This window comes from Salmo salar, chromosome ssa01, assembly GCF_905237065.1.
Source record: "Salmo salar chromosome ssa01, Ssal_v3.1, whole genome shotgun sequence".
In the NCBI taxonomy this organism is placed as follows: Eukaryota; Metazoa; Chordata; class Actinopteri; order Salmoniformes; family Salmonidae; genus Salmo; species Salmo salar.
This window is the reverse complement of record NC_059442.1, coordinates 131,079,524-131,148,178: the sequence shown is the minus strand read 5'-3', so window position 1 is coordinate 131,148,178 and position 68,655 is coordinate 131,079,524. Positions and strand designations below refer to the sequence as shown.

General features: G+C 42.5%; 2 protein-coding genes, 1 long non-coding RNA gene and 1 pseudogene across 6 annotated transcripts; 3 read left to right on the top strand and 1 right to left on the bottom strand.

Annotated features, from left to right (window-relative positions):
- Nucleotides 1–16,519: 16,519 nt before the first annotated feature.
- LOC106563559 (FYN-binding protein 1) lies at nucleotides 16,520–26,850 on the top strand. Of its 4 annotated transcripts, none has more exons than XM_014129247.2 (18): nucleotides 16,520–16,790; nucleotides 19,590–20,577; nucleotides 21,469–21,595; nucleotides 21,904–21,976; nucleotides 22,074–22,117; nucleotides 22,762–22,882; nucleotides 23,039–23,198; nucleotides 23,349–23,481; nucleotides 23,643–23,662; nucleotides 23,781–23,853; nucleotides 24,018–24,113; nucleotides 24,962–25,002; nucleotides 25,122–25,203; nucleotides 25,381–25,480; nucleotides 25,566–25,728; nucleotides 25,824–25,857; nucleotides 26,011–26,042; nucleotides 26,215–26,850. In XM_014129247.2, exons 1-18 carry the CDS (start codon nucleotides 16,788–16,790, stop codon nucleotides 26,235–26,237), a joined length of 2,313 nt encoding a protein of 770 aa, XP_013984722.1. In that variant the 5' UTR covers nucleotides 16,520–16,787; the 3' UTR covers nucleotides 26,238–26,850. The 4 variants fall into 4 exon arrangements, 3 of the variants coding, with proteins under 3 accessions (XP_013984722.1, XP_013984714.1, XP_013984732.1); XM_014129239.2 differs by having other exon boundaries at nucleotides 16,594–16,790; nucleotides 19,587–20,577; XM_014129257.2 differs by lacking the exon at nucleotides 24,018–24,113 and having other exon boundaries at nucleotides 16,594–16,790; nucleotides 19,587–20,577.
- Nucleotides 26,851–29,731: 2,881 nt separating this feature from the next.
- LOC106563557 (uncharacterized) lies at nucleotides 29,732–31,100 on the top strand. Its single transcript, XR_001319276.2, has 5 exons — nucleotides 29,732–29,750; nucleotides 29,988–30,063; nucleotides 30,670–30,724; nucleotides 30,829–30,927; nucleotides 31,025–31,100. It is a non-coding gene; the product is annotated as an uncharacterized lncRNA (long non-coding RNA).
- A 6,470-nt stretch (nucleotides 31,101–37,570) lies between these two features.
- Nucleotides 37,571–53,316, bottom strand: LOC106563547 (rod cGMP-specific 3',5'-cyclic phosphodiesterase subunit beta). Its single transcript, XM_014129228.2, has 22 exons — nucleotides 52,191–53,316; nucleotides 51,271–51,423; nucleotides 50,800–50,889; nucleotides 50,482–50,622; nucleotides 46,050–46,124; nucleotides 45,873–45,937; nucleotides 45,289–45,355; nucleotides 45,101–45,148; nucleotides 44,838–44,987; nucleotides 44,416–44,559; nucleotides 44,253–44,318; nucleotides 43,533–43,679; nucleotides 43,245–43,352; nucleotides 43,008–43,117; nucleotides 42,440–42,527; nucleotides 42,200–42,300; nucleotides 41,588–41,695; nucleotides 41,398–41,461; nucleotides 41,205–41,279; nucleotides 40,984–41,067; nucleotides 40,607–40,730; nucleotides 37,571–40,488 (listed from the first exon to the last, which is right to left on the bottom strand). The coding sequence occupies exons 1-22, from the start codon at nucleotides 52,659–52,661 to the stop codon at nucleotides 40,463–40,465; spliced, it is 2,505 nt and encodes an 834-aa protein (XP_013984703.1). The 5' UTR covers nucleotides 52,662–53,316; the 3' UTR covers nucleotides 37,571–40,462.
- Nucleotides 53,317–58,451: 5,135 nt separating this feature from the next.
- LOC106563288 (purpurin-like) lies at nucleotides 58,452–60,044 on the top strand (annotated as a pseudogene).
- Nucleotides 60,045–68,655: the final 8,611 nt, after the last annotated feature.

Sequence of the window (68,655 nt, the reverse complement as noted above, 5' to 3'; positions counted from 1 at the left end):
CAAGAAACACGAGCAATGGACATTAGACCGGTGGAAATCTGTCAGTGATTTTTTTTTATTCAAGGCACACTTAACCAACATGGCTACCACAGCATTCTGCAGCGATACACCATCCCATCTGGTTTGCGCTTAGTGGGAATATCATTTGTTTTTCACAGGACAATGACCCAAAACACACCTCCAGGCTGCGTAAGGGCTATTTGACCAAGAAGGAAAGTGATGGAGTGCTGCATCAGATGGCCTGGCCTCCACAATCACCCGACATCAACCCAATTGAGATCGTTTGGGATGAGTTGGACTGCAGAATGAAGGAAAAGCAGCCAACAAGTTCTCAGGATATGTGGGAACTCCTTCAACACCGTTGGAAAAGCATTCCTCATGAAGCTGGTTGAGAGAATGCCAAGAGTGTGCAAAGCTGTCGTCAAGGCAAATGGTGGCTTCTTTAAATCTAAAATATATTTTGATTTGTTTAACACTTTTTTTGGTCACTACATGATTCAATGTGTGATGTTTTGATGTCTTCACTATTATTCTACAATGTAGAAAATAGTACAAAAAAAAAAACCTTGAATGATTAGGTGTGTCCAAACTTTTGACTGGTACTGTATCACAATGGGATTCTCTCAAGGCAGATCACTACTACGAAGAACCAATCATGTAATGTCTGTCAGAGACAGACAGGTTGAGTAGCGAATGAATCGAGCCCATCCCTCTGGTCATTCTCGCCTCTCTTCCTTGCGGAAGATCACTGAAGTTTTCCTCAGCTCCTGAAGCTCTCATCAGCACAACTTGAACCTTGTCTTCTTATTTAACTCTTCTCAGGTGAACCTCAATGTTAACACTGCCGAACGTAGAACCTCAGCTCTCGTCCTTTGTGTTGAACAACTGACTGAAAGGAACATTTTTGCGTCGTGTAGAAATAGCTAGTTTGCTTTTTCTACCCCCTAAGTCTCATGTGTGTCACGTCCTGACCAGTATAGAGGATTATTTGTATTATTTGGTCAGAGCGTGGCAGAGGTATGTTTGTTTTGTATGGTGGGGGTTTTTGTGTATAGCTTAGAGGGGTGTGTTATTTATGTGTTCCGGGGTTTTGTGGTGTATGTTTTAGTATGAGTAGGTTCTAGGTTAAGTTTTCTATGTGCAGATTTGGTTGATGGACTCTCAATTGGAGGCAGGTGTTTCTAGTTGCCTCTGATTGGGAGTCCTATAAGTAGGTGTGACAGGGGGTGTTTTGGGTTGTTCTATGTTTTCTATTTCTATGTTCAAGTTCTAGTTTTTCTATTTCTATGTTGGGATTGTTTGGGGTTGATCTCTAATTGGAGGCAGCTGATCCTCATTGCCTCTGGTTAGAGATCATATTTAAGTAGGGGTTTTTCTCTTCCTGTTTGGGTTATTATCTTTTGAGTAGTGTGTTTTCCTCTCTGCGTCACGGTGTGTTGTTGTTGTATATTCAAGTATTTTGTGTATTGCATTTAGTTTCACTATAATAAAATATGTGGAACTACGAACACGCTGCATTTTGGTCCAATCCTTCAAACAGCCATGACAAGTTCAGCCCACGTTCCCTCATGCCGTGTTGACTAGACTGACTGCCCTTACACCACAGCTCGACGGTCGAAACGCTTAGTTTGTTGAGAGACCAAGATAACACACACTTTCTCAGGCTAGCATTTTAATAACTAGCTAGGCTATTAGCCCACGAGGCGAACGCTAGCTAACTTATGCTTTGCCAGAGGACTACAGTTATTGAAGCCATGCTGATCCTGCACAGGGGGAATCGAGAAGGGCTCCTGCCCCAGCACCGACACACCTGTGTACATGTGGACTACAATAGCAGGAAAGGATACACACTGCGTGTACTGCCTGCTTGTGGAGTCTTGAGCATGCTAAGCCAGCACTTGCTAACCTTGTGTGCACTGTAGGGAATTTCCCCCGACCACCCTCAGAAGGAGAATGTGCAGAGCATCCCTCCCCGAGGCTCATCTTCCTCACAGCCTTCGGGCTAGGAGGCTACCCCAAAACCACAACTCACCTGGGCCAAGGTGATGGATGTGTACCCCGAAGACTTCCACCCACTGTTTCAAGATATAGCAACAAGGGAGCGGGGTGGGAAGGGCTAATCTCTTCCACCTAGAAGAGGAGGAAGAGGATGCTTAAGTCAGCAGCTCGGGGCCCTCTTCCACCCTCAGCAGAGCATCATTGCCCGATGATAAATTTGTTTACGCTTATACACAGGTGTTCGGCGACGCAGATAGCTAATTAGCACAGGTACGCCTTTGTCTTCCGTAAACAAACACTGTAACATGGACATGTGGCCATGTGGGAACCCTAACCCTATAAAGGTGTGTAGTAATTTAACCTTTTGTTTTTTGAAAAAAAAAATGTTGCTGATATGAAAGATACATTCCTTAGTTTTACAAAACCGTACCTCATCAGGGTTCTTAACAAAAGTCCCCCAGCCAGAAGATACTATTATCAATTGGCGCTAAAGGTAGCTAGCGTCAATAAATGAGTTATTCAAATCAAATCAAATTTATTTATATAGCCCTTCGTACATCAGCTGATATCTCAAAGTGCTGTACAGAAACCCAGCCTAAAACCCCAAACAGCAAGCAAAGCATGTGAAAGAAGCACGGTGGCTAGGAAAAACTCCCTAGGAAAAACTCCCTAGAAAGGCCAAAAACCTAGGAAGAAACCTAGAGAGGAACCAGGCTATGAGGGGTGGCCAGTCCTCTTCTGGCTGTGCAGGGTGGATATTATAACAGAACATGGTCAAGATGTTAAAATGTTCATAAATGACCAGCATGGTCAAATAATAATAATCATAGTAGTTGTCGAGGGTGCAACAAGCACGTCCGGTGAACAGGTCAGGGTTCCATAGCCGCAGGCAGAACAGTTGAAACTGGAGCAGCAGCACGGCCAGGTGGACTGGGGACAGCAAGGAGTCATCATACCAGGTAGTCCTGAGGCATGGTCCTAGGGCTCAGGTCCTCCGAGAGAAAGACAGAAAGAGAGAAAGAGAGAATTAGAGAGAGCATATTTAAATTCACACAGGACACCGGATAAGACAAGAGAAATACTCCAGATGTAACAGACTGACCCTAGCCCCCCGACACATAAACTACTGCAGCATAAATACTGGAGGCTGAGACAGGAGGGATCAGAAGACACTGTGGCCCCATCCGATGATACCCCGGACAGGGCCAAACAGGCAGGATATAACCCCACCCACTTTGCCAAAGCACAGCCCCCACACCACTAGAGGGATGTCTCCAACCACCAACTTACCGTCCTAAGACAGGGCCGAGTATAGCCCACAACGATCTCCGCCATGGCACAACCCAAGGGGGGGCGCCAACCCAGACAGGAAGACCACGTCAGTGACTCAACCCACTCAAGTGACGCACCCCTCCCATGGACGGCATGGAAGAACACCAGTAAGCCAGTGACTCAGCCCCTGTAAAAGGGTTAGAGGCAGAGAATCCCAGTGGAAAGAGGGGAACCGGCAAGGCAGAGACAGCAAGGGCGGTTCGTTGCTCCAGCCTTTCCGTTCACCTTCACACTCCTGGGCCAGACTATACTTAATCATAGGACCTACTGAAGAGATAAGTCTTCAGTAAAGACTTAAAGGTTGAGACTGAGTCTGCGTCTCTCACATTGGTAGGCAGACCATTCCATAAAAATGGAGCTCTATAGAGCTCTATTAAAACCCTACACCTCGTGCAGCGGCAAATTTCTATGCATCCGCTCACAGGGAAGACGGAGGGGTCTAACTCTACCCCTAAGTGCCCTTCGTGCTACAGCTCTCCCTTCTGCTCTTTTTCAAGTAGCAGGGGCAGGAAGATAAATTGTCTGTCCCCACCAAGCACTGTCCCCAAACCCCAGTGTTCTGACACTACCCAGAAAAAAGTCTCTGTCCAATCCAAGTGTCTTGCCAAGACAGTGTAAATGTTGGTCCAAGTCATTTTGACTAAAATATAATGAAGTCTTAGTCACATTTTTCACATTTGAATAATGATTTAGTCTAGTTAGTGTCAAAATGACGAAAACAGTGGCACATTTTAGTCAAGTAATTGCCCTTTCATTTTAGTCACATTTTAGTCACATCACATTTTTATTGCTTCATTAACCTATAGTAAACTTAAATCACTGATTTCCAAACATACATAGCCTTGTCCTACCAACACATTCTTCTGCATTACATCCTACCGCATGATTCTCTTCCCAACAGTCAAATTGGCAGAAGAACACATTACTCTGCAGCAGATAGAGAATCCCAACCCTTGACTGTAGCTATATTGTAATCAAAGTTCTGTCATAAGTAGTGGTCTCATAGGTTGTAGCAAACTAACTAGCTATGATCAATCTGTTATTTCCTGACCATAAGGACGGCATTTGGCCTAGCATGAGGGCAGCAGGTGGCGCTAGCAGTTAGAGTGTTAGGCCAGTAACCGAAAAGGTTGCCAGTTTGAATCCCTGAGCCCACAACATGAGAAATCCATCTTTCTGCGATTGTGCAAGGCAGTTAACCCCCCACAACAACTGCTCCCCGGACGCCCAATGTGGGTTTGGGTTAAAAACGGCAGTCAAGTTTTGGTTGGTGGTGGTGTGCAATCGATGATAGAAATAAATGTAATCCTTTAATTTAATCACTTTAATATACACTAATATATTAGTACAAAACATTAAGGACATCATCCTAATATTGAGTTGCCCTCCGCACAGCCTCAATTCGTTGGGGTATGGACTCTACAAGGTGTCGAAAGCATTCCACAGGGATGCTGGCATATGTTGACTCCAATGCTTCCCACAGTTGTGTCAAGTTAGCTGGATGTCCTTTGGGTGGTGGACCATTCTTGATACACACAGGAAACTGTTGAGCTTGAAAAATGTAGCAGTTCATGACACAAACAGGTGCGCCTGGTACCTACTACCATACCTTGTTCAAAGACACTTAAATCTTTTTACCCTCTGAATGGCACACATACACAATCCATGTCTCAATTGCCTCAAGGCTTAAAATCCTTCTTAAACCTGTCTCTTCCCGTTGATATACTCTGATTGAAGTGGATTTAACAAGTGACATCAGTAAGGGATCATAGCTTTCACCTGGATTCACCTGGTCAGTCTATGTCATGGAAAGAGCAGGTATCCTTAATGTTTTGTACTCTGTGTGTATTGGGATGATGCGCTTTTAGATGTCTCTTGAGGTTGGTAGTAATTTTCCACATTAACTTGTGTTCGGTCTTGTTTGTATCGATACAATAGGAAAAGTGGCTCCAAACATCATCCCTTTTTCTACCAGAAGCTTGTACAACCAGGAGAGTAGCCATGGCTTGTGCCTTATTTGCATCAATAATTTGTTGCCGCCAGATTGGAGAACGGTTTGCCGGGCAGAGAGGTGACTCGTGAATGACCTGGGCATGGTTAATTTATTTTCCACCAATAACACTATTGCAACATTGCAATGAGAAAGCCTTACAATTCTGCTAATGTTATGCATGCTTTTGATTGGACCAAATAAATAACATTGAAAGCTCTCAATTTCTCCAAAGAACTGTTGTTCAGTCCATTTACTAGTCGGACTTTAGTCACAGAGATAATTTTGTCTCGTCTCGTTTTCGTCAATCGAAATGACAAATATTTTTCCTTTAGTTGTATTTTTTTCTTGGTCTGTTTAGTTAGTTATTGTCTTGTCAAGTGGCACTGAAATATAGGTGTTTGACTAACATTTTTGTTGACGAAATTAACATTGAGCAAAAATACAACAAAGGGGCAACTCGGTACAATGCTGCCAGAGGGAATTCTAGGACCACTGGCGAGCGAGAGTCATTTAACATGTGGGCGACTCGCTACAAGAGCAAAGAACTGGCGCACATGAAGCCAACCGTTTTCAACGGGATTCTAGCTTCAATAGCAAATGGCAACTCAGCTCGCATGCTAGAGCTGGAAATCTCCCATCTATTGAGCAAGGGAGCAATCAGAGTAATACCAGTGGAAGATAGCCATTTCAGCTTCTACTCCTTGTACTTCTTGGTTCCCGTGAAGGAGAGGGAGGGTGAATGGGGCGTGCGCCCCATTCTGGACCTATGGGTCCTCAACAGCCATGTGAGGAAGATTAAGTTCCGTATGCTTATGCTCAATGTGATATCTCTCTCTATTCCTCCAGGTGACTGGTTCTCTTTAGTCGATCTACAGGATGCTTATTTTCAATATAAGTATTCTGCAGCACACAGATGGTTTCTCAGGTTTGCTTTTCAGGGCACATCCTACCATTACCTCGCTGTCCCCTTCGGGCTAGCACTAGCTCCTCTGACGTTCTGAAACGATGTGGAGGCAGTTCTAGCATCCCTGAGAATCAGGGGACTGAGAGTCTCCGCCTAAATAGACTATTACCTGCTTTGCTCCCCATCACAGGAGCAAGCAGTGCGAGACACGGCTTCCCTTGTAACCCACCTCACCGAGTTAGGGCTCAAGATCAACCAGATAAAGAGCCCACACAGAGAATAGAATACCTAGGCATCAGGCTGGATTCTCTCTCTTATCGGGCTACACAGACGGACGGTTACACAGACAGCTGCTGTTCCACAGGGAGAGGCACTGTGGTTCAGGCTCCGAACGTGTCTCAGAGTGTTAGGGTTGATGGCGTCCACCATCTCAGTTGTACCACTAGTTCTTCTGAGAACACGAGACTTCCAGTGTTGGTTATCAGCCCATCGTCTGTGTACACGACGTCACCTCGATCGAAAGATAACGGTAACTTCTGAATATCTCTCGGGTCTTCGTCACTAGAAGAGCCCCTCAATCTTTGTTTCTGGCACTCTTCTAGGGTTCGTGTCAAGAGACGCATCCCTCACAGGGTGGGGCGCAGTCTACAAGGTAAGAGCAGTAAACGGAGTGTGCCCCCCACAACTCTGCCTCGCTCATATAAAATACCTCGAACTGCTGACAGTGTTCCTTTTACTAAGACGTTTTCTGCACTTCCTCCGGAATTGACACATCCCAGTCAGGACAAACAATACATCTGTTGTGGCATACATCAACTGCCAGGGTGGCACACGCTAGTCTGCATCTACACAGACTAGCTGTCAAGATTATTAAACAGCAGTCTGTAGCTGTCACAGAAAATGTCGTACTCTTCGGCGAATGTCGCATGGGAGAGAGAAGGACCAAGGCGCAGCGGGATTGTGGACACTCATGTTTAGTACTGACAAAACATATAAGGCATCCACTTGAAAAACAACACTAGACAGTACTCACGACATGGACAGTCTTGCAGGCTATACAAAACGCAGTGCAAAATCAATTCCCCACAACCCCAAAGAAAAACACACACACCTATATAGGACTTCCAATCAAAGGCAACTATACACACCTGCCTTCAATTGGAAGTCCCAATCACCAACACAACATTTAACAAACACAAACCACCTGCCACATCCTGACCAAGACTAAGCAATACGCCCTCTGCTGGTCAGGACGTGACAGTAGCTTAAACACACAATGTTTAAAAGGGTTAGGAAGCACTAAATCATGCCACCGTTACTGTAGGACTCATCATCTTGGCTCATATCATTACTTCACATCAGAATAAAACTATGTGAAACATTCGTATCTTTTTCTTTTCTCATTCAGTACCAGGAGCACAAATGTTTCCATGCAAACTTAGTATTCTTGAACTCATCTTAATGTAGGTGAATTACATTAATATCTGTCCCTGCTATTGGCAGAGAATGTGTGCTTACATTCATTTCATAAGTTCTGACCTCTTCCTCTTTTTGGGTGATTTCTGTCCTCCATCTTATCGTGGAGTCTTCATTTGCATGGTGCAATGTGCTGAGCAAGATATCTGCAAAGACAAACTGCAGACCTGTTCCTTTCTTCACCAAGTGTCCAGAAGGAGTATACAGACAGACCAACACTGATATGACATACAGTTGGAGGCATTTTGACATTACTGTTGTGCTGTTCACCCTCATTTGAAGTGTAAGGTCAAGACTTTCACTGAACAGTCTTACTCTGTCTTTCTTCCTTTCAGTTGAAAAAAAGTGGATCTTAAAAAGAGACACTCGACATCTGAAAGACCCATCAATTTCACACCAGCCAAGTGAAAGAGATACTGTAGCACCACTCGAAAGATTGAGCAGGAAATGTTTTTGCCGTAGTCTGGACAACACTTGCTTTGGTGTCTGGTGTGAGTGTCAACCTCTCCAACTCTTGACTGAGATCGTGAATTAGTAAAAACAATGAATTAAAAAGAAGAAAATGAATCAAGAAAGCTACTTGTTGCTATTTGTCATCTACAGTATAAAGTCAACGCTTGAATATCTGACAGATGTTGGAATCAAAACTATAAAATGAAACCATTCTCTAAATCTTAGCAATAATTGTCCCCCATCTGTGTCTATTTAAAGCCTTCTCTCCCCACAGGCTAGGTCCTCTATACAAAAAAGGTGCTATCTAGAACCTGAAAGGGATTTTCGGCTGTCCCCATAGGAGAACCCTTTGAAGAACCCTTTTTGCTTCCAGGTAGAACCCTTATGGGTTCCATGTAGAACCCTTTCCACAGAGGGTTCTACATGGAACCCAAAAGGGTTATACCTGGAACCAAAATGGGTTCTTCTATGGGGACAGCTGGTGAACCCTTTTGGAACCCTTTTTTTTAACCCTTTTTTGTTTACGACTATTGAGGAAAATGTGTGTTCCTGTGCAGTGCATGATGTTTACATGTGTTATAATTGTCAGGAAATATATCCTGTGTTTATTTTAGATGTACAATACAGATCGATGTTTGTTTTGTTCCTGCACTGTTGGATGTTAGAATCTGTAAAAGCTCAGGTTTCAGTACCCCTCCCGCTCTCTCAAACCTCTTCTTCTCTCATCCTCTTCTTCTTCTCTCCTCCTCTCTGTTATTCTATAGCTCGGCCTCTAACACAGGTAGTCTCAATCTGAAGTGGAGATACCACCAAGCATGCTGCTTGAGTGTGTATGCTTTGAAGTTGAAAGATCCCTGTAGATTCCTGTAACAAGGTCGGAGAATGTGAACCAGGAGTCCTCCTTATCCCCAGTCAACCCACTCTGTTGGTGAGAGTCATTATCCCCCACTTACCACCACCCCACGGAGGATGTCTAGACTGTTCTCTGCTCTGCTTGTCCTGGTTTCTCTGTGGAGTCACAGCCCAGGGGTGTCTGCTGCACGGCCAGGGAAGGGCAGACATCAAACCAGGCCCTAGTATGAAGAACCTGCTGCTGTCCTGGCTCCAGAGGAAGATCATGGGGGTGGCGGAGAGGGAAACCCGGAAAGTCCTGCAGCAAGCCTCGAGCGAGAAAAATATTTTCTGGTTGATTTTGCAGCTAAGAAGCGTTTGTGGGTGATCACAGCCCCGTCTCACAGCGAAAACTACCTCCGCATGATGGAGAAACAGATCCACGACATGGAGCAGGAGGGGCTAAACTGCCTCCTGGCCGAGAGAGACACCGTTATCGTCACCATCATCCAGAACGCAATGATGGAAGGCAGGATCCAGAAGACCACCTTCCAGGGAGAGGCCACTGTGGAGAGCATGGACCCAGGCATGGTCACAAAGCTGATGCATTACCTGGAGCTGGGGGACCAAGGCTTCTCCATGCTAGTCAGGAAGAAGAACCTGAGGGTGAGTGAGCGGTTCCCCTACCCTGTCCATGTTGAAGCCGTCCTGAAGGTCATTGATCAGTTCCCCATACGCAAGCTGCAAAAACTCACCAGGAAGAGCTCCCGTCTGAAATGTAAAATCATCAAGAAGAGGATGGTGAAGAAAAAGACTCCTGTGATTAAGAAGGTATTCAGTCCCCATATGCAGGCAAATGTAAGGAAGCCCGTGGACAAGAAGGCTACACTGAAGAGCAAAATTCAGGACATCCTCAGTGGTCGCTCCAGGTCCGTCATTCGAAAGACATTGATTCAAAAGTAACACAAATATTAATCATAGGGAAGGTAAACTCCAAAGCTGTGGGAGAGGACAACCCAAAAAATGATGGAAATATTTCTACAGAAAGAAAAACATACCCCTCTACTGTGGAGGCAGGAGAAAAAAAGACTATAGCCAACTTTAGTGATAATAGGCCAAAACCAGAGGACGTTGGTGGGGGAGGAGAATCCTTGGAGAAAAACTAATCCAAAAGAAAAAGCAAAGGGAAGAATGATGGGCAGAAGAAGAACAGAAAAGACAACGGGAATAAATCCCACAGAGATGCGAATGAGAACAACCAGGAAGCACTGATGGACTTTGTAGAGCAGTTGAAGGGGAACGGAAGACTTATGGTAAATGCTTTTTGAGTAACTTTTAAGTCTATCAATCAATCTGTTTGTGATAGATGTGCTCATTAATTTGTGATACAGCTGATAGCCACGCCCAGTGACAGTACACCTCAGTATGTCCAGCAGAGGGAGGAGAACGAGCTTCATTTCTGTGACCTCACCCTCAGGAAAGTTACTATGGCAACCATCCTGAGCTCAGCGTCCGATACCACTCTCACCCTGCACCACTACCAACTTGGTGCTGCTATGTGTGTGTCTGTGTCTACTGATTCCATCTCTCTCAGATAGATCCTACATTGATCCTGAATCATTTTCTCTTCAGGATTATAGTGCCGTTATCATGTTAACAAAGCATCTGGTTTTCCTCTTTGAGCTTCCCTACCGTAAAACTCTGGATTTCTGTATTTGTTCCAGATTCTGAGCCTCGATTCACCTCACTACCAGAGAAGTTCACGTACCCAGATCTCATATCTCAACTGGTAAAGGAGTATGGGAGGTCCTCCAAGGATTTCTCCATGACTATGACTGACTACGACCCAAAGCTCAAAGTATGGGTCATCTCTCTCACCTTTGCGGTGACACTAATCATTTGGTTACACAGATTACCAAGTTCAGTAGTTCAGTAGTGATCAATTGACACATTCATTATGTGATATTTGTGTCCTGATGGGTTATGTATTCTAGAAAGTATTTCATGTACCTCCACCCTCATCTGCGTTGATGGATTATGTTGACACCTTTCCATCGTGACGGTCTGAAATGGAGAGGGAGAGGAAAACTCCTGTCGCCTGCTCCAAATCCCAACAACAGGGTGGGGCACTGCTGAGGTATGTGATTAAGTCAACACAGTACCTTACATAAAGCCCCTATAAAGCATTATCATGTGACTAGTAATGGTTACAAAGCAGGGCACAGATAATAATAGAGCCATTTAGCCCAACCAGGTTCATGTCTAAAAGGAGACTGCTGATCATCTCTACTCCATCTGAGGATGACTACTCCTTCCAACAGCAGCTCCAGGGGCTGAGAGGACAGGCTCCTTGTTAAACATCTCCAACCAGACCAGACTAGTCTAAGAATGATTGAGTGTTGTTAACCTCAGAAACATTATGCCATTATCACAATAGTCCTCACTCAGAAGTAACGGAAGGATGATGACTAAATACTTGAATTCCATTGTTGGTCTTTCCAACAGGCGTCCGTCATTTTGCTGTTCATCGGAACAGGACCAACAGCCTCAGGCTCTGTGGAACTGTTTCCACTCAATGGTGAGTTTAAAAAAAAAAAATGATAAGATAATACTGTGTACTGACATGTCAACAGACAACGTCAACATGTCATGCATTGTGTGTTTTTGGACAGGAAATAGAATCCAAATCCCTTTGAATGATCCAACCATTCCTGTACACAGACCTTACCCAAGAGATATGCCACAGAAAAACAATCTTTCTATTTCCTTCTGTCATTTCCCACACTGATTCGATCCTACTTATTAACAGTCAAATGTTGATGGAAATAATCGGGAAATGGCATGACAAACACCTTTCCTTTATTCTTCTCAGGTAAGAACCAAACTGAGAACGAGTGTTTGTCATGGGATGTGGTCAACGGTCTCCGTGATCAGCTGAAGCTCAACCGGGAGTACTTCAGTATGCTGTTGGTGGGGAAGGACAGGGATGTGAAAGCCAGGTTCCCCTCCCCATGTGGTCTCTGGCCAACATCTATGACCTGGTGGACTCCATGGAGCTGCGGCAGCAAGAGGAGAAGCTGCAGAGAACTTTGGGTATTCACTGTCCTGAGGATACTGGCGGTAGTTACCAAGGTCATGATGAGGAAGCAGACAAGCGCTACTTTTACCACAGGTCAGAGGTCAGAGGAGTGAAAGAGAGAAAACCGCCCAAAGACCTTAAAAACACCATGGCAGCAAGCTCAAATGAATGTTTATTGGTTGTGGGTAAAACACTTGACATAATAACAGATGGAATCATACCAATTAAAGGAATTTTATTAGAAATGTCTTTGCAAAGTAGATCAATTTATCAGCATTTTGTACTTTGAAATGGCATTACCAAAAACATATCTACAAATACTTAACGTGTTTCTTGAAATAAAAAGTTATTTTCTATAATTGTGAAGATGACATCTGGTTTCTTTTAAATCTACAGACCTGGACAACTGTAAAAAGAGAAAGTCATTTAAAAAAAAATGATGCCTGAAGGTGTGCTTTGAAAGCGCCGCTATTTGGCTACACCAATCACACAAGACTACATTGTTATGAAAAATAACTTGCACTCTTACAGTTACAGACTTGTAGACTAACGTTAAAATCCAGGTAGTAGAATAGGAATTGGTTTGACAAGAAAATGTAAGGTGATTAGCTGTAGGCTAGTAGTCATCTGTGTTTCATGTTTACGTAAAATAGAATAGGAATAAGATGGGTCTAATGAATGTGGTTGTACTTGACCTGGATTTTTGTCTGTTGTCTTTGAGCTATGCTAGGTCTGGGCCGGGATTAGTGGGGAGAAAAAATATGTTCAGCGGTTTTGAACTGGACACAGATGACTAGGTGCAGGGCAATTCCATGGTAACAGAATAATGCTGAGTCTCTGACTTTTCACTTTAAAAGTATTCCAAACAAAAACCATAGATCGCTAAGTTAAACAACCATACAACTCTATGCACATGGACTACGTTTATCAATTTCCACTGAAAATTTTACAAAACACATTTAATTGAAGAACAGTGCAGGTGTAAAGTTTGTGTCATGTCCTGACCAGTAAAAATGGTATTTTGCCATAGTAGAATGGTAGGGTGGCAGGGGAGTGGCAGGGGTAGAGTGGCAGGGGGGTTGTTTTGTGTGTTTTGGTTTTTTGGGGGTTTAAGGGGAATTTGTTCTAGTTTTCATTTTCTATGTTTCGTTTTCCATGTTTGGCCGAGTATGGTTTCCAATCAGAGGCAGGTGTCTTTCGTTGTCTCTGATTGGAAGCCATACTTAGGCAGCCTGTTTTCCTTTGGGTTTTGTGGGTGGTTGCTTTCTGTTTAGTTTGTTAGTATACCTGACAGAACTGTTTGGCTGTCGTTTGTTTTTTCTTTGTGAAGTGCTTTCATTAAAAGTAAAAGATGAGCACTCAACACGCTGCGCCTTGGTCTCTTCAATACGACGCCTGTGACAGTTTGGTAACAGAATGAAAGTAGAATCTCCCTCATTTTTTTATGTGACCACGTTTTCCAAAAGCTCTTAAATAATTACTCCAAATTAGAATGAAAAGATGTCTGCAGAATGAATGGGGTGTAAGCAATGACATGACACCTTGAAAAACCCCCATCTATTTTGGTTATTGAATTACAGTAAGTGAAGTGGATTAACACCGTTAACAGAATGACATCATGGGTCTCTGATCTGTACTGGGTCCCTGATCTGTACTATACTGTGAATGCATAATTAGGAATGTTATTGATTCAGACCGGACTAAATCTGTACCAATCATAGACGTCTATGTTTCACAAGTTTGGACATCACAGCGCAATACAGTACAGTAGAGTAGAGTTTAGTATGGCACAGTATAGTTCAATACAGTACAGTAAATGATACTGTACTCTACTCTAGTGTGCAATACCGTACTGTACTGTACTTAACTCTGCTTTGCTGACTGTACTGTGCTGTCCATTTACATTTACGTTTACATTTAAGTCATTTAGCAGACGCTCTTATCCAGAGCGACTTACAAATTGGTGCATTCACCTTATGATATCCAGTGGAACAACCACTTTACAATAGTGCATCTAAATCTTTTAAGGGGGGGGTTAGAAGGATTACTTTATCCTATCCTAGGTATTCCTTAAAGAGGTGGGGTTTCAGGTGTCTCCGGAAGGTGGTGATTGACTCCGCTGTCCTGGCGTCGTGAGGGAGCTTGTTCCACCATTGGGGTGCCAGAGCAGCGAACAGTTTTGACTGGGCTGAGCGGGAACTGTGCTTCCTCAGAGGTAGGGGGGCCAGCAGGCCAGAGGTGGATGAACGCAGTGCCCTTGTTTGGGTGTAGGGCCTGATCAGAGCCTGAAGGTATGGAGGTGCCGTTCCCTTCATAGCTCCGTAGGCAATCACCATGGTCTTGTAGCGGATGCGAGCTTCAATTGGAAGCCAGTGGAGAGAGCGGAGGAGCGGGGTGACGTGAGAGAACTTGGGAAGGTTGAACACCAGACGGGCTGCGGCGTTCTGGATGAGTTGTAGGGGTTTAATGGCACAGGCAGGGAGCCCAGCCAACAGCGAGTTGCAGTAATCCAGACGGGAGATGACAAGTGCCTGGATTAGGACCTGCGCCGCTTCCTGTGTGAGGCAGGGTCGTACTCTGCGAATGTTGTAGAGCATGAACCTACAGGATCGGGTCACCGCCTTGATGTTAGTGGAGAACGACAGGGTGTTGTCCAGGATCACGCCAAGGTTCTTAGCACTCTGGGAGGAGGACACAAGGGAGTTGTCAACCGTGATGGCGAGATCATGGAACGGGCAGTCCTTCCCCGGGAGGAAGAGCAGCTCCGTCTTGCCGAGGTTCAGCTTGAGGTGGTGATCCGTCATCTGTCCAAACATGTGAAACTGACCAAATTGGACTGACCAAATTTCAACTACTTTTTAACATCCATGGACCTCCGGTGGACCTCCGGTGTCTGTCAGTGCTCAGTGTATGAGAGAAAAGAGTTGCATGTAGCCAGCTGTGTACATTTGTTCATATTCTTTGCTAGTTAGTGAGTTATTAGCCCAGTTATAGCATATTTCTAGTCAGCAAAGGGGGGGTGGTTGCTTCCGACAAGAGCACAGAACGTGTATTTCTAGCCATCTTTGAAAAGAAAGACAGCTTTTCTGTCTTAAAGGGGAAGTGTACTATTTTGAGACAGGCTTGAATAAACTAAGTCGGCAATAGGCACAGGGTAGCATAATTTATTTGATTCTCTGTGATAATGATATGGGAATAATGATGCGTTTTGTAAAGTGGTTTCTTGCATCAAACAACAGAACATTTTCAGTCACCTCCTTGTCTGAAGGACAACTGGATAAACATGTTATTGTCAATCCCTACATGGTATTTTCCAAAGTCTCATGGATTGTAGGACTACATTGAACACCACACATTGGCTGCTACTGTAGGCTAAATGATATAACAGCTATTTCCATGTTCAAATGTTATGGGACGCATTTTCTCCATTGTTTTTGATGGTGGGCCACTCTGGTAGGCCTACATTATGATCAAATAGCCACAGTAGCCTACTTGGCCGCTGTTATAACTGTAACTTAAAGAGGGTACAGCCTCAGTGCCCATATTTAACGTGTGCCAGAAGTTGCACAGAATTTTCAGAACGTTCAAGTTTGCACTCAGCAGACCTGAAATTTGCTCAGTGCCAAAAGAAATTAGAGGGAACATTGCTCATTTGTAGGTGTCAGTGAGAGCCGGGAGAGGGGACATTAATTGGAGGGAGGGAGAGAGAGAGAGAGAGAGAGAAGAGAGAGAGAGAGGGAGAGAGAGAGAGAGAGAGAGAGAGGACAAATAATTTCAACATTATGGTGGTTTGATGCATTTCTAATGCCTTTTAAGACTTTTTCTGCTAGATGTTTTCTAAGACCCCTTTTCCATCTATTTGACCAGAAATCAAAGCCTATGCTTATTCCTAATTTTTAGGATGGAAAATGGTAGAAAAATATGATATATGCCTTCGTTTCGCAATAATATAGACTCTTAGCTTTCATTTGACACCAAATGTGATGTGCTTGAAAATGCCATGCAGCGCTTAGTAAAAAAAAAGTTACAGACCTTCCTCCCTCCTTCCTTCCATTATTTTAGTTTGGATGAGAAAGATGTAACTCTATTTTGTTAATTTCAGGTCAATATTTTTCATCTAAAATATCAGACCTCATTCATCCAGAAGCGTTTCATTTTATTCCCAGTCTCTCTACAATCAACAACAACATCAATCCCTTGTTTTCTTATTGGCTAACCCTCAGGTTTGACTACATTAGCCAGTGGACTTTGTGTCTCTGACCCTCCTTATGTAATTCAGTACATTTTATTACTGGGTTTTGTATACTAGTTAACGACATGTGTCCATTGGAGGAAAAAGGTTGTATTTCACAACAGTTCTGGGGAACTACTGTGGAATTGTGACGCTGGTGGTTCATTGGAGATGGAAAGAGCAATGTACCTGCTTGAAATACGCAAATACAGCAGATGGACAGAGAGAGATAAGACTGCCATGCTGATGACTACACAGGAGTCATTTAGCAGAGAGGGGAAGTAGCCAATAGCACACAGACACTGAGGTCACAAATGCTCAAACACGCACACACACACACACACACACACACAAACACACACTCACTCTCTCTCTCATGCCATCGCTCACAAAAAGACATTCAGTGCACACAGAGAAACTCTCTCCTACCTAAGGGCCGCCAGCCCACGTACAGACTGGGTAGATTCCCTGGGCACTGATTGTTGCCACTATGGTGAGTACCTGCCTTACAATCATATCCTCATGAGTTATGACCCTGAGAAGTTAATGGTGCTGTATCTTTATTGGCTGTATGGCTAACTTGGGAAAGCGTTATTGTTTGTTTAAATTCCTTGGACACCGTAGTGTAGTAGCAGGTGTTAGCCCATTTCGCTGTAGAATTTTTGTTCTTAGCGATTTTTAAATGTGCAAGACTCTATATTCATTTTCTTATTTGTTATACAGGGCCCTGTTATCTGTGCACATTTTCCTTTGGAAGTTTTATGAAAGTGATATGAGATGGGGATTCTGTAATTGATTACTATAAACCTATACTGTTTCTTATAGAAGGATTTGTAGATGTAGTTTTGTTTTTGGTTATTAAAGTAGCGCTTAACGTCTGCATTAGAGAAGTACAGTTTTTAAACGGGTTGGTGATAATCTGGATTGTGTAATACAGACTTTTTAACTTGTTTCACCACACTGAAAAAACCCTTGGTTCCTCTTTGCTTCACTCAAGGTGTTTTTTTTCTTCTCTCATTTCTCTACAAGCTTAACATCTAAAGGACATTGACCGTAGTGTGTCAGGAGATTTGCTCTTTTGTTGGAAAAGTCATTCATTGTTTCTATGTAATTACTGTCTACTTTTTCTCATCCATGGATTTCATGTTACTGCTCCAGGCCATGTCATACCACAGTCCTGTGTGACTCAGTTGGTAGAGCATGGTGTTTGCAACGCCAGGGTGGTGGGTTTGACTCCCACGGGGGACCAATATGGGGAAAAAAAATCTAAAATGTATGAAATGTATGCATTCACTACCGTAAGTCGCTCTGGATAAGAGCGTCTGCTAAATCACTAAAATGTAAAATGTTCCAAAATAATTTTCAGCACACAAGCAACTAAACTCATTGATTAAAAAGAGTCAAAGTGTTACCTTTGACCCTCGGTTGTTGGCTGTAATTTAGTCTTGCTAGGCATGCAGCACATCTCTGGTGAAGTGACTAGAGACAGTAGGGCCCTGAAAGTCTCTCTTTCAGTGTTTTGGTGACAGTCCACGTCACATACAGTAGCCATATAGACAAGTGAAATCCACTGTATCTGTGAAGTCGTAAACATGACATAGCATTGTCAGAGTTCTCTGTGTCTGAGTGGCGGAGTCCCTGCTTTGAATATCGTTAAATGGGTTGTACGTCTCACAGCCTTCAACACATACATGACAGGCAGACAGTGTCTTTATAACTTTGTTGCATTATAATCATTAGCTCAGAAATATCTACATTTATTAGGGACATAAACTAGCTCAGGGGTTTCCAGCTGAAGTTGTGGCCTGTTTGGTTTCTAAGGAGAAACTACAGTTGAGAAACAGTCGTGAGAATAGGCTATAAATTTACCCCCTAGTCATCTGGATGCTCATCAGTGAGACTAATGATAAAACAAAGTCACGTGACATTGACTGCTTTAAGCAGAACCAGTGTGAACTACTATAATCTCCCTACATTGCTCTCTATGTGACGCGACACAATTTATTAGGCTATTTGTGTATTCATAAAGAGTGACAAGTCCGATACACTGTGAAACAAGTATTAACATGCTTAATTAATTGATGAGTTATTGCCACTTTCAATGGACATTTCTGTCCCCTGAAGTCCAACAACGGCACAGTTTGTTTCTCCCCAGTCAGGCGGCCATCAGCGTTGTGCAATCGGAACGCCTGTCCTTTGCACTTCCTCATGATAGGACTGCTCTGTCTCGATTCAAACAACCCTCATTACAGTGAGGTGTGGTGCTACAAGAGGAGAGCCATCCACCACATGTCCTTTACTATCAACAACATGATGAGGCATAGATTTTTACTGCAACTGGCTAATAACAGATACATACAGTATTCAAAACCTCTCACCAGAGGGCAGAACCTGTGGTACCTGCTCACACAGAGCACAGATAAACAGCTTTTTTTGTCCCCCAGAGGGTAATTTGCATCTTGACTAAGGAAAGACAGAATGTCATAATACAGAACCCTTTCATCATAGAGGGGTAATCTGATTCATTAGGTCATATTAGGTCTTCATTATATTTACACAGCTCTTTTTACAGCCAGGCATTCAAGATACCTTTTTTTCAAATAGTAGTAGCAGAACCATTATCGTTAGAATGACTATACTGTCTATGAAAAATAAAGAGTATAGGTTAATCAAATAATGAGAGCACAGAACACCTATGTACCCACTTCCTGTTTAGCGCCGTGAATTTGTTGCGTTTCCTCTGTGATCTGTTACACATACTTGGACCCTGAGGAGCTTAGTGCTCTCAGTACAGCAAGACACGGAGAGGTAGGTGAATCGTTGTTGGCTTGATTTGGTGAGATTGAGGTGGTTTAATACCAACATGGCGCAAACATCGCATAGTTTACTCAGGGTTAAGCATCCTTTTCAGAGGCCGTCCTTTGATGAAATGTCAATCTAAGCTGTAAAATCATAGAACAACTTTTCTCTTAGATGACCCTAAACCAATAAGAATGAGAAGTTGTACATGTGGAGATTGGAGTCATTTCTAAATGCCAGTTATAAAGCATCGGTTACAACCTGTTTTCTCCCTCTTTTCTCTCTATCTCTTTCTCCTTTCCCTAGCTCCCTAGTTAGATATGTCTGTGAGTTTGTATAATAAAGAAATAACCAACAATGTTCAATGAATTACTATTGATGTAAATTACATTATTTGTTTCTGTCTTCCTCAAATTAGTATTTATTAGGGGAAACTGTGTATCCATAAAGGACACTTCCTCCTCACTAGTCTTTGTTTGTTTGCTGCCAGCAGAACAACAAGTCTGATGTGAAGGCCATCACGGCTCGCTTCAACACGGGGGGAAACTCCACAGAGGGCATCTCTACAGGACGTCCCAAAGCTGCAGTGAACCCCACCCTGTCCTCTGGACACCCCATCCAGCCTAAGAAACCTGTCCTGGAGACCAGCCTATCAGGCAGCGCAGCATCCACCGCGCCCAAACCCAACTTCCTCAAGAACACTGTCTCCACCAAGAGTGCTCCCGAAGTTAGGGAGTTGCCCAAAACCAAAGCGATCGCTAGTATGTTTGAAAGTGCCCAAGAGGACAGCCAACCCTCTGTCAAACAGTACCCATTTAAACCCAAACCTCCTGGCCCAGAAGTATCCCATGACGCTGAGGTCAAAATTCCTCTGACAAAACCCCCTCTCCAGAAGTCCTCTCTGAGCTCGACCCTGCCTGGCACCAAGCCTGCCTTCCCCAAACCACCCCTGTGTGTGGCCAAACCCACCTGGGGCAAAGACAGAAGCTCCAAACCTGACGACAGCGGGGGTACGCCGAACAAATTACCCCCTTCCATAAAACCCATCAGCTCCATTGCAAGGATTCGGCTTCAGACAGAGAATAGTGTGGCTGGCGCTGTGGATTCTACAATCAAACCGTTCACACCAAGCACTACCCTCAAGCCCACAAACTTCAGGACTGCTCAGAATGCATTCAATCGAGGAGAGACACTATCCGAGGAAGGAGTAAAAGAAATAACCAAACTCCCCCTCACCTCCAGTGACTCTTGTCCCCCCAAACCTATAGCCAGTAAGAAACCAAGCTTTACTAAGAAGCCACTGGGCCACACCATTCCAGTCGCGGGGGTGAACCCTTCTGTCCTTACCAGTAGCTCTTCTGTCCCCAAAAGGAACCCACTGCCTAATATCCTGGCACTGGGGACTGCCCCAGCCAAACCCAACCGGCCTCCTAAGGTCAACTTGGAAAAGTTCAAGAAGGGCACAGAGGCTAGTACCGATGGTAAGTGTTTTGTCTTTCACTTATCACTAATAAGCCACATCAGGATAAGTCTATCAGCTGCTAAGATGCACCTGCTGTGGTTTTCTAAATGTGCTCCAGTTCTGCAGATTGACAGGCCTTTCACCCAGTCTAGTGGTTTCTGTGGTTGTATGCTCCACTGATCGGAGACAGGTGGTAGAACACACACATCAGCTGTGTCACAGGTTGTCATCACAACAGACAGACAGATTAGAGGGGTTGATCTTACAAAAGCTTTAGAAAAGTCGTTACACACAGAAGTACAATTCCACGTTGAAATGTGAAACCAAAGACACGAACATTGGCTTCCTCTATTCAAGTTCCCGCTCCAGTTTCTGTTTTACCTTCCTCCTTTTTACAGCTGATGTTTGCTCCCTAATTGCGGAGTTCCTCTTTTAACAGGGACACATTCAAGTGAAAGGTTTCCTTTTTTGGATCCACATGTGAATATGGTTTTGACTAAAGATAGACTTCAGCATGGTTTGCATTATTGTAAGTCAGCAGACAGAAGAGGGATTCAATGTGAATTCCACACTCCCTCTTGTGACAATGTCGTTTTGAGATGTTACAGGCACTATTTGTGTATTTTTGTAAGGATTGTTGTCTACATGCAGGATGAAATTCAACATACTCAGTAACCAGATATCCAATGCTTGTTGTCTGCTGGACACGTTATAGGGACAAGGATTTTTCTTTTCTCAAACTCCGCTACTGTACATTCCCTTTCGACTACAGAATAACGTCCATAGAACACGGAGGACTGAGGTCTTATTCTATTGCTATATTAAGAATCTGCAATTGATTTGAAAAATAAAAGTTTTTCTTCACTACATCTGAAAGGACCGTCTAAAGGTTTGTAATTTTACCCTGAAGGTCCTGCTGGGTTTAGAAAGGGAAGTGTTCCCCCACCTCCTGCCTCTCACCCCAGTAACCATGTGGCCCCACCCCCGCCCTCTAACCCCATGGCCCCTAGCCTGCCACCGCGACCACCAGGAGCCATGTGAGTATCAGACTCCAATAATCAGGGGAATGTCGTGTGAAAGCCGAACAATATTAGACTAGCGTGATTGGCACTGAAGTATATACACAAGTCAAATACACATCGGCCTGTAGAGGCACAATGCACTTTCTTCAGAGCATAGAAACATCATACAATATAATTCGTAACACCCTTTCTTGTTTATGCACTAGTACTTATTATTTCCTTTAGTAACTTTGAAAATTGAATACTTGTGTACTGACTTTATTTTTATTGTGATGTGGTGGGTCATTTTGGCCAGTTGACTGACTTTGTGTCTCTGCCTCCAGAATCCAACCTGACCCAGATGAGAACTATGATGATGTGGGGTTAATGAACAACCCTCCTAGTCAAAGGAATGAGGTGACTTTGAATATTTGTCACTTGGTCAACATTTGTTTTTACTAACTATCGCCATGTATTCGCACAGTATTCTAACAAAATATTTTTCCTCCAATAGGACAGTGAAAGTGATGAAATGTATGAAGATCTTGATGAAAGATGGTGAGAACGATTCCCTCATAGAGATGTTAAAAGGTCTCATCTTTGTATCCGTGCCATTATGGCACCTGTGACAGCTTGGGCAGCGCAATTGAGGCTATCTCCATTTTAAAGTAGTATATATATTTATTTTGTTTGTTTAAAAATAGTGTAAAGCTAATATTGGTGATTTACCAACCCCGGCATGGCTGGAGTCCTGAACCAAATATTGTTTGTCATTTATTTATTGTGGCCATTAGATAGATGGTGGTGATAAGACTTCAAACCATTTACAGTCCATAAAACCCAATTTGAAGAAGAAGACAATGCTCTGATCATTGGCTGATCGCTCCCAAACTATAGGAATCCCCACCCAGTTGAATACTTTAAAATGTAAATTTTTAGCAATTTCAGATGCTCTTATCCAAAGCGACTAATAAGACAGTAGTGAGTGCATACATTACCCTCAATGGCATAATTATATTGTCTTCAATGGCAATGTCCATGGGTTATATGGATATAAAATGGGTTATATCCAAGTTGAGTCCTCTAACTACAGTATCTCTATGGATTCCCTCCAATTTTTATTCAACTTTTATTGTACCAGGTTTTAAATGAACACTGCCCTCTAGTGAGCATTAACACCACTGACACTTATTTTTTATCAGGGAATCATCAAAGGAACAAGAGAAAAAGCGAGAGATGGAGGAGAAAAAACGACAGGTGGTGGGAAAGAAAGAACAGAAAGAACGCGAGAGGAAAGAACAAGACGCCAGAAAGAAATTCAAAGTGAGTGTTTGCACTGCAGAAGCCTGTTGTTCAGGGATTCCCCTAAGTCTTGCTATATTGTAGTTATCATGGAGTCCACCCTGTAGAATATTTGGGAAGTTAATGTGTATTACGTTGCATCCTCTATCATGTTTTTATTTATCCTTAATGTGGCAGCTGACTGGTCCACTGGAGGTCATCCACAGAGCCAAGGCCAGAGTGGACAGTAAAGGGAGCAAGACGGACCTGGGGCTGAAGCAGGGAGAGTCTATTGACATCATGCGTGTTTTGGACAACCCAGAGGGCCGCTGGCTGGGAAGGTCACAGGATGGCTCCTGTAAGTGACAGCTGTCTTCTCCTCCTCCTCCTCCTGCTCTTCCTCCTCAACTCCATCTCCTTTCTATTTTTCTTACTTTTCTCCCTCACATCCATTTAAATGTTCCCCATGTGTGAGACTTTGTATATTTTGTATATTGTATATTTTCAGATGGCTATGTGAAGACTGAGTCTGTTGCGATTGACTTTGACACTTTGAAGCGTCATGGTGTGTCTATACCCAGTCAGATGGAACACGAACCGGAGGTTTATGATGACGTGGACTTTCATAATAACCTCAGCAGGTAAAATGGCCACTGACACTATCAAAACCTTTGAGATAAATAACCATTGGAAAGATATGAATACCTTATTAGAGAAATGCACTGCATGAATCCCTTTCACTGTCTTTAGTTTGGACTGTGTCATTATGTGCTCCATTGAAATCATGTTCTCCTCATTCCAGTGGGATCAAGGGTCCAGGAAGTAAGTTTCAAATGACCACAACTTAATATTGAAAGTGAATAACACAATATGGTCATGTGGTCACACAGGACCTTAGTTACATCTACAGTAGCTTCAATCTTCCTTTTGTCATTCATAGTGGTTCTTCCTCCACCACCTGAGGAGGATGGGGACGTATATGATGATCTGGACGAGTCAAGCTTCAACGTCAGGTGAGAATATCGTGACCTGCTGCACTATGATGATGTAGATTCATTGGCGTGCGTTCATCTGTGAGTGTATACTTTCTATGCATGTGTCTGTGTGAGTGTATACTTTCTATGCATGTGTCTGTGTGAGTGTATGTAAATAAGTGTGTGTGTGTGTGCAACCCTAGCCTCTCGGACACCAGATTGCCCCCTAAACCTCGCGGTCTCTCTTGGGTGTTAAAGGGCTTCGAGGAGTGGAGAAAAGGCCCAGGCAGCAAAATTGAGTAATTCTCTCATTAGTAAGATGGATCAGGAAAATACACTGTCATTAACTCCTAACCCTATAACCCAAAATCTCAAAGAACTAAACAGGAGGGACAGAAGGGATTCACTAACTCCTTACTGAATCATTTAATCAATCTGAAATCATTCTTAAAACATCAATAAAAATACTGTTTTTGTATGTCCTTCAATTAATTAAAGGTCCAATGCAGCCATTTTGATCTCAATATCATATAATTTCTGGGTGACAACTGTGATTGTTTTCAATTAAAATTGTTAAAAAGAAACAAAAATTGCTTCTTAGCAAAGAGCAATCTCTCAAGCAAAAATGTTGCTAGAACTGTCAGGAAGTGGTCTGAGTAGGGAGGAGAAAACTGAAAACTAGCTGTTATTGGTAGAGAGGTTTGGAACTTTTTCTTATTGGTCTATTAACTCGACCAAACTCCATCCCACCAAGACAGGCTGAAATTTCAGGCGGTCTTTTCAAACAGCTAAAGTGGCATTATCATAATTTTCACAATTTTGCAGTATTATTCCAACCTCGTGGTGTGGAAATATATATAAAACACAGTAATCACAGTTTTGACTGCACTTGGCCTTTAACAACCGTTTCATTCTGTCTATAAATGTATATGTACCCACAATGATCTATCTACAGGTGTGAGTTAAATAATTGTAATGATAGTGTTGTTGGCGATTTGTTGACTTTCTGTGTGATTGTTCAATTATCTGTATTGATTCATCTCCATTTGATCAAAATTGACCTGCAGCACAATCAATCAAATCAAATTACACCAGAGACCAGGCATAACATGGACTAAGATTTTAATTACGTTTTTGTCATTTTCAGAGTACCTCCACCTTCCCAATTTGATCAGGAAGGAAATACTGGTAAAGTATTATGTTTAATGTCTTGGGTGTCTATCTGTGCTCTGTATCAGTGGCATTACAAAAACGTGCATTTTCAATATGTTCTTGCTATTCTTTCTTTGTATCTCTTGCTGTTATAGAACAATCGTCTGAGGTCATTGATGAGGAAATCTATGATGATGTGGATGTCACTAACTTCCCTCCGACTCCACCTATCAGCAGGTAATGAGAGAGAGAGAGAGAGAGAGAGAGAGAGAGAGAGAGAGAGAGAGAGAGAGAGAGAGAGAGAGAGAGAGAGAAATAGACCCATGGTTAAACAAAGTTGCTGTAATGACATAAGAATGTCCTAATCCCCCATTGGGAAATATTTTTATAATGTCACATTTATTTTCTTTTCAGTCTCCCACAAAGTAAAACCAAGGATAAGGCTGAGGACAAAGATCCTAAAAAGCTAAAGAAATTTGAGAAGGAAGAGAAGGATTTCAGAAAGAAGTTCAAGGTAAGTAATATATTATTACAATTTACATAGATTTGACATTTTATGTATTTGTTTGACCCTCAACCCTGTTCTCTCCCACCAATAGCATGATCGGGAGATCCAGGTATTGTATCAGGTGACCATCGTTTCCACCTTGGCCAATAAGAAGTGGAGCAGTAAAGATCTGCCGTTGAGACCTGGGGAGACTGTGGATGTCATCGTTGAGCCTGTAGACAACAAGCTCATCTGCAGGAACGAGGAGGGCAAGTGTGAGTAACAATGAATCCACACATAGGCATTCTGCAATAAAAACCATTTTTGCAAGGGGGCTAACTTTAATGATCGTCATCTCTCTCTCCTTTAGTTGGCTACGTCTTGACTAGCCATATTGTAGTAGAGTAAGTACAACACAAAAACAGATCATACAAAAACACATCCAGAAATATACACCATCTAAAGTGTGTTATTGGCCAGTTCACTAAACTGCCGAGAAAATGCTTGGATATGAAATGCCCTGAATTAGATATAATTGATCTGTTTTGCTTTTACAGAGATTCTGATATCTATGATGACATTGGTGATGGTACGTTTTAGACTTTTGACATGAAATAATGGCATTTATACAAAGATCAAGTGATCAACTATATCAATGTTATTCTTGCAATGTGGTGCTGATATGTTTTGTTATGTCAGAGGATTTTAATTGATTAATTCTATCATTTCTAGTTAGCCTAATAATTCACATTTCTTTGCAGATTGCATCTATGACAACGACTGAACAATGTGTGCCAATATCTTGTTTTTTTGGTTTGTTTCTTGTTTTACATCAATAATCTTTATCTTATTTATTGTGGTTATTTTTGGGGTGATATGACATTTTCATTCAAGAACAATACAGTCCACAAATTCAGTACTTTCTCGATGTTTTCCCTTTATGAATAACTGTGACTGCAATGTATAGGCCTAAATTACATACAATGTTGCATTTTTATATTGAACCTATAGGTTACATAACATGGCTTAATCACATTGAATACTTATATTCTATATTTAACAAGACACATTACACACTGATTGACAACAAAGGTGTGACGATGATGATGATAATAAACTTAAATACTCATCATAAATTAATTTACTATGTGATGCCAAATAAAGCATTTCAGATCAGTTGTCGTAGTTGGCTGGTTATCACCTGACAGGTGTGTTACCTATGTCATATTGTACTGAAAGTCAGAGTCCATGACAACCTTAGATTTTATGCGATAGGTCTGACCTTTCTGACTGAGAGTGTGAGGGAACAAATGCCTTGGTTTCTTAAAAAGCTCATGTCATAGAAATGCATTTGATTCACATAATAACAAATACAATAAAATAAATAATTTGCCCTTCATTGTTTCATTTTTCTTCATGAGATTCATGACTGCTTTCTCTGAATAATGATATTTGCTAGAATGGCAGTATTTCACTGGGACTCTATTTGCCTGCAACACACATAGGCTACATAGTCTATCTAATGTTTTCTTTAGATAAAAAAGAATGGTGACTAAATGATTAACCCCTTGTTAACCCACTGAGCTATATGTGGTAAAAAGATGTATGTGCATTTGATTTGATCTGCTATCAAAATTCACTGAACAAGTTAATAGAAACATCTTATGAGTGTCAAGTTTGGTCAACAAAAATTGTTATTGCTAATTTGCTACGTGAGGCTTATTTGATCAAATAGAAGTTTTGTAATGATTAGGTTATCAGAAATGCTATTAAATATTCAAATTCCTAGTTGTGTGCACTGATATAAGTGGATGCACATGGCACACACCTACTCCCATTTCCTGCTGCGCTGCTGCTTGGATTCCACCTGGCGATCTGTTCACCGTCTGCCCTGGCCTGGTACAGGTACCTCCACCACACTGCCCTGCCCTGGCCTGGTACAGGTGCCTCCACCACACTGCCCTGTCCTGGCCTGGTACAGGTGCCTCCACCACACTGCCCTGTCCTGGTCTGGTACAGGTACCTCCACCACACTGCCCTGCCCTGGCCTGGTACAGGTGCCTCCACCACACTGCCCTGTCCTGTCTGGTACAGGTACCTCCACCACACTGCCCTGTCCTGTCTGGTACAGGTGCCTCCACCACACTGCCCTGCCCTGGCCTGGTACAGGTGCCTCCACCACACTGCCCTGTCCTGTCTGGTACAGGTACCTCCACCACACTGCCCTGTCCTGTCTGGTACAGGTGCCTCCACCACACTGCCCTGCCCTGGCCTGGTACAGGTGCCTCCACCACACTGCCCTGTCCTGTCTGGTACAGGTACCTCCACCACACTGCCCTGTCCTGTCTGGTACAGGTGCCTCCACCACACTGCCCTGCCCTGGCCTGGTACAGGTGCCTCCACCACACTGCCCTGCCCTGGCCTGGTACAGGTGCCTCCACCACACTGCCCTGGCCTGGTACAGGTACCTCCACCACACTGCCCTGTCTTGTCTGGTACAGGTACCTCCACCGCACTGCCCTGTCCTGTCTGGTACAGGTGCCTCCACCACACTCGCCCCTCTCTCCCGAGCTTTCGCTCGCCTCCTGCACACACGCACTGTTGGGGCAGGTGACTCTGAACTTACAATGGCTAGCCCAAAGTCGTTATATATTTTTTTTTCATCTTGTGCATTTTTCTATTTTGCTATTTTCCTCATGACTCCTGCATACTTCGTTGAGTACAAACTTTCTTTACCCAACCGTGGGACAGACTGTTTGTTCCCACACTCGGGACTCTGACTCTATTGGTTACACAGACTTTTGGCCTCCCATCCTATTCTAACCACCTCTTGCCGGTTTTGTATTCATGTTACCTGATGAAATTGCTGTACAATATGATCTTGTTGCCATCTGATGCACATTCAGATGTCTTAAATCAGCACCACAGAACTCTCCCTGTACTATGCCGTGCCTTGATTGTATTACTGTTGATGATATCTGGAAATGTGCATGTACACCCTGGCCCATCTACTGTTGCTAGCCCCAATTCTGACTTGTGCTCTGATACCTGCTTCACTGATTTCTGCTCTCGTAAAAGCCTGAGTTTTCTGCATGTTAATAACATTAGAAGCTTATTACCTAAAATGGATCAATTGAAAGTGTGGGTTCACAGCTCCAATCCAGATGTGTTGGTCATTACTGAGACGTGGTTAAGGAAGAGTGTTTTGAATACTGATGTTAACCTTTCTGGTTATAACATTTTTCGGCAAGACAGATCTTCCAAAGGTGGAGGAGTGGCAATCTTTACCAAGGAACACCTTCAGTGCTCGGTTGTTTCCACCAAGTCTGTCCTCAAACAATTTGATTTGCTGGTTTTAAGCATTACACTTTCAAATAGCTCTTTGTTGACTGTTGCTGGGTGCTATTGTCCTCCATCAGCACCGGCCTGTACCCTACCTGCCTTAAGCTCACTCCTGGCTCCTTACACTAAGTCTGAATTTGTCCTGCTAGGTGACCTAAACTGGGACATGTTTAAACCACCTGACCAAGTCCTAAAGCAATGGGACTCCCTAAATCTTTCTCAGATTATCACCAATCCCACAGGGTATGACTCCAAACACCCAGAAAAAGGCTACTCTCCTTGATGTTATCCTCACAAATAATCCTGATAGGTATCAGTCTGGTGTTTTCTGTAATGACCTTGGTGATCACTGTTTTACAGCCTGTGTTCGTAATGGCTGCTCAGTGAAATGACCTGTCCTGATTTGTCATAGACTTTCTTCAACCTGTCTTTCCTTTCTGGGGAGGTTCCCATTGCTTGGAAGGTGTAATGACTGCCATGAGAGAGAGTGGACCAAAACGCAGCGGAGTTAGTGTTCGTCATATTTAATACTTGAACGGAACACTATACAATTACAAAAAACAATAAACTGACAGCCAAACAGTCCTGTCAGGTGAAACACACTAACAGAAACAATTACCCACAAAACCCCAACGGAAAAACATGCACTTATGTGTGTACCCAATCAACAACAACGAACTTCAGCTGTGCCTGATTGGGAGCCACACATTGGGGCCTTCTTATGGCGGCGGCTCAGGTGCGGGACGTGGCCTCTGCCCCACCCTTGGCGTCACCCTCTTAGGTGGCGCACCTGGCCGCGCCGAAGGTCTGGTGGGCGACCCTGACTTCGCTCAGCTGGCGGGCGACCCTTGTTAGGTCCTGGATGTATGGAAGCTTGGCCCCATTGATGTACTGGGCCGTACACACTACCCTCTGAAGCGTCTTACGGTCAGATGTCGAGCAGTTGTCATACCAGGTGGGGATGCAACCGGTCAGGATGCTCTCGATGGGGGATGGGGAAGAGTTTGTTAGAAGTTACCAGGGCTCTTTTTTATTTTCTTAGTAGTACATGAATAGATAGGAGGGTTTAGTTTATTTGAATGTTTATGTATTTATTCATTTAGTCTGTAAACTGTGATAGACTACACACTCCAGTACAGTAGGTGGCGGCATGCACCTCTAACTTTTGTTTGCGATGTCCATTATATAATAGAAGAAAAAGAAGAAGACTTCCTCAATTTCTCACTAGCAAAATGGTTCCTCCAGTTGCGGTCTCGCCTGTCATCAAGGTAAATCTATATTCGTTTTAATAACTTGTGTTGTACTAACTCATTTGAATGCATATGGTTAATACAGCAGGTTATTTTATGTCATGTTAAAATCAGACGTCTAGCTTGTTAGTAAGTTTAGCTAGCTAGCTTCTAACATCAATGTTAATCGTATGACATTGACTGGTTCAATCCAATGAGGTTTAGCTAGCCAGCTAAATTACGATATACCTGCCATAAAGCTAGCATAACGAAATAATCCAGCCAAAATTGATGACAATATGTTACTTTGACCCAGGTTTAATAGTTCAACTCACTAGTCTATAATAATTATGAGGCAAGGTCATAGTATTGGCTACTTGCCGAGTACGCTCGCTAACGTGCTAACTTATTAGCTAGCATGGCTAACTTGTGCCGTTCCAGGTCATCTCACATGTAGTCTAACGTTAGCGTGTAAGACACTAAATAAATCTGCTGCCAAAAGACGATTGAAAGTCAACCAGCATAAATAGATGGTGGTCAAGGCAATTGCATACGTTTGAGCTGTGTAGCTAAGTCAACTAAATAGCTAATACATTTTCTTTATTTCAGATCAACTAACTAGCTAATCAATTTTCTTTATTTCAGACGGCCAGGTGGTCATTCTTGCTCATTGGCATGTTTTATGGGAAACAAAGATATGGTAAGTAGATTACTACAAGATATACGATTGTTGCAATGTCACCTGAGGGTATTTTGAATGACAATTATTGCAATGTCACAGTGTCATTGCTGTATTTCCCTTAGACTATCTGAAGCCAAGAGCAGAGAAAGAGAGGCTTGTTGAGGAGGCAGAGAAGAAGATCCGAGAGGAGCAAGAGAAAATTGCCAAAGCACTTGCAGAAGGTAAATAAAAAAAACTCATCAGAATGTTAGGAGGGATGCAGTGAAGATGTAACAGAGGAAATGTTGTGAAACATGTTTTTCTGTTGTTTTTTTACAGCCTCTGAAGACACCATCCTGAAATGAACTGCCTATGGATTGTGTTTGAAGAATAATGAAATAAAAAACATAAGTTATTTAATGTTTTAAATAATTATTCTTGGATATATCTGTTAAGATAGTCATGTGTTTTGACATCCAAATTCAATTTTTTTTATATATATATATATATATGCGCGCCAGATGTTTCCCAAATATCCTATATGAAACCTAGCGGAAATGTTTTGTATAGTTAGTCTCAAATCTGAAAATATTTGTGTATACCCACCCTTATTTTTTTCTACTGTGTAAATTGAGTGAAATAACTACATTTTACATTTACATTTTAGTCATTTAGCAGACGCTCTTATCCAGAGCGACTTACAAATTGGTGCATTCACCTTATAATATCCAGTGGAACAACCACTTTACAATAGTGCATCTAAATCTTTTAAGGGGGGGGTTAGAAGGATTACTTTATCCTATCCCAGGTATTCCTTGAAGAGGTGGGGTTTCAGGTGTCTCCGGAAGGTGGTGATTGACTCCGCTGTCCTGGCGTCGTGAGGGAGCTTGTTCCACCATTGGGGTGCCAGAGCAGCGAACAGTTTTGACTGGGCTGAGCGGGAACTGTGCTTCCTCAGAGGTAGGGAGGCGAGCAGGCCAGAGGTGGATGAACGGAGTGCCCTTGTTTGGGTGTAGGGCCTGATCAGAGCCTGAAGGTACGGAGGTGCCGTTCCCCTCACAGCTCCGTAGGCAAGCACCATGGTCTTGTAGCGGATGCGAGCTTCGACTGGAAGCCAGTGGAGAGAGCGGAGGAGCGGGGTGACGTGAGAACTATAAAAGGTACATCTGGTTCCCAGGTGTATATGTTAGGCTTGGGTGGTATACCTTATATGGGTATTTGGAGAAAGCAATGGGATGGTTTGTCAATACAATACCATCAACTATTTATTTGAAGTTTTTCAATACATTTTAATATTTGTAGCTACTGTTTAAGTTACACTACATGACCAAAAGTGATCAAACATCTCAATCCAAAATCATGGGCATTAACATGGAGTTGTTCCCCCCCTTTGCTGCAAAAGCAGCCTCCACTCTTCTGTGAAGGCTTTCCACTAGATGTTGGAACATTGCTGTGGGAACTAGCTTCCATTCAGCCACAAACGTTAGAGAGGTCAGGCACTGATGTTGGGCGATTAGGCCTGGCTCGTAGTCGGCATTCCATTTCATCCCAAAGGTGTTCGATGGGGTTGAAGTCAGGGCTCTGCAGGCCAGTTAAGTTCTTCCACACCGATGTCGACAAACCATTTCTGTGTTGACCTCACTTTGTGCACGGGGGCATTGTCATGCTGAAACAGGAAAGGGCCTTCCCCAAACTGTTGCCACAAAGTTGGAAGTATAGAATCGTCTAGAATATCATTGCATGCTGTAGCGTTAAGATTTCCCTTCACTGGAACTAAGGGGCCTAGCCTGAACCATGAAAAACAACCCCAGACCATTATTCCTCCTGCACCAAACTTTTTGGCACTATACATTGGGGCAAGTATAGTTGTCTTGATGTCCGCCAAACCCAGATTTGTCTGTTGGACTGCCAGATGGTGAAGCGTGATTCATCATTCCAGAGAACGCGTTTCCACTGCTCCAATGGCGGCGAGCTTTACACCACTCCAGCCAACGCTTGGCATTGCGCATGGTGATCTTAAGCTTGTGTTCGGCAGCTCGGCCATAGAAACCTATTTCATGAAGCTTAAGACGAACACTTATTGTCCTGACGTTGCTTCCAGAGGCAGTTTGGAACTACGTAGTTCGTGTTGCAACCGAGGGCAAACGTTCTGTGAACTTGTCTGGCCTACCACATCGCGGCTGATCCGTTGTTGCTCCCAGACGTTTCCACTTCACAATAACAGCACTTACAGTTGACCGGGGCAGCTCTAGCAGGGCTGAAATTTGACGAACTGACTTGTTGGAAAGGTGGAATCCTATGACGGTGGCACTGAGCTCTTCAGTAAGGCCATTCTACTGCCAATGTTTGTCTATGGAGATTGCATGGCTGTGTGCTTTATTTTATACACCTGTCAGCAACAGGTGTGGCTGAAATGGCCAAATCCACTAATTTAAAGGGGTGTCCACATACTTTTGTATATATAGTATATTGCCTTCAGTCAACTTGTGCAATACCTTAGGAGATGAAGCAGATTGGGTTCTTCATTTCACCATAGTTCCCCAAATCAGTTAAGACATCACGCGCTTGTACAGTAAATGGCACAACCGGAGAAAGCGAGCTGGTGAGTCCATAGTGTTCTATATCTATCGGTGAGTCAGTTGTGCGACGCACATGAGATGTTACACTTGTATGCAATTCACTACTAAATGTTTGCCATCAGTTATCTAATAATGGCGATCTGCCAGAAGTCAAAGAGCTGTGCAGCTGCCATTTTTTCCCCCTGTGCTTCCTACTAGTGTTTTTTTCTCTTCAATCTGCTCCGTACAGGCCTACACATGCTGCTCTTTCTTCAAAGGCATGCATCACAACTTTGGTCATTTGCATAATTTCTCTCGTTCAACTTTCGTTTGTAAATGTCCACACTCACCGAAATGGACATTCGGTAGCTACTAGCTAATCCTGTATGACTTGATGAACTGGATTTACCTACCATTGCAATTAGTTTTTGCTCGTTAGCATTCAGCTAACAGTGTCTATGATTTAGCTTTTTTTGTATTTTTAGTGCCCCCTTGTGTGCTATGTCAGTAATACCGTAAATCCTGGTATGAGAGCAGGACAATATGAAAATGTCTGTCACCCTGCCCTTCACTGTGAGATGACCGGAGTAGGGACTAGGCTGTAATCCAGGCCCAGTATAGCATAAATCCCAGGATTCAGGTCATAGGCCAATCTAAGAAAGTGCTGAGTGAATATTACTGCCACACACCCTTCGACCCAGGTTTAACACACAATAGACATATACCTGGTCAATTTGACATTACATTCATGAATATTCAACATGCAGTATATTGTTGATAACTTCCCAGCGAAATGCTTTCAGATTTTCTTCCACTTCTACCTGTATGCTGCCCTGTAATCCTGAATGACAAGCAGAACAATGGCAGAATTGTACTTATGTTATGTAGGCTAATAACACCAACACTGTTTAATGTTAATTAGGTTTTCTCAATGCTATTAGTGAGCTATATCGTGACACTCTCAAGGGTTGTGTGTATAAAAATCTGCAACAGCCATAAAAAAAGATGGCTTAAAATGTGTTCCTCTGTACAACTCGGTACTGCAACTGTGCCATAATAATGTATATGGGTCAGAAGATTGGTGGAAACTGCTGAGAGTTAGTGCTGGCTAAGAGGCTTTATTTCCAGATGAGTCATGAGCTGGATACTGCCTGGAGACGACGGGAATTTCAGCTGCAAATTATACTGTGGAGCTAATATCAAGACAATACATTCCCAAAATAGAAAAATTATTCAGATTGACCAGGGGTGAACCTTGTTCACATTGGCAGTTTCAAGTGACTCATCCAATGATTTTGCATATCTGAGTCGAATCTGTTCTATTTCAAGCCATATTTCAAACCACCTTTGGGGGTTTAAAGTCAGATGTGGATTCCTGGCCATGAATGGTCAAATCTGATTTATTTGCCCTAAAATGTTTTTTAGACATATTTGGCATATCTTGTTGCTTGCTAGCTACTCTGTTGACAGTTTGATAAGAACATGACATGGTAGCTACCTAGCTTGTTAATTGTTTACAAACATCCTGTCGGGCTGTATCACAGCCTGGTACGGCAACTGCACTGCCCTCAACCGCAAGGCTCTCCAGAGGGTGGTGTGGTCTGCACAACGCATCACCGGGGGCAAACTACATGCCCTCCATGACACCTACAGCACCCGATGTCACAGGAAGGCCAAAAAGACAACCACCCGAGCCACTGCCTGTTCACACCGCTATCATTCAGAAGGTGAGGTCAGTACAGGTGCATCAAAGCTGGGACCGAGATTGAAAGACAGCTTCTACAGTTGGAGTCGGAAGTTTACATACACCTTAGCCAATACATTTAAACTCAGTTTTTCACAATTCCTGACATTTAATCCTAGTAAAAATTCCCTGTCTTAGGTCAGTTAGGATCACCATTTTATTTTAAGAAGTGAAATGTCAGAATAGTACAAGAGAGAATGATTTATTTCAGCTTGTATTTCTTTCATCACATTCCCAGTGGGTCAGAAGTGTACATACACTCAATTAGTATTTGGTAGCATTGCCTTTAAATTCTTTAACCTGGCTCAAACAATTCAGGTAGCTTTCCACAAGCTTTCCACGATAAGTTGGGTGAATTTTGGCCCATTCCTCCTGACAGAGCTGGTGTAACTGAGTCAGGTTTGTAGGCCTCCTTGCTCGCACACGCTTTTTCAGTTCTGCCCACACATTTTCTATAGGATTGAGGTCAGGGCTTTGTGATGGCCACTCCAATACCTTGACTTTATTGTCCTTAAGCCATTTTGCCACAACTTTGGAAGTATGCTTGTGTCATTGTCCATTTGGAAGACCCATTTGCGACCAAGCTTTAACTTTCTGACTGATGTCTTGAGATGTTGCTTCAATATATCCACATAATTTCCCTCCCTCATGATGCCATCTATTTTGTGAAGTGCACCAGTCCCTCCTGCAGCAAAGCAGCCCCACAACATGATGCTGCCGTCCCCATGCTTCACGGTTGGGATGGTGTTTTTCGGCTTGCAAGCCTCCCCCTTTTTTCTCCAAACATAATGATGGTCATTATGGCCAAACAGTTCAATTTTAGTTTCATCAGACCCGAGGACATTTCTTCAAAAAGTATGATCTTTGTCCCCATGTGCAGTTGCAAACCGTAGTCTGGCTTTTTTATGGCGGTTTTGGATCAGTGACTTCTTCCTTGCTGAGTGGTCTTTCAGGTTATGTCGATATAGAACTTGTTATACTGTGGATATACATACTTTTGTACCCGTTTCCTCCAGCATCTTCACAAGGTCCTTTGCTGTTGTTCTGGGATTGATTTTTCACTTTTCGCACCAAAGTACGCTCATCTCTAGGAGACAGAACGTGTCTCCTTCCTGAGCGGCATGACAGCTGTGTGGTCCCATGGTGTTTATACTTGCGTACTATTGTTTGTACAGATGAACGTGGTACCAGGCATTTGGAAATTGCTCCCAAGGATGAACAGGACTTGTGAAGGTCTACGATTCTTTTTTTGAGGTCTTGGCTGATTTCTTTTGATTTTCACATGATGTCAAGCAAAGAGGCACTGAGTTTGAAGGTAGGCCTTGAAAAACATCCACAGGTACACCTCCAATTGACTCAAATTATGTCAATTAGCCTATCAGAAGCTTCTAAAGCAATGACATAATTTTCTGGAATTTTCCAAGCTGTTTAAAGGCACAGTCAACTTAGTGTATGTAAACTTCTGACCCACTGGAATTGTGATACATTGAGTTATAAGTGAAATAATCTGTCTGTAAACAATTGTTGGAAAAATTACTTGTGTCATACACAAAGTAGATGACCTAACCGACTTGCTATAGTTTGTTAAGAAGACATTTGTTGAGTGGTTGAAAAACAAGTTTTAATGACTCCAACCTAAGTGTATGTGAACTTCCGACTTCAACTGTATCTCAAGGCCGTCAGACTGTTAAACAGCAATCACTAACTCAGAGAGGCTGCTGCCTACATTGAGACCCAGTCACTGGACACTTTAATAAATGGATCACTAGTCACTTTAAACAATTCCACTTTTAATAGTGCCACTTTAATAATGTTTACATATCCTACATTACTCATCACATGTATATACTGTATTTTATACCATCTACTGCATCTTGCCTATGCCGCTCCGCCATCGCATATCCGCATACTTATATGTACACATTCTCATTCACCCCTTTAGATTTGTGTGTATTAGGTAGTTGGGGAATTTTTAGATATTACTGCACTGTCGGAACTAGAAGCACAAGCATTTCGCTACACTCGCATTAACATCTACTAACCATGTGTATGTGACTGATTTGATTTGAACAAATTAGTGAATGAGCTGGAAAGATAAACGGCTACTGTGGCTAGCAACAACAAAAAAAGTTTGGATAATCTTATCCTTTGAGCCTTGAAAAGAGTTCTCACACTATGATTAGGGAACATTCAAAGCAACTGGGAAATGTCCATGGCGGGCTTTGTTGTCACCTTAACTTGCTACAACTTCTGTGTGATAGGAAGCACGAGCACCACCACCACCAATCAGCCTACACCACCGTGCACACCCGTCTTTACTATGATAACTAGCTTAGCCATGTCAGCAAATGACTGCTGTCTATACACACACATCTAATTTGGTCACTTGTAACTTCCTGTTTGGAAAGTCAGTATTCCAAAACGAAACTGATTTGAGAATTAAGGCCTGCAGCATGAACAAGGCTTTAGATACTTTGGCCCAACCTCTGTCCATATCTATGAAAACAATAGGATACAATGGATATTTAAATTATGTTTCCTATTATATAAAACTAACAAGATATCATTAGACGAAATGCATCCTTAAAAATAAATGTACTTTATTTTGGTAATTGTAGACAAAACACATACATTGAGCTTCAGAATTTGTCATATCTACACTAAAGTATTTTTAACAGCAAATTGTGGAATAAAATGTTTCGTTCCAATGTTTAATGATGTGGAATTGAAAAGATAAAGCACATAATTACTGCTTCTAATAAAAGGGTCCTTAATATTTCCCTTCATCCTATAATGTCGGCACAGATAGAACATAACAGTAATGTTGCACTGACGCTCATAGAGGAAATGAAGTATTAATCATCTGAAAAAAATATACCATTATTGAAATATATTTACAGGAGAAGACTATTTACAATTGATTCCATCTATAAAAGCATAGGTACCCCATTGACAGTGGGGCTGCTGTAAGAGCATGATTATCCTCTGTTCATAATGAACACTAGGAGATTCTATGGATCCAGTGAGTAGGCTCAAGAGTAACAGAATCAAGGCCACTGGCTTCAATCACTCTACTGAGGGATTGGACTTTGACCACTATTCGCAGTGGACTGGACCATATAAAAATCCATCCAATATTGTTAGATATACATATATTGAGACATACTGTATCTTGTTTTTACCCTAAAACTATGTCTCTTTCAAATATTCAAAAATAAACAGTGAACAGTTACATGGAGAGAACGATGGGTTTCTCAAAATGAAGCATTTCTAGTTAACCGTTGATAGCCAGGGACAGACCTTCCTGAAAATGTCAACTCCTTTCTCTCCTATCTCAGAACAATAAATGATCATGTACACACACAGAAAATATACTTGTTTTCAACTGCCTGACTGCAGTCATTCTATAACAGCACCTCTTACATTGCTGTACTAAAAGTGCTACACCCCATTATTTCACCCAACACAGCATGGGACAATAGTAATATACTGCAAAACCATCACTTAGCATCCCACAGCAAGGGGTCACATTACCCTGTAATGAAGTGGAACCATAAAACATACTTCTTATGGCATATGTGGATGCTAGCCCTATACCCTAGTATTGCATAATCTACTTTTGATTACCATTAAAGTAACTGTTCAGTGAAAATCTCACTTAAAAGCACATTCTGTTAACTCATACTAATAATGTTGTTGACTCGTCCTATTCTCGTACTCGTGGCCAAAGCATGAATAAAATAATGCTTGCTTGCTATTTCCTCATTTAACATGCCACGTTGGGTCATTGGCTGAGCTGGCCAATCAGCTGTTTACTTGTCATTCATATTTTTATGACCGGTATATGCCACACCATTCTGTTGTTGGGGTACGCCCACACCATTCAAATGTAGAAAAGCTTATTTTTAACTACCATTTCTTGGAAGGAAAACTATTTCAGTCATTTTTTATTTAATTATAGGTCATATTTCATAGAAATCTGGAAAAACTGGACAGTTATGTAAATGACGACTGACTGGAAGGAGTAAAGAACAATGTAAGTCACGGTTATTACACTGTTATTATAACATACATAAAAGTAAAGTTGGATCCTTGATGAATCCACCAACATTTTGTAAAGTGTTATTTAAAGGTAGACTCAGCATTCTGACGTGGATGTAGAAAGTAAACACCATAGTGGGTCAATTTCCGCAACAACTAAGAGTGTTGAAGCGCGAGGCTCAACTTAACAGCATGAAGCAAACCCAGGCACAGATACTGTATGTGACCGTGTAAGACCGGGATCTTGCATCTCGCTCATCTCTATCTGCGGTGCTGCAACGTCATTTCGTTGAGTCTACCTTTAATGTGATAACTCTAAAAACAAGTCTACTTGTTTTAAAAATCTATGTCCTTACAACAAATAACAGCATAAAATATGAATGTAAAACAAAAAGTAACCCTGTGCATTTCATACAGTATTCTGTACGAAAATGGTAGTTAAACAGTAACCTGTTTAAAACGAAAAGCAATCATAATGAGCTACGTTTATACCCGGGGTGCTAACATGTGTCCTTTGTCCTGATCTTGTCCACATTCTGATTGTTCCCACAATTTTAGACAAATGTAGTCATAGGTCAGCTCTTCCTGACCACCTCCAGAGGTAGTCAGACACACATTGCGTCTGGATATCTACGAAGTGTAGACTGATCTGCACAGTGAAGCCATTTAAATAATCATTATTTTGGCCTCTAAAATCATTGACAGGTGGCACCATTGACTTCTGCCATGTGTCTTCAAATAAATAAATATTATTCGGAAAGAATATCTGGGAAATAATTGCATACAGGTAGGGACCAGGAAATCTGGTCACAATGCAGACACAGTGGATGGATAAGAGACACACTTTAATACCATATGTCTGAAAATGTGGCCACGATCAGAATGTGGACTAGATCAGGACAAAGAACGTATGTTGGCACCTGATTTAAACAGGGCTTTAGTGTCATATTAATGACATTATACATACATATGGAAACATTTCAGAAGTTGTTGACTTCTTGTTCCTTTAATTGGTCAATAAAAACCTTCAGGAACCTACTGTACATACATTAAAAAAGTTAGTACAAACAAAAATGAACTCCACTAAGACCATGAAGGATTCCTCAGAATGTCGTGAAGCATAGTGAAAGGGGTAACTTCCAAAATGTGGATATGCCAATGCAACTAATGATAACTGCTCTTCAGTTGAAGGCAGGAAATTGACTGTTGTGGCCATAATGTGCCAACATGGGTCTGGAACCAGAAGGTCCAACGGCCTTGCTGCGTGACTGATAAGGAGTCCCTCTGGCTCTTCTCTAAAGTTCTGATGCTGTGAGGGGAGGCTGTCCTTCCACAGCTGTTCTGAGGTGAGGCTGGTCCTGCCCCGGCCGGCAGTAAGACTGTGTGGCTGTGATGTATCCTGGAGTTACCTACCTCCAAAACAGGTCCTGAGCTTTAGCACACTGAGCACGTCTTGGACCCTTTACATAGCAAGAATACAAAAAAACAATACATGTTTAAGGATAATCTGTATTACCTTTAATGCACAGACAAAATGCCCTCTAAACTAGAGAGCAATAGTATATCCTCCACTCTGACCTGACTGGGCTTTCAGGATGGCCTGTTGTGCCTCGTACTCTTCCTGCTTGGCCTTCCACTCCTTCCTGTTGTTCAGCATGCCATCATACATCGGCTGGATGGCTGGATGGAAGCGGGACAATTCCTGACGGATAAACAACAAAACAAAAATTTGAGAGCTCTATTTCTGACAGTCAAGCCATCTAACCAAATAATGCTCGTCTGAATGGCAACGATTTGTGCATTTGGTCATTCTACACATCCAATAGAAGGTCTGCCAACTATTTGACCAAACACTAAGATCTATTGATTCATGGTTTACTTTGTGCTTAGCAATAACTGTGAAGCTGAGTGATGTAGCTAGTCTGAAGGTGTGGTAGTACATGTGGTAACGTTACCTTGTAGACAAATGTGCAGACAAAGTCAATGAAACCACACTGCAGCTCGGGCAGTTGACCAGCACAGTTTCTGTCCATCATTGTCTGGATGAAAAGGAGGGAGAAACATGGTTTCACACACACACGCACAAAAAAAAACGTAGTTCTTCAGGCATCTTGGATGTGTAAAAATGTAGGTGGATATCTGAAGAACAGACACACACACACGTTGATATACTCACAATGGGTTGTTTTTCAAGAACTTCTCTTTCCAAGTCACCCTGTACCCAGAACTCAGCTGCTTCAGACAGCGCCACCTGGAACGAAGCCAGGTAGTCCAACGTATTTCACTATATTGGACAGCTTTATTCACTTACAGAAATACTAAATCATCTGCTAAAATGTCATATATATATAATCAAGGGAGGTTCTCACCTTGCTTTGTACCTCCCATGGCTTAGTGAGGGCTGACAAGTCGCATGCTGTCATCATCATGGCCCTTTGAGGGGAATTATTGAAGTTTCAGCATAAAATAGAAATGCTAAAATAAGATCCAATGTGCATGTTATAATCCTACATATCCCCCTATCACTACTATTCTCCCCCTACCATGAACTGCACTCACAGGACAATCTCTTTCCTGGTAGTCTCCAGGGACATCCAGTCCACCCACTTCTTCTCATCTTCGTAGGTCTTTGATAGGTCGACAATCTTCTGGAACATTGTTCGCTTCCTGGTGACATTGGAAAATGTCCAAACAGAGATTTATACATTCAGTTAAAGTTATAAGCTGTGCATTGTGAAATCTTGTTCCCTCAACTTTACAGGACTAAGTAAGTTTGATCGTCGTATCTAAATCTGTGCTTTAATATGCAGAAAAAGAGTCCACATTGACAACAATACATTCTTCCTAAGATCTGTATAGGGAATACAATATGTATTGCCGTTAAGTAAATACAGATGTAGGATCTTAATTTGATCACTCTTTTGTTGCGGAGAATTTTCCTGCACAGCACGAAATGCAAACTTGTAGTGAATTCAAGCTTTATAAAGTCTTCTAAAGTTTGTAATTTCCACTTTAAAATGTCAGACTAGAATTTCCCTGACAAAAAAATGTATAAACCACTACAAAAAATATCCATAAATTATGATACACGTAATAATTCATATTTTCTGTTGCTGCAGGATTATTTTCCTGCTGTAGAAAACTTAATTGAATTGGAGTTGCAAGTCTTACTTGAAATAGAGTTGCAAGTCTGTTGAAATGATGGCAATGTCCATGAGGTGGATGGCATGCTCATTCTGTCTTCTGTTGAGGTTCTGGTAGATATTTAAGGACTGGGGGGAGGATGGAGGAGTGAGACTAGAGCATGTGATCAACATGGAAGCATAAAGTACAAATAAATAAATAATTGACAAAAAAAAATTCTACTGTAGTAGTGAATGTTTATGGCTGAGATACAAAACCCTTACGTACCTCGTCTGCCAGAAGGAACTTGCTAAATTCTAGATGATGCCTCTCCAGGACGGATGAGCCGTGAAGCTTGGCAAGTGGGTTACTAGATCTGTTTGTGAGGGGAGACCAGACCAGACACTGTAAAGAGCTCATCATAAGCCATTCATCACACAAAGCTAATCAAGGTGCTTCTCTACATGCAAGGCCTCAGTTATGACAAGAGAGTGAGTAAAAGAAGAGACCCATAGATAATTTAAGGACTGGTTGCACAGATGTAGGATCCTAATTTGATCACTCTTTTGTTGCTGAGAATTTTCCTTCACTTTCCTGCAATTTTCCTGTGATTTATATAAATTTACTGAAAACCCACACTAACACACCCACACTAACGCACACTAATAGTATTGCACTTTTCATGTAACATACTTTTGGCCAGCTAATAGCCTAACCACCGATCAAGCAACGTAGTGGACTAAACAGTCAAATCATTATTTTGCTGTGACAATACTGGTCAAATTAAGATCTAACATCAGTACCAACTTTCAGAGAGCAGAGTAAAAAGAGAGCAGCGATTCCCAGGAGTACTCACTTCACCTGGTAGAGGTTGTTGGTGCCCCTGTGGTCGATATCATGGAGGAAAGCAGATGTGATCATTGCCATCACCTCCAGATCTGTGTAGTATCTCTTCATGTTCCCTGTCTGACACAACAAAATACAGCAGTTTGACTTTCAGAATTAGAGATCTTTCAATCATGTCTTCAGTTAAGTTTTTTTGGCAAGTAAGAAAACATGTTAGGGTACATTACTGAGGTGTAAGCATTCCTACCGTCAACAGTGTGAACATGGTCTGTCCGACATTGAAACCGTGGCGCCAGTTGTGATAGGGCATTTTCCTGTAGCCTTTGCTGATAGAGTACATGAAGCGTACCAGAACCTGTTGAAATAAATAAAGATGCCTGTTGGTTTTCATAGGATTTGGAAGTGGAGCTGTAGAACTTTAGAGCATATACAGATAGTATGGGAGAGTAATAAAGTAACTAATGACAAACTGCACAGAGATTATTCAGAACTGACACTGAAAGATGTTGCAGTACAGATCATGATTGCACCATACCTCCTGTGGAACCTGGAACTTCTTGACCACTCCAACCTCATAGAACATCTGGATCCCACACATCACCAGCTCCAGCTCTGTGCAGTCAAAGTCAGAGAACCCGAACTCATAGATCTCAAACTTCTTGGGGCCGGGAAGTTCTTTTTTCTGTGTGATAATGCATGATCATTATGGCATTATTAACAAAAACTAAACATGCAGATGTACATTTCCATTACATTTTAGTCATTTAGCAGATGCTCTTATCCAGAGCGACTTACAGTAGTGAATACATACATTTCATGCATTTAGTTTTTTTTTGTACTGGCCCCCCGTGAGAATCGAACCCACAACCCTGGCGTTGCAAACACCATGCTCTACCAACTGAGCCACAGGGAAGACCGTAGGATCTTAATTTTAGCTAGTTTGCTACAGCAGGAAAATAATCCTGCAGCAACAGGACATTTTATTTATTATGTTGATAATAATCAATGGGCATTTTTGTCTGGAAAATCAAGCCTTTTTAAACCTCAAATACACTATACGTTTTACATTTCCTGCTACAGGGTGATCAAATGAAGATCCTATATCTATAAAACCATATAAATCTAGCTAGAGCTTTCAAATGCAGGCCTACTGTTCCAGTACTTAAACTTATACTCTAGGGACTAAATCAGAGATAATTCTACAACCTCCAGATTATGACCAAATGATTATTCTACAAAAATAAGGTAGCAATACCAGAATCTGCAGGAACTCATCCTCTTCACAGTCACAGGGCTCTCTGTTGAAATACTGTCTGGTTTTCTAAGATACATAAAACAACAATAAGTGTGAAATATTAAAACAACACTTCTCTTGTAAAGGAGGGTAGATCTGTGTATGTCTGTGAGCAAGGCTTCACCAGGATATTCTGTATTTCGTCATCACGGCACTTGACGTGGTAGAGCACCATGTCCTGAGCTATGTCTTTCCGGTTCTCTATCATTTTCATCCTGTCATAGGTGTCTGTGTTGAGGTGGGACCAGCCCAGGAAGTTAGTCATAGCCTGGGGAGACCGACAGAAACAATGTCATTCAGAGTAGGTTCACTCAGAAGCCAACATGGGTAGACAGACAATCACACTATCATTCAGAGTAGGTTCACTCAGGTCAATGTGGTGAAGAGAGTGGGAGGCATTTGACTGCCACAGTGCATTGTATAAATGAATGGTCTACACAAAAAATACAGAGAACAAGGCTTTCTAGAGCCATTTGACTTGACGACTTCTCTGTGAAGAGAGGAGTTGTTGAGAAGACAGTTGCGTGCTGTAGTACAGTAAAGTACCTCCATTAGCTCCTCATCCTGCTGATCGAATGGCTTCCCATCTTTCCTGTTGTAGAATGTAGCCACGCCCACAATATCTTCCGTCATGTTGACAATTGGCATGGACAGCACATTCTTTATGGTCCAACCACTATCATCCAAGGGTTCTGACTGTATTATGGGAAGACACAAGGTAAATGGTCAACAGGAATTATGCAAGTTGCTAAACTTTTTGCTAAAACCACATGCAAGGATACTTGATTTTATAAGGAAGCAAAATGTACCTGAAACTTGAACATCTCCTCTGTTGCGGGATTTATGATGTTACATATCTAGATATTCAAAATAAAGAGTACAGCATCAACACACATGCAAATCATGGCAATTTGAACATTGCGTTATTTTCAAGTCAATTCCAAATTCTGATAGCATTTCGAACACTTGCTATTGGAATGCCAGTTAAAAAACTTACAAGACCAGTTTCGGCCACATATGTGGGAAGTCCAGTACACAAAACCCAGTGTTCTGGAGTGGGAGTCCTGTTGACAACACAGTCAGACAACACACACTGATTATTCCGCTATACAGTATCAAACACAGACCTGGGTTCAAATACTATTTCAGATATATCAATCACTTTAACATACATTCAAAGTAAGTATTCAGAAATATTTTATTTGAAAAGACAAGTAGTTGAACATTTAAATGTGTTTGGAAACACATTTGGAAAGAATTAGAAAAATGTGCATACACTGACTAAAATACACTCCCTTGCGTTTAACCCAGGTATTTTAAAAATTGTATTTGAAATAAGTCTTTGAAAATCCTCTAAAATACAATTTGGTAGACTTTTTGGTCTTTACAAATAACCATTCAAATACTCAAATAAAAGTACTTGTTTTTGGCTGTGTATTTAAAAATACTCAAATACACAGAATTTGATTTTATAATACCAACTCCTCAAATGCACATGTATTTGAACCCAGATCTGATAATACATGGTTGAAACTACTTCAACTATACATTAATGTTAAGAGAAAAGTGAGATAAACATACGCGATAACTTTGATGTCCTCTTTTCCATGCAAAATATAATCAATGACTTTGTAGAATATGACTTCCTAGAATCACAGATAACAAAAAAAATTATCACACACCACAAATACAAATTTGCATAAACAAAGGCCAGAGACCAGTTCATAGGATAATAAGTAGATAGTTATGAACACTTACTCTGCCATCCGGGGTAAGAGGTCCAGAGTAAGGGGGCTGGTCTCCCATCAACACTGGCCAGATGTCAAAGAACTCCTATAGGAACAACGCAATAACACAGATGGATTGTCAGACACAGCATATTAATAATATTACAAAAAATTACAGAGCCTCAGTGCCGGTTCTAGCTTGTATGGCTCCCTGGGCAACCCCCCAACCCCCCCCAACTTAGTACTGTACAAAGTTAGAGATGCACCCATCCATTCCCCCAGTCCCCCTACCTCAGGCTTCCAGTGGGGAAACCTGAGGTCAACCAACCCCAGCCCCCCTCCTCATCTCGTACTTCTGAGTGGGAGACCTTCCCAGGTAGTAGCCTGCCTAGCTCACAAACTATAATCAGGGCGCCCACTCCGACAAGGTAAATTGACCCGCAGTCCCACACGGTGACATCATATCATTGACATGATGTGCAAATTAGCGATAGAAAACCGATCGCGCAAATGTCACCATTCCAAAACATTTTGTGCGGGTGCCCCCGTGCCGCCCCCGGCAAGATGCCGCCCTGGGCAGCTACCCATGTCGCCTATACCTAAATCCGTCACTGCAGGGCCGTCAGAAAATATTCATACCCCTTGATTTATTCCACATTTTGTTGTTTTACAGCTTGAAATCAAAATGGATTAAATATAATATTACACATAATGACAAAGTGAAAACTTGTTTAGACATTTTTGAAAATGTATTGAAAATGAAATACAGAAATATTTAATTTACATAAGTATTCACACCCCTGAGTCAATACATGTTAGATTACCTTTGGCAGTGATTACAGCTGTGTGTCTTTCTGGGTAAGTCTCTAAGAGCTTTACACATCTGGATTGTGGAATATTTGCTAGACAACCATTTTCAAGTTTTGCAATAGATTTTCAAGCCGATTTAAGTCAAAACTGTAACTCAGCCACTCAGGAACATTCACTGTCTTCTTGGTAAGCAACTCCAGTGTAGATTTGGCCTTGTGTTTTAGATTATTATCCTGCTGAAAGGTGAATTCATCTCCCAATGTCTCGTAGAAATCAGACTGAACAAGGTTTTCCTGTAGGATTTTGCCTGTGCTTAGTTCTATTCAGTTTATTTTTTTATCCTGAAAAACTCCCCAGTCCTTAACGATTACATGCATGCCCATAATATGATGCCTTGTTGCCAACAGGATGCAAGTTTTGGAATATTTTTTATTCTATACAGATGTTGTTCTTTTCACTCTGTGGATAAGGTTAGTATTGTGGAGTAACAACAATGTTGTTGATCCGTCCTTAGTTTTCTCCATCCTCCTTAATGAATTTCATAAAAATGTAAATAGTGAAACATTAAAAAAGTTGATTAAAAATAATTGATTAAAACACACTGTTTTGCAATGAAGGTCTACAGTAGCCTCAACAGCACTCTGTAGGGTAGCACCATGTTGTAGCTGGAGGACAGCTAGTTTCCTCTGGGTACATTGACTTCAATACAAAACCTAGGAGGCTCATGGTCCTCACTCCCTTCCATAAATTCACACAGTATTTATGACAACTTCCGGAAGACATCCTTCAACCTATCAGAGCTCTTGCAACATGAACTGACATGTTGTCCACCCAATCAAAGGATCAGAGATTGATTATAGTACTGAAAGTAGGTGTGCCGACATGGCAGTACTTGTATTCGTAATCGTATCCGTAACTTGACAGTTGATTGTCGGATCGGATGGTACTTATGATCTGAAAAAACAGAAGTGTTTTAATATGCCTAAATAGATGTTGGCCAAATTCCTGCAATGCAGCTATAGATTCAGAGCAGAGCGCGGAGGGGTGTGTGTGTGTCCGTCTGGCCTCAATTTGCTGCTGGCAGCCAAGTTTGTCACTCAGTCAGAATCCACATCAGCGTTTCATATTTTTTTCCTACCCTTGCCCCACTTGTGAGATATTATGCACATTGATAGCAAACGTCCTCGCCATGTGATTTATCATAGTAGCAGCCAGGCAGCAGCAATCTAAATGATCAGCTCAAAAAGAGGAAAACTGATCGGGTGAAATTATGAAGCGATTGGATGGAGAAATATAGTTTCCTTCTATCCAATCAGAACCGCAGGATCAACGTACAGCCCGCACTTCTCTTTACAGACAGCCAGTTGAGTTATTTCGACCACGTAGAATCTCGCACATGACTGACTGACATGAGAAAGATGCGTTCTGCCATCTGAAAGTGACTTTTTTCCCGGTCATGGATAATTACAAAAAAATACTCTGATCATAATCGTATACAGAAAATTGCCCATATCCGTTATGATACTCGTTTTGTCCGACAACTCGGCACACCCTTGACTGAAAGCATAAGCTACAGTTAGCTAGCACTGCAGTGCATGTGGTGAGGTGTGTAGTTGAATCAAATAAAGATAAATATAATAGTTGAACAGTTTTGAACAAATACATTTCTTTAAAAATGAAGGAGAAGCGAGAGAGAGAGAGAGCTATATTTCGTTGTATTTTTCTTTCACTTTGCTAGCAAATGCTGCTAGCTAGTTTATCCTACTCAAACACCCGGCTCAAACAGAGAGGGATGCTATGTTAGCTAGTTGGCTATATCTATCCAACACTGGAACTCTTCCATGTCAAGGTAAGCTTTTGGTTTTATTCATTTATTTCCACCGGGCCTGCCGGTGTAACTGCTAAACTACTTGCTGACTGTACACTGTACTGCATGATTGTAGCAGGTTAACTAACACGTTAGTTCTAGTAGCTATGTTAGCTAGCTATGACGTTAGCTAATATGGTGATAATGATGTAGGCTGTGTGTAGCGCTTAGCGGTTATGATATTACGTTTTTTTTTCTGCCTGGTCACAGACGGCTGATATGTTGTGCATTGAAGTCCACAAGCAAAAGGAAAAGGTGAGAGGAGAGCACATAGATGCGAGAAGGAATTCTACAAGCAAAATGATCATGCTGTTTGTATGTGACTGCTATGAAAGTGAACTGTGTTTGCGTGTGATCAGGGATTTATTAATTCTGCCAATTCTGTTGAAAAACATTTCTTAAATGGAAGCAAACGGAATGAAACGGGGATAAACATACCTGAATTTGTCTATTAGAAAGTCTTGTTTGCAACTGTTGGACTAATGATTACACCCTAGATCAGCAAGATGCAGGCAACACTATTGAATGTGTCACTCTCTGTCACCTTGATTACTTTATTTTTTCTCTCGACCTGTGCACCTACGTTATAAACGTTCATTCATAGGCTAGTTTGTAGAAACCTCATGATAGGTATAGGGAACATTCTAGTATCATGTAGTAGCCGAAACCTATCAATGTTACATTGAGCTGGGTGAATGGAATATGAATGACAGTCGTCCAATATGCTGTAATAGAAGTAAGGCCATGCTCATAAAAAAAATATCGACCTCGCTTATATTAAATGCCACTGAACTTCACTATTCTCAAAGGGATATTCAATGTCTGCTTTTTTTATTTTTACCCATCTACCAATAGGTGAATTTAGTTGCGAGGCATTGGAAAACCTCTCTGGTTTGAAATTCATTGCTCGACTGAAGGACCTGAGAGATAATCAATCATATGTGTGGGTTACAGAGACGAGGTAGTCATTCAAAAATCTTGTTAAACACTATTATTACACACAGAGTGAGTCCATGCAACTTATTATGTGACTTGTTAAGCAAACTTTTACTCCTGAACATATTTAAGTTTGCCAAAACAAAGGGGTTGAATACTTATTGACTCGAGACATTTCACCTTTTCATTTTTAATTAATTTGTAAACATTCTAAAAACATAATTCCACTTTGACATTATTGGGTATTGTGTGTCGGCCAGTGAACAAAAATCTCAGTTTTATCAATTTTAAATTCAGGCTGTAACACAACAAAATATGCAAAATGTCAAGGGGTCTGAGTACTTTCTGAATGCACTGTAGTGCTGTAGGTGCAAAATATTAACAAATACTGCTAGAGCTATGTTTTGTGGGCTACAGTGTTACCAGAGGAGACCCATAATAACTATTCTTTATGATGACTAAATGGCTGGATCATTCTTGAATTGCGGTGGCATTTTCTGTACGTCCCTCACCTTTGCAACCATGAAAAACACTTTAAAATCACACAGAGTTACATATCACACAAACTGTTTATCAATGATAAAACATAATGCAAGTCCTTTATATTGCAAAACTTTATGTTTGTGCATGGTTTAAAGTACTTAGGGCAAGCAAATTATCTTGTTCCAGAAGTGATGAGTGGAGTTGTAGTGACATGTTTTGGGGATTTGGAGATACCTATTATGTTGAATGCAAGAAATTAAACAAAACTATTTAATATATATATTATAGATCAATAAAAACCTTTGAAGGCTTAAGACAATACCGCAATTCAGGAATGGCCAGGCTATATGCAGACAGTGTCACCCACCTTCTCCTTTGTCATGTCCAATAGGCCCACAGAGTACCTGTCACAGTTCAGGTACGCCCGCACTGTATACAGGGCTTTGTGGAACTGTCTCTCAATGTCTGTCAGCTCCTCAAACACCTTGTTGGCAGACCACAACAGGACCTATACCCGACAGAAAAATAACAACCACGAAGGATCAGCTAATAACCAGTTGGTTCATATATCAATAAATGTGTGAAAGCTAAAAAAAAAAAAAAAAAGGCCTTTTTTTGTGTGTTCACCATAATGTCATCTACAACTAGTAATTCCTCTGAATATCAGTACAGACAGCAGACTCACCTGGCCTTTTCGAGTCTCACAGTTGTACAGGTAGTTCAGCTGGTAAATCTTCAGGTTCAAAGTGGCTATTCTGAGATACTTCAAAAAAAGCTGGGAGATCAAAAATAGGAATTATTGTTAAAGAGAAATACATGCATTGATGTGTAATCATGTGGTAGAGGAAAGACGAGAGGGAGTATTTGAAAACATCAGGTGTGAATGTGACCTTCCTCTTCATTAAGGCAGCAATGGCACCGTTTGCATGTGTTCCCTGTGCTTGCTTGATGGACATGTTTGTGTTCTACAACATCAGTCTGTGTTTATATGCTGCATATGCTTTGAGAAAATAAACTTTGGGAAGGGGGAAAACCTGTTGATTACTCATCCCCAACTAATTCATGCAATAACCTCGTCTTAGTATTTCCATTGTGATACTGACACATGGACATGTGTAGATCCTATTCTCAGAGAGCCTTCATCGTCAGTACTCACATCCTCATCCTCAGTGGTGAAGTGTGGTCCAGTGGTCTTGTTCAGGGCCATGATCACAGCCACCACATCCTCTCCGTTCATGATGGGCGAGGCTAAAATGTTCCTGGTCTTGTACTCGGTCAGGTCATCAACGAATGAGCTGAAGTGACTGCTCTGTATAGCAGAAAACCAAACAAATCACCGTCATCAGAGATCCCACATGGATGTGTTAAGACGGGTCTGTCTATAAGTCAGTACATGGCCTTAGTTTTGAGCCTTTTTTTCAGTTGGCATATCATTATAGACCACAGATTAATACATGTTAACCTCTGGCATATTCAAAGATAAAACACAATTTATTAAAGAGATATAACTGCTCAGGTAAGAATTACACTCCATTATCAAGAGTGAATGTAAATATGGGCAATGTGAAATATAAATGAATTTGAACCGTGTTAGCTTCCTGCTGACCCTAGTGTAAACGCCCCAGAACAGGTGCCCTAATCCCAGTTACAACAGGGGGTCAAGGGATATACAATAACTGGATTACATCTGTCAAGAGGATTTATATTGTCTCCAGATATACATTTAGAAGATCCCCACAGTACTGTATAGTTACGATACCACTTTGTGTGTCACTGCGTTTTAGCAAAAAAAACACAATTTGAACTATGTGTGTATGTTCGGATAGGCACGGATTAAATAACTATTCACTTTTTTCTCTGGCTGAACATAAACGTGATACATCTATTTATTTTGCAATTGTTTGATATTTTTGGCCATTGGTACAGCTAGAAGATGATATCATGTAGGAGCGTATGACAAGGCCCTTGTAAAAGACTATTAACACAATCTCACTGGCTCCTAGCCTCTGGGACACTGTCTGTCTGTCCTCATCACTACCACAATGTTTATGCTCCATTTCCCCATCTGACTCTTACCTCATTGACATCTTTCAAATTGATGTGTTTCTTGGTCTGGGCCACATTTCCCACCACCCCAAGGTCCAGGGGGAAGACGATCTCATGGTCAGGGTGTACCACACAGTCGTCCAGCTCTGACTCTGTAGTGATGTTGAAGAGACGAGTGGCCAGCTCCGCGATGCCGTTCCTCTCCCGGTACATGAACAGGCTGCAGCGGTCAGCTTGGATCAGGGCGACGATCCTCTTCAGAATCTTAAACACCACTTTCTCCATGTTCACGTTCTCCTGCATTTCTTTGATCAGGTCGAACAGGATCTGGCCTTCCTCTATCTGGCCCAGCTCCTGTAACATCCCAAAATCCACCTTGGACTCCGAGATGCCTGCCATCACAGAGAGGGCCCCCGGTGTGAGCTTCTTGTTGAAGTAGCCCTGGGCGAAAGCCGGGTTCCCATCCAGGAACTTCTCAACATCTTCCTTCGTCGCACTCATCTTGGGTTAGGGATGTACTGGTTCTCCCCCAGTCCCAGTCTTCAAACCACGGTCTCTAAAAAGACGACAAAACCAATTATCTATTGATTACTAGCAAATAAAAAAGAGGGCAAGTTCACACTATGTAATCCCCAAACTCTCTAAAAAATAGGGCAGGCACGTTAGTTAGGTCCTGGTGTGAACAGAGGAGACACTTGCAATGGCAGGGGAGGGAGGGCTGAGTCCAATCCCACTGTCATCAGCAAGCTTTTCTCTTAATAGTGTTGAAGGTGAGCCAGGATCTGCTCATGCAAAACTGATCAGGTGATCTCTACAAAGGAGGCCAACCCAGTCCTTTCATTGGCCGATTACCTCCTCTTCTTTCGCCCTCGCCAGGTTTAGAAAACAAGCCTGAAGGAAAGGAGATCCGGACTCCCTCAAAGGAGTCACATGTCTGAAAGCAGTTAGCCTTAAGATGTCCCCCCGTTTGGTTTGTCTCCAACTGTAGCCTGCTCTTGCCCCAGGCAGGCACCAGACACACAAGCTCCTAACTTGCTTATTAAAAAAAGCACTCCTCATTGCTAAGCCATATTTAGCCAGGCCACTAGTTGATTATCTCAGCACCCCAATTCTGTTGTCTTCAGTCAATACTATTGCTATGGGATCCTTCACAGGCCTCTGCTGGTTGTAGCCTTCAGAAGCAGAAAAAGATGTGTTAGTTATATTTCATACACATCTGAAGCACATTACATTTAAGCTTTTAGATTTTAGATTTAAAAAAATTACACAATAGCCTTACTTACTGCAGTATCTGTTATGATCATCCAATTACAATATTACATTTATAAATATAAATTGTTAAGTGAGAGACAGACATGTATCTATGAGACAATAAGACAAGCCCGATGATAAAATGGCAATAATCTTTCCACCCCGGCTATATTAAGGTTCCTTAACTATCTTATACAAAAGGTCAGCTGGATAATCTCCACATGAATAGATTCATACTATCACATCTGCTACCTGTGAGTGAGACGAGGCTGGCGAGGGAGGTGTGTCTGTCTGTGTGCATGTGATATGTACTGTGCAAAGTATGTGCACGTGCATAGGCATACATTTCATTCCTAAAGGCTTACAAGCCTTTGCTTATGAGTGTGTATAAAACAGTATCGTCTCTCATGTTTGTTATTCGATATTACGTTGGATATAACTACTATTACTTTATCATCAATATTGAATGAATTAAAGAGTTCTTTCATCACAAACCTCAAATGGAGTTGAGGGATTTAACTAATGTACACGTTTAATGATACTGACATATCACTCCAGCCATTGCAAGCCTTTACATGAGCTGTTTGTCGCCAATGAACTGTTGACACCTTGTGGTGCATTACGTTCATTGTGCATGGCCCAAATTTCACCCTAGACATACAGTGCAACAACACAACACAAGATGGCAGCCGGCTTATACTAAGGACCAAGATATACTAAGGACCATAATTGAACTTCTACTGTTAATCACTGCTGCTGAAGCTGACCATGGCATTGATATTCATGCCATCAAAATTGTATTCGAAAGATTTAGTTTAACCAGTAAATATTACAACCGTTACTTGTTTGTCATACACCTTCTGTTATTTTTTTTACTGCCCCTGGAACTTTTTAAATGGCAGTTCAATTCATTTGATATGTCAGAAATAGTCGGCAAATGTATGCTCCCTCTCAGCCTCTTCACCAAAAGTACAAATGAATAAAGAGCAACAACACACCTATACACACTGTAAAATGGTAACCAAAATACCAACATTGAACACCTGTACAGAAAAGGCTGTGGACGGTCTGACGCAGTACAATATTGTATGCTATCGACAGACGTGTCAAAAATCTTCCATGAAGCCTTAGATCGAGTACATGTTTCCAAGCATAAATATAGTAGCAGAAAAAGATGTGTTAGTTATATTTCATACACATCTGAAGCACATTACATTTAAGCTTTTAGATTTTAGATTAAAAAAATGAGTTTGCCAGCACAGTATGTGGCTTTTAAAAGAACTACAGAACAACGAAAGAACTACAGAACAACGAAAGAACTACAGAACAACGAAAGAACTACAGAACAACTAAAGAACTACCGAAGAACTAAAGATCTACAGAACAACTACAGAAGAACTACAGAACAACTAAAGAACTCTCAAAAACTACTAATGCCTAAAGATCTATTCCAGAAATAGACCATAACATTGTGTGTAATGCCTCAGGGTAGTGCCAAGAGTACAGTAAACAATGCTGTAACTACCCGGAAGTGCCTTAATTAAATGAATGGAGAATGAATGAAGAGGGGCTGAGTGGTGGTGGTACTTCTCTGCTGGGCCCGCTAGCCAATCATTCAGGCCCAAGCCTCATGTTCAGCCTCTTGCCATCATCCCCTGTGTCTACAGCCACACGTAGCCACTCCTCAGAGCCAGGTGTCTTTAGAGAACTACAGAAAGTTCCAGACAGCTCCTGGCAAGAAGCACCAAGTACTGGGATTTCACCTTGGAGTGCACATTGTCTTTTACTGGTAACAGGGGGATAAGAATAGCCTCAGCAGAAACTCCATTCAGACAGCTGGTGGTAAAAATAGACATGTTATGTAAAAACAGGTTCTTAAATAACTAAGATCATGGTGACTTCATGGCACTGCTTATGTGTGTGTGTGTGTGTGTGTGTGTGTGTGTGTGTGTGTGTGTGTGTGTGTGTGTGTGTGTGTGTGTGTGTGTGTGTGTGTGTGTGTGTGTGTGTGTGTGTGTGTGTGTGTGTGTGTGTGTGTGCCTGAGTGTATGCCTGAGTGTGTTCAAGTGTGTGTGTGACACAACAGAAGCACTAGTGTTTACTGCATCATGTTTGTTCCCGCTGAGTTTGTACACGGACTCCATAGAGCACAACACATACAGTAAATAACCTTAAAGCTGTTTCACCACGCCAGTCATGTACATCAGAGCCAAACAAAGCCTAACGTAACACTAGCTCACACAATACAGCTTCGGGCCCTTAGCAAGTCAATTATCAGGACTGATTAGAACAGCACATAGAGCACCAACGGTCAAAACATTTGAAAGCAATCGTTTTGACAGAGAGCGATCCAGCTGGTAGCTAACACTACAATATTGATGGTTAACCTGTCTGGGCTAGGGGGCAGAATTTTCACGGCCGGATTAAAAACGTACCCGATTTAAACTGGTTACTACTCTTTCCTAGAAATGAGAATATGCATATTATTAGTAGATTTGGATAGAAAACACTCTGAAGTTTCTAAAACTGTTTGAATGGTGTCTGTGAGTATAACAGAACTCATATGGCAGGCAAAAACCTGAGAAAATTCCAAGCAGGAAGTGGTCTGTCTGCGAATTTGTAGTTCTCCCTTTGCTTCTCTATCGAAACTACAGTGCCCGTGGGGTTATGTAGCACTTTCTAAGGCTTCCATTGGCTCTCTAAAGTGTTCAGAAAGCGGATTGACGCGTCTCCTGTTTCCGGGCAGAGTACAGGAGCACAGTTTGTCAGTGGACTGCCTGGTGGCTAAGAGATTGGAAATGCGCATTCACGAGACCTCGCCATTTTTTCTCTTCCTTTTTGAATGAATACAGCATTGTCCGGTTGGAATATTATCGCTATTTTACGAGAAAAATACCATAAACATTTATTTTAAACAGCGTTTGACATGCTTCTAAGTACGGTAATGGAACATTTAGAAAATTTTTGTCTCAAAATGCCCTTGCGTGTTACCCTTTGGATAGTGACCTGAACGCACAAACAAAACGGAGGTATTTGCACATAACTATGGATTATTTGGAACAAAAACAACATTTGTTTTGGAAGTAGCAGTCCTGGGAGTGCATTCTGACGAAGAACAGCAAAGGTAATCCAATTTTTCTAATACTAATTCTGAGTTTAGTGAGCCCCGAACTTGGCGGGTGTCAAATTAGCTAGCCGTGATGGCTGAGGTATGTACTCAGATTATTGCAAAATGTGCTTTCGCCGAAAAGCTATTTTAAAATCTGACATAGCGATTGCATAAAGGAGTTCTGTATCTATAATTCTTAAAATAATTGTTATGTATTTTGTCAACGTTTATCATGAGTAATTTAGTAAATTCACCGGAAGTTTTCGGTGGGAATACAATTTCTGAACATCACACGCCAATGTAAAAAGCAGTTTTTTGATATAAATATGAACTTGATTGAACAAAACATGCATGCATTGTATAACATAATGTCCTAGGAGTGTCATCTGATGAAGATCATCAAAGGTTAGTGCTGCATTTAGCTGTGTTTTGGGTTTTTGTGACATATATGCTTGCTTGGAAAATGGCTGTGTGGTAATTTGTGTCTATGTACTCTCCTAACATAATCTAATGTTTTGCTTTCACTGTAAAGCCTTTTTGAAATCGGACAATGTGGTTAGATTAACGAGAGTCTTATCTTTCAAATGGTGTAAAATAGTCATATGTTTGAAATATTGAAATTATAGAATTTTTTAGGTATTTGTATTTCGCGCCACGCTCTTCCACTGGCTGTTGAATAGAGTGGGACGCTAACGTCCCACCTAGCCCATAGAAGTTAGGGATTCCTCTCATGTGGCGCTTCACATAACCCTACATTACATTTCCAATATACTATTTTAGCCTGCTGGTTGTTTAATCATACTCCAGGATCTCCAAACTAGTCTCAAGGTCTACAAAGCAGTGCTGCTGGTAGTATTCTATCATCAGCAGTAATGATTTACGTCCTGGAACACAACAACTAATGCTCATGGAACACAACAACTAATGCTCATTAGTTTTTGGGTTCCAGCATGTGCTGGGGTATGATTTCTCTCATCCTAATGGTCCTCAGTGTTTGGACAATATATTTTCCCATCGTAAGTGTGTGTGTCTTCAGTTACATAAAGCCCTAATTGTTTTTACGGGAGGCATGGGCGGATTCAGAAGCGAAGCCAGATTATAGTCAGGACATCACCAACCGGATTAACCCGTGATTTAAGCACCTTATTTACTTACAACAAGTGAAAATAATCAGTACCCTTGTCTGTGTTCACTGTACATAAAGGGCCCCAAACACAAGAGATTCCAAAACCTAACGGACAACCACAAAACACTGAATTCTACTCGCTGCTCATCCTCACTAAGACAGGTAAGGTCCAGCGTCTTGATGGAGAGGACCCATGAATATATTTCATGCTATTATAGGACTTGATTATCTCACTGAAAATGTAAATATCGTTCTTAAATACAGTATGAATTGTTTTTGGAAGATACTAGCAAGCTAAGAATGAGTTTTGCTTTTGTATAGACATGCATGTGTCACACCCTGATCTGTTTCACCTGTCTTTGTGATTGTCTCCACCCCCCTCCAGGTGTCACACATCTCCCCCATTATCCACTGTGTATTTATACCTGTGTTCTCTGTTTGTCTGTTGCCAGTTCGTCTTGTTTGTCAAGTCAACCAGCGTTTTTGTTCTCAGCTCCTGCTTTTCCTAGTCTCTATTTTTCTCACCCTCCTGGTTTTGGCCCCCGCCTGCCTGACCACTCTGCCTGACTCTGAGCCTGCCTGCCGACCTGTACCTTTACCCCACCTCTGTATTATTGACCTCTGCCTACCCTGAGCCTGCCTGCCGTCCGGTACTGTTTCCCCACCTCTGGTTTGCTGACCCCTGCCTGCCTTGACCTGTCTAATGCCTGCCCCTGTTGGATTATTAAACCATTGTTAATTACATGTCTGCATCTAGGTCTTACCTTCATGTGAAATATGGCATTCATTTCTACCTCACAACCCTATGAATATGTAACAGAACGACCATTGTACTTTAGAAACTGTAGTAGTGTGTCCTCATTTTACTCCAATGAGGATACACTACTACAGTGTCTCTGGGAACGCACTGAATGTTTACTAACTTAGAAGCAGACCATTTGCCTGGTCTGCCTCCTGCGTGGTAGACAGCTTCACAGCCAAGGCGGACTTCGACCCCAAGAGGGTGAGCTTTGCTACAGTGCACACATTCGGGGTCACATCCCTAGACAGATAAAAACAAGTGAACAATGTCAGTTTAAAACATGATTGGATAAACATGGCTATGATCATGTGTAATGCAAATGCATAAGAGATGACTACAATGATCTACTGAATAAAGATTTGAATCTCCTCTGGATTTCAATCCTCATTGAGAAAAACTCACAAACAATAGACAATCTTCTCCATCTCTGGTTTTCTCTGTTGCAGTATTCTGGGAAGTGATATGCTCTGCAGAAGAAGGACCCTGTGGGCCTGTTCCTCCAGGACAACATCTCTGCTGAGTACACCATCGATGATGACGGCACCATGACCGCCTCCTCCAAGGGACGTGTCACTCTCTTCGGGTGAGTAGATCTGCATCAACTTGGAAGAACTAGCATATAAAGCATACACAGATGCTAAAATTATTGTCTAGTTGTAAGGAAGAATGTGGATTAATATCCATTTAATTGGTGTTGAAACTATTTGTCTAATAGACCACAACATTATGGCACAAACCAATCAAATGTTAATTGGTGGACAGGAAATATAGACAACATTTTACACTGTAAGTGATGGATCACAATAATCTTGCATATGTTTGACCTCTGGTTTTAAGTTGCAAGAGCAAATATGAGTTTCAGTGTGTTGATATGTTCTGTGCAAATGAGTGTGTGTTATTGTGTTGACAGGTTCTATGTTGTGTGCGCTGACATGGCTGCCCAGTACACTGTGCCTAACCCCACCAACCCCAGCAAGATGTTCATGAACTACCAGTGGAGGTGACAACTACTGGGTGATTGACACCGACTATGATACCTACGCCTGCCGTACCCTGAAGGATGATGGACACTGCGAGGATGGTTACTCCCTGATTTTCTCCCGTCACCCTCGTGGCCTGTCCCCAGCAATCCAGCACATTGTCCATGGGAAACAGGAGGAGATCTGCATGGCTGGCCAGTTCGAGCCTGTCCTGCAGTCCGGTGAGTTGGACACTTGTCTGCAGGGACACAGCATGAAAACAAAGGCTAAATGAGATCACATCTAGATAATATCAATGAGCATGAAGGAGAGCATCCTAATTAATAAATGAAAGCTAAGAGGGAGCTAAGAGTTGTAGTTCAAATAAGATTGAAAATATTCACAACAATCTGCATTATGCCCCAGTGCAGAAATGTTTTCTTAGGCAGATAAATCTGATTAGGGAGCATGAATAAGTTATTTTTCTCTTTCCTCTACAGGAGCTTGCTAAATTGTCAGCTCAGCCTGCACCGAATTCCTTAAGCATGCTGGCATGAGAAGAGGTGTCCAGGGCCGATGGATAGGTCCATAGCAGCGCTGTAGAAATGAATAGACCATGTTGCAAGGCGGGAGGGAAAAGTCCACCACCCATTGTCTCAAGGGAAAGGTTGCTCAATTGGGTAAAGTGTGTGTGTGTGAAAATAAATATATTTTTTAAACAAATCTCTGAGTTGCATCCATGTTTGATCAAGAGCTAAAATTGATTAAATAAGTTGTTTTACATATACAGTGCCTTTGGAAAGTATACAGACCCCTTAACCTTTTTCACATCTTGTTACGTTACAGCCTTATTCTAAAGTAGATTAAATAGATTATTTAGCAAATTTATAAAAACTAAAAACAGATACCCAATTTACATAATTATTAAGACCCTTTGCTATGTGACAAAAAAATTGAGCTCAAGTGCATCCTGTTTCCATTGATCATCCTTGAGATTTTTCTACAACTTGATTGGAGTCCACCTGTTGTAAATTCAATTGATTGGACATGATTTGGAAAGGCACACACCTGTCTATATTAGGTCCCAAAGTTGACAATGCATGTCACAGCAAAAACCAAGCCATAAGGTCAAAGGAATTGTCCGTAGAGCTCCGAGACAGGATTGTGTCAAGGCACAGATCTGGGGAAGGGCAGCATTGAAGGTCCCCAAGAACACATTGACCTCTATCATTCTTAAATGGAAGAAGTTTGGAACCACGAGCTGGCTGCCCGGCCAAACTGAGCAATCTGAGCAATCGGGGTAGAAGGGCCTTGGTCAGAGAGGTGACCAAGAACCCGATGCTCACTCTGTCAGAGCTCCAGAGTTCCTCTGTGGAGATGGTTGTCCTTCTGGAAGATTCTCCCATCCCTGCAGCACTCCACCTATCAGGTCTTTATGGTAGAGTGACCAAAAGACCCCTAAAGGAGTCTCAGACAATGAGAAACAAGAGATTGAACTCTTTGGCTTGAATGCCAAGCCTCACGTCTGGAGGAAACCTGGCACCATCCCTATGTTGAGGCATGGTGGTTGCAGCACCTGCAGGGACTGGGAGACTAATCAGCATCGAGGGAAAGATGAATAGAGCAAAGTAAAGAGGGATCCTTGTACAAAAACCTGCTACAGAGCGCTCAGGACCTTAGACTGGGGTGAAGGTTCACCTACCAGCAGGACAATGACTCTAAGCACACAGCCAAGACAACGCAGGCTTGGCTTCAGGACAAGTCTCTGAATGTCCTTGAGTGTCCCAGCCAGAGCCCAGACTTGAACCCGATCGATCATCTCTGGAGAGACCTGAAAATAGCTGTGCAGCGACGCTCCCCATCCAACCTGACAGAGCTTGAGAGGATCTGCAGAGAAGAATGGGAGAAACTCCCCAAATACAGATGTGCCAAGCTTGTAGCGTCATACCCAAAAGACTCCAAGCTGTAATCGCTGCCAAAGATGCTTCAACAAAGTACTGAGTAAAGTGTCTGAATACTTATGTAAATGTGTTATCCACTAGTCTTGTCTGTGAACTGTGAATAATGGCAGAGAATCCACTGGTCCAGGTCCAGCTAGGTCCAGACTAGGTCAGTTTGGGAAGTCTCTCACCTACACCAGCTTAACTCCTCAACTCATGAACCATGCAACCACAGAGATCCTATTAAATGATCATGTTAGTGTTCTAATACAGTATGTAATTCTATGTGAGATCCCAAAGCCTTTATCCGTAAAGTCCCCAGGTTTAATGAGAATATGGTCAACAGACAATGTGACCTTGAGTATTAACAGAATAGCTGAGTTGTAGTTTTGCAATAGGCTAATCAAGCTAGTTATTCAGGAATTGTTAGCTAGCTATATTTTCTCTACAGAGAATGTAATCCTGAGAATGTAAAATATTTTATTTACCAGTACAGTCCCCTCTCTCGTGAACTCTAACCCCACAAAAAAAATCTATATATCATCATTAGCTTGGCTAGCTCATTTAAAGTGGAACTGACAGCGTTTTAATGACTACAAATATGAAACAAACCGTAAATCATAATATCAACCAAAAATATCACATTCCCAATTCATGCTACAAAACCAACTTAATTGTAAGGGTGCGTGCTGGTGGCAGGGAAGTCAGGCGCAGGAGATCGAACCTGGTATAAAACGGAGCAGTTTAATAAGTGCAAAAAAAAATCTCTGAAAACCAAAATATACAAAATAATACATGTGGGTACAAAACCCGTCGCGCACCAGAACATATCTTGCACAAAGCTTACCAACAAACAATCACCGACAAGGACAATGAGGGGGAACAGAGGGTTAAATACACAACATGTAATGAATGGGATTGGAACCAGGTGTGATACAAGACAAGACAAAACTAAAGGAAAATAAAAAGAGGATCAGCGATGGCTAGAAGGTCGGCGACTTCGAACGCCGCCCGAACAAGGAGAGGGACCAACTTCGGCGAAAGTCTTGACAGACACATGGAACGAGGGGTTAATACGGTAATCGGGTAGAAGCTGTAACCTATAACAAACCTTGTTCACTCTCCTCAGGACTTTAAATGGCCCCACAAACCACGGACCCAGCTTCCGGCAGGGCAGGCGGAGGGGTAGGTTTCGGGTCGAGAGCCAGACCCGGTCCCCCGGTGTTCAGGGGGTTCGGGGGGTCTCACTGCGGTGGTGATCTGCATTAAACTTCTGGCGCGTCACGGCCTGCTGAAGGTGGACACGGACAGCTTCCCATGTCTCCGGCGCGTGCCTGAATCAGTCATCCACCGCAGGAACCTCGGTCTGACCCTGATGCCAAGGCGCCAGAACCGGCTGTTACCCCAGTACGCACTGGAAGGGAGAGATGTTAGTGGAGGAGTGGTGGAGCGAGTTCTGTGCCATCTCGGCCCAGGGCACGAACTCTGCCCACTCCCCTGGCCGGTCCTGGCAATAGGACCGCAGAAACCTGCCCACATCCTGGTTTACTCTCTCCACCTGCTCAGTACTCTCAGGGTGAAACCCTAAAGTAAGGCTGATCGAGACCCCAGACGTTCCATGAATGCCTTCCAGACCCTAGACGTGAACTGGGGACCCCGATCAGACACTATATCCTCAGGCACCCCGTAGTGCCGGAAGACGTGTGTAAACAAGGCCTCCTCAGTCTGTAGGGCTGTAGGGAGACCGGGCAGAGGGAGGAGACGACAGGACTTAAAGAAATGATCCACAACGACCAGGATCGCGGTGTTACCCTGTGAGAGTGGAAGAACAGTAAGAAAATCCAGGTGCGACCAAGGCTGCTGTGGAATGGGTAAGGGGTGTAGCTTACCTCTGGGCAGGTGCCTAGGAGCCTTACACTGGGCGCATACCGAGCAGGAGGAAACATAAACCCTCACGTCCTCAGCCAAGGTAGGCCATCAGTACCTTCCACTCAAACAGCGCACTGCCCGACCGATCCCAGGATGACCAGAGGAGGGTGACGTGTGGGCCCAATAGATCAACCGGTCACGGACAGCAGACGGGACGTACAGACACCCAGCGGGACACTGGACGGGAGCGGGCTCTGCACGTAATGCCTGCTCAATGTCCGCGTCCAGCTCCCACACTACCGGCACCACCAGGCAGGAGGCGGGGAGTACGGGAGTGGGATCCATGGGCCGCTCCTCTGTGTCATACAGCCAGGACAATGCGTCTGCCTTCACGTTCTGGGAGCCTGGTCTGTAAGAAAGGGTAAACACAAAACGGGTGAAAAACATGGCCCCATTGCCTGGCGAGGGTTCAGTCTCCTCGCTGCCCGGATGTACTCCAGATTGGGGTGGTCAGTCCAGATGAGAAAAGGGTGTCTAGCCCCCTCAAGTCAATGTCTCCACACCTTCAAGGCCTTGACGACAGCCAACAACTCCCGGTCCCCCACATCATAGTTTCGCTCCGCCGGGCTGAGATTCTTCGAGAAGAAGGCACAGGGACGGAGCTTCGGTGGCTTACCCGAGCGCTGAGAGAGCACAGCTCCTATCCCAGCCTCGGAGGTGTCCACCTCCACTATGAACGCCAAAGAGGGATCCGGATGGGCCAGCACGGGAGCCGAGGTAAACAGAGCCCTCAGGTGACTAAAAGCCCTGTCCGCCTCAGCTGTCCACTGCAAGCGCACTGGGGGCCTTCAGCAGTGAGGTAATGGGAGGAGCTACCTGATCAAAACCCCGGTAGTAGTTGGCAAACCCTAAGAACCGCTGCACCTCCTTTACCGTGGTGGGAGTCGGCCAATTACACATGGCTGCAATGCGGTCACTCTCCATCTCCACCTGTGAGGTGGAAATGCGATACCCTAGGAAGGAGACGGACTGTTGGAAGAACAGACATTTCTCAGCCTTGACGTACAAGTCATGCTCCAACAGGCGACCAAGCACTCTGCGCACCAGGGACACATGCTCGGCGCGTGTAGCGGAGTATATCAAAATGTCATCAATATACACCACTACACCCTGCCCTTGCAGGACCCTGAAAATCTCGCCTACAAAGGCTTGGAAGACTGATGGCGCATTCATCAACCATGACGAGGTACTCATAGTGCCCAGAGGTGGTACTGAAAGCCGTCTTCCACTCGTCTCTCTCTCGGATACGCACCAGGTTGTAAGCGCTCCTAAGATCTAATTTGGTAAAGAAGCGCACCCCGTGCATTGACTCTATCACTGTGGCTATGAGTGGTAGCGGGTAACTATACCTCACAGTGATCTGATTCAGACCCCGATAGTCAATACACGGGCATCACGGGCGCAGACATCCCTCCTCCTTCTTCACAAAAAAGAAACTTGAGGAGGCGGGTGAAGTGGAGGACCGAATGTACCCCTGACGCAGGGATTCGGAGACGTGTGTTTCCATAGCCTCCGTCTCCGCCTGTGAGAGGGGATACACGTGACTCCTGGGAGGTGCAGCGAGAGCCAAATCGGCATATTCAGGAGGAATGCGCACGGTGGAGACCTGGTCTGGACTCTCCACCGTAGTAGCACCAATGGAAACCCCTAAACACCTACCTGAGCCTACCTACCTCTCACGACCACCCCGTGAGAGCCCTCTGTGGCCAAGAAACAGTGGGGTTATGACAAGCTAACCAGGGTAGGCTCAGCACCACAGGAAACGCAGGAGAGTTAATAAGGAAGAGACTAATTCTCTCCGTATGACCCCCCTGCGTCACCATGCCCAAAGGAGCGGTGATATAACTGAGATCGCCCGCTTTCCCACTCTATATTGCTGTAGAATTTTCACAAATACCTTAGTATATGTTGTTCCCAAACATTCTAAGAATGTATGAAAACGTGAACATGACCATATTAAAGTGCTCGCTTGTCAGAAAAGGTAATAAAAAATTGTCATATTCTTCCTGTGGGTGTATATGAACAGATTTTAATAAGATTTCATGTTGCTAAAATACTGTCAGTTCCACTTCAAATACCTAAAGGCTTAGAGGCCTATCTGGGGACCTATCTGGCCTGAGAGTTTCTTTACACTGTGTTCTTATCTCCATTTTGAGTTAGCCAAAAAGTTATATTAAAACCATGATCAGTGATCGCCCACTGATAAATTGTTATATCCTAAGAATATATAGATAAAGTAAACATTCACAAAAACCTATTGCATTGCCATACAGTTTCTATTGCCTTTTCCAACATCCTGTACTATTCAACAGTGGTGGTGGTGATGAGCACTCAAGATAGGATACTGCTCCCTCTAGTGGCACATGCTATTCTCATTTCGCCACCCAGTGGAAGTACCACACTCGTGGCGAAGAATTAATGATGTGCATTATGGAAAATATTTGTTTTATGAATAGCATCAAACCTGTATGGTATGCATTCTTTTTTCCCCAAACAACTGCTCACACAACTCCATAACCATAATGAAATTAGTGACCGATTGAACTTAGTGTGAATCAGCATTCTACATAGACCGAAGGTATTCGATGTAGCAACAAATTATTATATGGTTACAATATAACCCAGACAAAGCGACTTTACAACGACAATGACCTGGACATTTGAGCTGGGAAAAAAGCCTACTTTCCCATTAAACAAATTGAAATGATCTTGGCTGTTAGAAAATGTAATTGTATGCAAGCCAAAGTATTTTTTGCACCTAAGTATCTCTCTTCTTAAGTATGTCAATGTATGGTTCTAATTAATGGGACAAAAGTATGTAAAGATCAGAACATGTTGCTAAGACAAAAACCCTAAGCCAAAGGATCTGGATAAGAATGTCCTTTCGTCAGGCAGATGTCAAAATACTGGTAACAGTGTGTAAATAATGTATAACATGTTTCATGTCCTCTTGATAAGGTTTAACCACTGTATGGCCATATAATTCCATTATAGTTCATGGGAGTTGACACCTATGTCATGTGCACAGCAGATTTCTATCAGTTTTAGAGGATCATAAATGTCTCATTCATTTGATACCATCAATCTTGTTTGGATCAAAGGGGAGAACATTCAACGTCGCTGCTCACTCAAGCTCTGGTTCACTGAGTTAGTGTGGATTTCAAGGCCAAGAATTGACCTGCTGTGAACCTGGATGCACATGTTCAGATGGAGGAGAGGGTTGCCAATAGCTTACTTAGGTCACTCTCTCTGACTAATCCTATTCAAACATTTACATGCTGATGAAAAAAAGAAACTCTCTTCAAAGGAAGTTAATGTGTAAAGGACTTTTAATTACTCTCACACCACATGTACTATGAACGCAAGAGTGAACTGGCATTTAAAAAAGTCCTCTGTCCTGCCAGCACTGCAAACAGGACCCAACAATAGAGTAGAATAGAACACCTGGATGTCATTGCTGAGGTAGCCTACCTGGGGAGATAATAGGGCACTTGGCAGTGACACATTTGACAAAGTAACAGTGCTAGTGATGTGTCCTAGAAAAAGCGATATATCTTTAACAACCTACATGGCACATTCAACAAAGTTTATGAGCATTCTGTGCCTTGGAGAAAGCATTCAGTCCCTCAACCCCCTCATGCTGACTCTCAGTCCCATCAGTGAATGGATGCCTCAGTTTCCATGGTTATGAACCAGCCCACAAACCCATCCCCCATCCCCTCGTCTCTCTTTCTCTGATTGGAGGATTAGATGATCGAGCCCTGGATGAGAATGAGGCTCCTATTCCCATCATCCCTTGCTCCATCCGGCTGTACTGAATCAGGCCTGTGTGTGAGCACAGATCTCAGAAGAGGAGGCATGGCTACTGTATCCTCTCACCAGCCTCCACACTCATTATATCAGAGTGAGTCCCCTCTCCTTGTACACTGTGTTGACTGGTTCTATGTAGCCACAGATGGACTCCTGGAGAGGGGCTTTTGCAGTTAAAACGGATACATTTCTAGACTGAGAATGAAGAGTACATCAGACAACACCCCGACTCTGGAGTATTTAAAGAGGCGGAGTAGTCATCCTCTCATATCTATCATTTATAGTGTGCGTCCTATATAGTTACACATTTATAAAACAAAGTATTGCCTTATAACTTAATTGTATAATATATTTCAATGTTCAATTGAAAAATATATTTTTTTCATCAGCATGTTGTATTCCTCTCTTCATTCAGACCCTTTGCTATGAGACTTAAATTTGTACTCAAACATGATTAATGTTTCCATGAATCATCCTTGAGATGTTTCTTCAACTTGATTGGAGATCCACTGTGGTAAATTCAATTGATAAAATCAAATCAAATTTTATTAGTCATGCGCCGAATACAACAGTGAAATACTTACAGTGAGCCCCTAATCAACAATGCAGTTTCAAAAAAATACAGATGAGGATGAGAGATAAAAGTAACAAGTAATTAAAGAGCAGCAGTAAAATAACAATAGCGAGAACATATACAGGGGGGTACCGATACAGAGCCAATGTGCGGGGTCACCGGTTAGTTGGGGTAGTATGTACGTACATGTAGGTATTAAAGTGACTATGCATAGCTGACAACAGAGAGTAGCAGTGGTGTAAAGAGGGGGGGGGGGGGGCAATGTAACTAGTCTGGATAGCCATTTGATGAGATGTTCAGGAGTCTTATGGCTTGGGGGTAGAAGCTGTTTAGAAGCCTCTTGGACCTAGACTTGGTGCTCCTGTACCGCTTGCTGTGCGGCAGCAGAGAGAAGAGTCTAGGACTAGGGTGGCTGGAGTCTTCGACAATTTTTAGGGCCTTCCTCTGACACCGCCTTGTATAGAGGTCCTGGATGGCAGCAAGCTTGGCCCCAGTGATGTACTGGTCCGTTCGCACTACCCTCTGTAGGGGCCTTGCTGTCGGAGGCAGAGCAGTTGCCATACCAGGCAGTGATGCACCCAGTCAGGATGTTCTCGATGGTGCAGCTGTAGAACCTTTTGAGGATCTGAGGACCCATGCCAAATCTTTTCAGTCTCCTGAGGGGGAATAGGTTTTGACATGCCCTCTTCACAACTGTCCTGGTGTGCTTGACAAAGTTAGTTTGTTGTTGATGTGAGCACCAAGGAACTTGAAGCTCTCAACCTGCTCCACTGCAGCCCCATCGATGAGAATGGGGGCGTGCTCGGTCCTCTTTTTCCTGTAGTCTACAATCATCACCTATGTCTTGATCACATTGAGGGTGAGGTTGTTGTCCTGCTACCACACGGACAGGTCTCTGACCTCCTCCCTATAGGCTGTTTCGTTGTTGTCGGTGATCAGGCCTACCACTGTTGTGTCATCGGCAAATTGAATGATGGTGTTGGAGTCGTGTATGG

Excerpts from the sequence above, each read along its gene's own strand:
- LOC106563559 (XM_014129239.2), top strand. Across the intron at positions 25,729-25,823 it reads CAGGAACGAGGAGGGCAAGT|TTGGCTACGTCTTGACTAGC; the intron begins GTGAGTAACAAT and ends TCTCTCCTTTAG. Across the intron at positions 25,858-26,010 it reads ACTAGCCATATTGTAGTAGA|AGATTCTGATATCTATGATG; the intron begins GTAAGTACAACA and ends TTGCTTTTACAG.
- LOC106563547 (XM_014129228.2), bottom strand. The coding sequence starts at position 52,661 with ATGAGTGCGACGAAGGAAGATGTTGAGAAGTTCCTGGATGGGAACCCG. Across the intron at positions 51,424-52,190 it reads ATTTGAAAGATGTCAATGAG|AGCAGTCACTTCAGCTCATT; the intron begins GTAAGAGTCAGA and ends TCTGCTATACAG. Across the intron at positions 50,623-50,799 it reads GTGAGACTCGAAAAGGCCAG|GTCCTGTTGTGGTCTGCCAA; the intron begins GTGAGTCTGCTG and ends TGTCGGGTATAG.